The sequence below is a fragment of the Centroberyx affinis genome, unplaced genomic scaffold, assembly GCF_046629955.1.
Source record: "Centroberyx affinis isolate AG114_WGS23_722 - 3 ecotype Tasmania unplaced genomic scaffold, CSIRO-AGI_Caff_v1 ptg000195l_1, whole genome shotgun sequence".
NCBI lineage: Eukaryota > Metazoa > Chordata > Actinopteri > Beryciformes > Berycidae > Centroberyx > Centroberyx affinis.
In genome coordinates this window covers 94383-165697 of record NW_027278888.1, presented here as the reverse complement: position 1 = coordinate 165697, position 71315 = coordinate 94383, and the positions used below count along the sequence as shown (strand labels likewise).

At 40.4% G+C, this 71315-nt stretch overlaps 5 protein-coding genes across 5 annotated transcripts; 4 read left to right on the top strand and 1 right to left on the bottom strand.

Annotated features, from left to right (window-relative positions):
• Window positions 1-7526: 7526 nt before the first annotated feature.
• On the top strand, window positions 7527-13574 carry ptger2b (prostaglandin E receptor 2b (subtype EP2)). The gene is made up of 2 exons (XM_071538330.1): window positions 7527-8425; window positions 11125-13574. The coding sequence occupies exons 1-2, from the start codon at window positions 7625-7627 to the stop codon at window positions 11350-11352; spliced, it is 1029 nt and encodes a 342-aa protein (XP_071394431.1). The 5' UTR covers window positions 7527-7624; the 3' UTR covers window positions 11353-13574.
• Window positions 13575-21530: 7956 nt separating this feature from the next.
• psmc6 (proteasome 26S subunit, ATPase 6) lies at window positions 21531-29654 on the top strand. The gene is made up of 14 exons (XM_071538294.1): window positions 21531-21628; window positions 22118-22197; window positions 22715-22754; window positions 22841-22893; window positions 23642-23709; window positions 24228-24342; window positions 24795-24882; window positions 25205-25266; window positions 25349-25472; window positions 26288-26349; window positions 27055-27175; window positions 28113-28193; window positions 28987-29058; window positions 29203-29654. Exons 1-14 carry the CDS (start codon window positions 21544-21546, stop codon window positions 29319-29321), a joined length of 1170 nt encoding a protein of 389 aa, XP_071394395.1. The 5' UTR covers window positions 21531-21543; the 3' UTR covers window positions 29322-29654.
• Window positions 29389-37483, bottom strand: cgrrf1 (cell growth regulator with ring finger domain 1). Its single transcript, XM_071538304.1, has 6 exons — window positions 37299-37483; window positions 35909-36045; window positions 34819-34996; window positions 33918-34065; window positions 33329-33436; window positions 29389-32276 (listed from the first exon to the last, which is right to left on the bottom strand). Exons 1-6 carry the CDS (start codon window positions 37400-37402, stop codon window positions 31920-31922), a joined length of 1032 nt encoding a protein of 343 aa, XP_071394405.1. The 5' UTR covers window positions 37403-37483; the 3' UTR covers window positions 29389-31919.
• Window positions 37484-38173: 690 nt separating this feature from the next.
• On the top strand, window positions 38174-52489 carry ddhd1b (DDHD domain containing 1b). Its single transcript, XM_071538359.1, has 13 exons — window positions 38174-38927; window positions 40219-40395; window positions 41111-41239; window positions 42866-43013; window positions 43501-43610; window positions 43974-44080; window positions 44795-45051; window positions 46151-46226; window positions 46490-46639; window positions 47658-47722; window positions 48177-48355; window positions 51076-51333; window positions 52305-52489. Exons 1-13 carry the CDS (start codon window positions 38174-38176, stop codon window positions 52487-52489), a joined length of 2595 nt encoding a protein of 864 aa, XP_071394460.1.
• Window positions 52490-59377: 6888 nt separating this feature from the next.
• Window positions 59378-68510, top strand: stxbp6l (syntaxin binding protein 6 (amisyn), like). The gene is made up of 6 exons (XM_071538318.1): window positions 59378-59528; window positions 61652-61782; window positions 62672-62993; window positions 63097-63201; window positions 66299-66456; window positions 68487-68510. Exons 1-6 carry the CDS (start codon window positions 59378-59380, stop codon window positions 68508-68510), a joined length of 891 nt encoding a protein of 296 aa, XP_071394419.1.
• Window positions 68511-71315: the final 2805 nt, after the last annotated feature.

Below are 71315 nucleotides of genomic sequence, written 5' to 3'. Positions count from 1 at the left end.
ACTGTCCTGATGCAGTAAACTCCTCCCCTCTGGTGCTCAAAGCAAGATAAAACAAATGCTAACAATTACTTGCAATCCAGTTGGACCCAGGTCTAGACTGTAATTCAAGTTTTTTGATGTAGTCTCCATCTTTGTCGCTCAGCCTCATTGCTGTGGTGTTTCTGCTCTGCACTTCCCACAGATCACCTGTCAATCAAACAGTGTGGGGGCGGAGCTTGGATTTTCTGTTGATGCTTGTTTGAGTTTCTCTTTTCTCTCTCTGTTCAGCCATGGTGGCTATCGCTGCTCATGCTAACTACCCAGTTCTTCTTCTTCTGTTTATTCCAAACAAACCGGAAACATAAAACACATCATAACACATTTTTCCCCAGTGAAGAGCTACTAGACTGCAGGTGTTTAGAACAAGGAGCAAATGGAAAAGCTTTCATGGACTGGATATAGGTTGAATCAATATTGTGTTATATAGTCATTATTATTATGTAGCGCTATAACACAGAAAACAAAGGAGACAAATACAGGTAAAGATAAAAGATAATAAAACACGGGATGATAAGGACAAGAGATAGAACAACATACTTCTCACATTAAATGGGGACAGAGCTTGTGTGTGTGTGCATGCGTGTGTGTGTGTGTGTGTGTGTGTGTGTGTGTATAGGAGATGTAATGTAAGTGGCTAACAGACTGCAGTTGTCTCACCACACACATTCTCCATCCACATCTAACCAGGAAACAAACACCGCAGAATTCAATTCAATGTGTTCGGTAAATGCATTTTTATTTTTTGTTTTCACTGAGTCACCGGGAAACTGGTTTGTTTTAATGGTTCTAATTTGTGCCCCTTCGTCTTGGGAATTTTTTTTTTTACCATGTGTTTCTTTTTTATTACTTTCCCAAGAACTGAGAACGGAATACAGTCCCACCACACTGTCTACACTTCATAAAACTTTACTGGGACTAACACTTTATCGTGAGACCTTCATCTAGCAAACATAATTGTATTATTTATTTATTTACTACTTTCCCAAGAAAAATGAAATGATATTAAATACATTTAAAACAAACCAGAGATAGCAGAGCGTTGAAGTCACCTGCTGCTGGACTCATCTACTTTCTTACAAAAAAAAAAGTCACTTTATTAAAGGAGTATGAAACCTTAAACTCACTTTTTTTCAGCTGTTAATCAATGTTCATGGCAATTTTTATGATGAATCACATCCAACCTGGTCATAATCTGGACACTACATAATGCTTTTTGCCTGGATTTTCTGTGCAAAACCCGTTCATTTGTTGTACACATCGTCACACTTGCTACAATCTTTCCTAATTGCCCAATTCTGTTTTTTCTCAATGACACAGTATAGGTGGAGAAAGGCTCAAACTGACTGGATATCATAACCCTTTAAAACTTGCTCACTCACTTTTCAAATGGATCAAGTTTGTAATTCATCATGAAGTGAAACAGAACTCAGTATAACCGAGGCATTCAAATTTTATTAAATTAAAAACACCTGCCGTTTGGTGCTTGGCAGGTGTTCATTTAAAATTCTAATGTCATTTTGATGGTCTAGGAATTTATTGCAATGGTAAATTGCGACAGCAGATGTGCCCAACCCAGTCTGAGTCACTCTGGGTAAGAACGTCAGCTAAATGCCTGGAGGGTAAAAAGTAATGAATAACAGCCACTTCTGGATTATTATATCATGTGCGCACGACTTCCCAATCTCCAGGATGTGACTGTACCTTGTGCTATTTTAGGTCGAGCTACTGTAGATTCAATGTTAGAGGAAAAAGGGGTGGGGTGAGAGCCAAGTGGGCACCTGCCATCACAGTTATAATAATAATAATAATCTTTTTTTTTTTTTTTTTTTTCTTTTAAACAAGTGCTTCCCAACAGGGATAATAAATATACTGAACAAAAATATAAACGCAACACTTTTGTTTTTGCTCCCATTTTTCATGAGTTGAAATAAAAGATCTAAGATTTTTTCTATGCACAGAAAAGGCTTATTTCTCTCAAATTTTGTTCACAAATTTGTTTAAATCCGTGTTAGTGAGCACTTCTCCATTGCCAAGATAATCCATCCACCTGACAGGTGTGGCATATCAAGATACTGATTAAACAGCATGGTTATTGCACAGGTGTGCCTTGGGCTGGTCACAATAAAAGGCCACTCTAAAATGTGCAATTTTATCTTGAAAAAAGACATTTATTAGGCACTGAACTATGGATCTCACATGACTAGGGCTACAGATATGCATTTTTTGAAAACCAGTCAGTATCTGGTATCTTTACTTTATAATAGGGTAATCACCTGTCTTCATATGGAAATTAGACAGTTAGGTTTTTGGAAGGGAGGGGAAAAGAAAGAAGAGTCAACTATTGGGAGTATTACATGGCAGACAAAAAAACCAAAACGTTTCATGCCACCAAGTGCTGGGTCCATGCAAATAGGTACCGGAATGCAGGTAGTCCAAAACCGCGAGGTGCCGGATCCTGTTCCAGCAGGATCTGGCACAAATTAAGCACTGAGTCCGGGTCTGGGAGCCCCACTGGCAACAAGAGAGAGAAACCGATGTTAATCTGAATTCATCAGAAAGAGAGAGAGAGTTCCCACATTGTACTCGCAGAAGGTTTGTTGGATTTACCTCCTACAGGTCCCACTGTGTTGGGGAGTATTTCAGGACGTCTCCCTCCTTGGTGTACATGACCAGGACCCGCTGTGCGTTCAGCTGTAGGTTCTCTGGACCGGCCTATCAGCAACAGCCACAAATTAAGCTTGTGGTATATGCAAAGAAACAAACGCCTGATCACACTGAATATGGTGAATGAGGTCTCTAAATTCCTGTGAAAAATTCCAGTACAGTGAAATATAATATTTCTATGCTTCTCTATAAACCAGTATTCCTAAATATGGCTGAAAAACTGGGGATGATTTCAGGCTCTCTTGAGCACTGGAGCGGTTGAAGTACAAAGTTTGCGTGTACGGTTCCAGCTGAACCTTGGCACCAGCAGGCAGGAAGTGCAGCTCTCCACGGATAAAGACCTCGACCCACAGAGAGCGGAGGGAGTCCAGGCCCTGGGCCAGTCCCTCAGCTCAGAGCCCCTGGGTAATCACTGCCTGTATTCCCAGCACAAACCCAAGAAATATCCATGAATCAACCACAAAGACACAGATAAAAAGACAGTGCAAGAAGATTGGAGAAGTGAAAAGTGCATTAAAATCACATTTAAAAGAAAATATAAAAGATATAAATAAATAAATATTACAGTCCAGAAGAGTGTTGCCTTAGATTTCTTAAAAAGTGTAAATGTTTTAAGCCCTGATTTAAAAGATTGTAAAGTGGAGGCAGACCTCAGATCAGTTCTGGAAGTTTGTTCCAGGCATGAGGAGCATAAAAACTAAAAGCTGCTTCTCCATGCTTTGTTCTGATCCTGGGAACAGTAAGCAGACCAGCACCTGAAGACCTGAGGGGTCTGGCGGGTTCATAACATTGAAGGAGATCAGAAATGTATTTTGGTCCTAAACCATTAAGTGCTTTATAAACATTTAAACTCAATTCTTTGGCACACAGGAAGCCAATGCAGTGATCTCAGCACTGGAGTGATGTGGTCCATGTTCTTAGTCCTGGTCTGAACCCTGGCAGCAGCATTCTAGATGAGCTGCAGTTGTCTAATAGCTTTTTTAGAGAGACCTGTAAAGACACTGTTACAGTAGTCGATCCTACTAAAAATAAATGCATGAACAAGTAGAAAGGCTTCTTGGGATCTGCGAAATCAGGTGTCACCTCGAGAGTGTGACCAAGTGAACGGAGCTGTTCGGCGTAGCAGGTACGATGTTCTGGGAAGAGGAGTCACTGCCACAGTCCTCTCACACCTATTCCTCACGTTTGTATCAAAGTATGAGTAGACATACGTATGTTGTCAGGGCAGGAAACTGACCTGTTTGTCCACCGGCCAGATGGTTTGTTACACAGAACCATCTGGGAAGCCGTCCTTGGAAACTGGGCAGGCTCTTTCAAAAAATACTTGGCAGGTGATTGGATGAACCATCTGTCTATCACCGTCTATCACTTGCTAACTTCAACCAATCAGATCAACGAACCATATAAACAAACTCTTGCCGAAGCCGGTCGGGAGAAGAGCGAAAACATCTTTTCCATCCAGAAAAGCCTTCAGTGCTGTTCTTTGCTCTTCTTTCAAGAAGAAGAAATACTCTCCAGTTCAGAAATAACTGATGTTATAGCAGCATCTACGCTAGCCTCTTTAGGAGCCGCCATTGTTGTGAACGAACAGTCGCTTCTCGCTGTCGTCACACCTAAGCCCCGCCCCCAGCTGCCCTCATAGGACGCTGATTGGTCCGACCCACTGTGGTTTGGCCAAAAACGCATAACTTGAAGCCTGGCAAGATGAATTCTCGCGTGATCGTGATCTCGCGAATCCAGCTGCCTCGCAAGGTAAACAGTTGCTGATGGGTTCCAAAATTCAGATACCTGACGAAGGTCACTTGACCGAAACGTTGTGTCATTTAATAAAACTCTTGTAAGTGAAGACAGTGTGCGGGAATCTAGATTTGGGTTCCAAAATTCACCAGCCACTTTCACTGTTTACAAGAAGTAATCTATGTATTTAACTTCCTTGGCAACCAAGGAATTGCAACAGCATCCACAGGTCTCTGGCAGGGTTACTGTGGCCTGTAACTGACACAAACAGTGAGGCCACATTTTCACAATAGACACAGTTAAGCTAGCTAATTAGAGCAGAGATCCAACAGAAAGGTCTAGTGAAGAGGTAATATATCACCATGCCAAAAAAATGGAATAATAACGCTGCTTCCTCATTTACTTTCTTGGCTTGAAATCAAAGTGCCATGCTCTCTGCTCTAGAACCAAGTGCAGGCTGGGAAGTGAGTTCTGAAGTTTCATTATTGGTATTGATCAACAAACCTATCAACCCCTCACAGGTATATCAAAGTCATTTTGTGCTATGGGGCACTAAAAATCTTATTTGTTGCACATTTAACCAGAAAATGTGATTTTTAGAATGGTAAAGAACTTCCAAACAATTGTTATCTGCCTGCCAAAATGACTTGTAGAGCCAGACACAGCCCAGATTTACCTGCAATTGGGTGGTGGCTGGTGTTAGGGACAGTCAAGACTTGAGACTGACTTGGGACAAAGTTGACTTGGTCACAGCTCTGGTACTACCGGATGGAAGAGTCCCGGGACATCCTGGCCTCGTCCCGAAGAACTGCAGTCCGTCCTCAGGGTAAAGGACCAGGGAAAAGGAGTCTGTGTCAGTGGAGACCAACACAACCTGGAAGGTGTTTACCTGGGGAACATGGAGACAATATCAGGGCAAAAAACATAGTGCTCCAGCCAGGTGACCCAGGATGTCCCGGGACTCTTCCATCAGGTAGTACCAGAGCTGTGACCAAGTCAACTTTGTCCCAAGTCAGTCTCAAGTCTTGAGGCACAAATCTCAAGTCAAGCCTCAAGACTAAATGTAGATTACCAAGTCAAGTCCAAGTCAAGTCCATGTCATTAATGTCAAATCTCAAGTCTAAATGTAGAACAGCAAGTCAAGTCAGAACAAATCAAGAGTCCAGAATCAATTTAATATCTTAAAGAAAACTAAATATCTAGGACTTTTCAATGCAATATGGTTTTAATAGAATAAAAACATGGTAAGAGCATGATGAGTTTGATTTCTATAATCAGTTTCAACTTCAATAAATTCAATCATTCCATACAAATTCAGAAAACAGAATTTAAATTCAGTCGTCTGCTGGAACAAATCTCATCACTTTCAATCTGAGTCATTTACACAAACACAAGATCTCAAGTCAAGACTTTACAAGACTTTAGAAACCTTTTCAAGTCATCAAAATCGAGTCCCAAGTCAGCAGAACCCAAGTCAAGTCAAGTCTCAAGTCCAAGTCATGTGACTGGAGTCCCCACCTCTGGGTAGTACACCTCTCCTTTTCCCCTGCTGGTGTTTGGATCCGTCAGGAAGGGAGCAACAGCCGGATACTATACACATGCACATCACACAAGTTCCTAGAGATATGAAGGTAATAATATGGTAATATTATAGTTACTAATAGTATCTCCTATGACACAATAAGAGATTAAAAAAAAACAAAAAAAACAACAACCTTAAGTAACTATAACTCACTATTAAGTACCACAGACACTCTATAAGTCCCTGTAGAATTATTATATTATTATATAGAATATTATAGTTAGGGTACCCATATCCCTATATTTCCTATAAGGTATAGGAGATACTATAAGCTAGGTTACTGAGTACCACAAACACACTTTAAGACCCTATAAGGTTATTCTAGGGATGTCAGATGATGTCACATAGGAGCTAAAAGTAATCATAAACTCATTTACCACAGACACACATCAAGTCTCACTTTAAGTCTTTAAGTCAAAACACTTAAAGTCTATAGGATTGTTACAGGGATGTTAGAATGATTTATTTCCTATTGGAAAGGTCATAATCGTGTTACATTAAAACAGTTTGGCAACTGGCGATAAGCTGTCCTATACTTAGACTACATAAAGGTCGTAGTACTGCGTGTCATATAAAGAATAAACGTTTTCAGCACCTCAGACAGCTCATCCTCTCCGCTGCTCAGTGTATGGAGTCATCAACCTCCACTCCATGGGGAAAAACAAGAGACTCACACTTACTGACAAAAACAGCTTAATTCAGAAATAATACGAGAAATGTGTTTTCCATATTCCCGTGCGTTGAGAATGGGGGCGATCAGAGAGAGTTCGAGTCGGACAGACGCGCAAAGATAAAGTGGCAATTTAAAATCTATAAAAAAACATTCAAAACCGCCTCGGATATCACAGACTCAGCGAGACAATAGTTGAGGACAGTTGTTTTTTCTTCGCCTTGTGCAGCTGGAAATAGGACCTGGTGTTGTAGGATGCACCTTGCCTTCTATGTTCATGTAGGCTACTTTTATTTTCCCAATGCATATTTAATTTATTTAACAATTTCCTCCACTTGGAGTCGCTCTCAGCTCACTGCAAAAAACATCCATCTTAATTCCAGGATTGAGACTGAAAATCGTTTTTTCCCTATGTTCTCTCCTCTCATGAGCTATTTTCTTCTATTTCCTGTCTGATTTCATGATATTGATAGCCTCCTTGGAAAATTCCTGTATTGGAAAAAAAGTGAAATGTAATTATTTTAACACTGAATATGACATTAAATGTCCGTACCATGTTCCATTTTTTGTGAGATAATTATTACATGTATTTCGGTGTTTCTTTTCATGTCTTCTTACGTCGCAGAGGACATCATATATGGATTTTTTTTTTGTTTGCCCGGCTCTCTGGGAACTCGAGAGCGTCTGGATTTTGCGCAGTAACGCACATTGTCCTTCCCACTAATTTGTTGACTCAACTTCTACAAATCGTGTGAACTCATTTAATGTTGTGTGCGCTTCCTCAGAATCCGACTTGTTTGGATTGGTGGGTGGAGCACAAACAGTACGCGACTCTGTGGTTTTCAACATGTGGGGTTTTACGCGAACACTATTTAATGTGACCTACCGGCGAAGTTCCCAGTCCGAATACTTTTGATCGAGTCAAAGTTCTTATGGCACAAAATAGTTCAGATCACGTAAACTGCCATGGAAGAGTCACCGTTCAGTTCGGGCAGCCCGTCATGTCTGCAGTCATGTTCGCGACCGGTGCCGCGGGCAACATCATCGCGCTGGTCCTGCTGGAGATGCGGCGCAGGAGGAGAAGTCCGTGCCTGTTCCAGGTGCTGGTGACGGCGCTGCTCATGACGGACTTACTGGGCACCGTCGCTGTCACCCCAGTCGTGCTGTCTTCTTACGCCAGCAACAAGACTCTGGTGGGTATGAGCAGCCGCGGGGAGATATGCGACTACTTTGCGTCCTGTATGACCTTCCTCAGCCTCTCCACGCTGGCCATCCTGTGCGCAATGGCGCTGGAGCGGTACCTCTCCATAGGTCACCCGTACTTTTACGAGAAACACTTGAGCAAACGCTGCGGATACATCGCTATTGCGCTCATCTACCTGTCCAGCGTCCTGTTCTGCGTCGCTCCTTTCATGGGTTTTGGCCACTATGTGCAGTATTGCCCGGGGACCTGGTGCTTCCTGCACATGAACCCAAATGAAGAAAGGCATAAAGTTTACACTGGACTTTACGCATCTTTCATGCTCATTATGATATTGGGCACCGTGTTGTGCAACGTGTCTGTTATTTACTGCTTGGTCAGGATGCACAGGAGGCGCAAAATGCGCCGGACCGGAGTATCGGGTCACTCGGGGATTCACCGCGGGTCCCTCTCCATGACGCAGGAAGTGGAGCATCTTCTGCTGCTGACTTTCATCACGGTGGCTTTCATGTGTTGCTCCTTGCCCTTAGTGGTAAGAGCATAGTTTTTAATCTGTTGAAATATTTGACCTAGGCTACACACTAAAAAAAAAACGAAGAAAAGATTTGTTGTGCCACAGTCAAACCCTTCAGCTGTCTTTATTGGAACCTTTTTGGTTCACTTCAGGATCCCTAATTTAGTCCACATTAGGGCCACGGACCCCCATTTGATGAGATTTTGTCCCTCAGACCCAAATCTGAGAATATTTTTATTGTCAGATATGATTTTGTCCAGAATTCCTTGACTGTCTGTACTGTAGGTAGAGAGATAACAGTGAAACTATGATCAAAACAGTCATTCTTCTACATTCTCTAATTGTATTAACTTCTTGTAAATGAAATAATGGTGAAATTTAACAATTCATCAATTGGCTGGGGACCCCCTGGAACCTCCTCATGGACCCCTGGTGGTCCCTGGACCCCATGTTGTGAACCGCTGGGCTGGGCTACTCCTTATGTTTCGGTCGAGGGCTTTCAGGTGACTTAACGTGTCCTCTGGCAGCCATGTTTGCGGTCCACAGCTCTTGGTAACAGTGGCTGTGAACCTCAGATTGTATTTGTGAACGTGCGACTTGGCTGTCTCAACAGCTGTTTTTGCCTGGGAACTGATCATTTCACCACTGCTAAAACATCTATCAAAGTATAACATACAGTACAGTGTAAAGTAGAGAACAAAAGAGTGAGACGCAGGGACAGAGGAAGGAAGGAATCCCCTCCGTTGCCAGTTTTCACTTCTGTGAATATTCTTCTTCAGGAAGTTTCCCTCTGTCCCACTTCTGCTAAAACTGTTAGCTAGTGAGCAGCTGTGTACTGGAAGCGCTGTGATCATCACGACCTCTTTGAGTAAACTTTGGATTATGACGAAAGAACACAAATGTACCTTCATCAGCATCAGCCATACCAATGTGTCAGCAAATGTTTGGAAACCAGTCATTTATGAGAAATAGTCTAGTCTAGTCTAGTCTAGTCTAGTCTTGTCTATTTATGTAGCACTTTATCACAAGCAAGTCTCAACGGACTTTACATATCATATATAGTACATGTCATACACATACCACATCATATATACATATTACATATCCTATACTATGTCATATACATACTTCATATACATCATTATCTACATCATATACATACTATACATCAGCGGTTCTCAACGTGGGGTCCGGGGACCGCCAGGGGTCCTTGAGGGGGTTCCAGGGGGTCCCCAGCAAGTTGATGAATTGTTAAACTTCAGCATTATTTCATTTATAAGACGTTAACACAATTAGTAGTACTACAATAGTAGTTCACTGTTATCTCTCTGCCTACTGTACAGATAGTCATGGAATTCTGGACAAAATCATATCCAACATTAAAAATATAGATTTGGGTCAGAGAGACAAAATCTCATCAAATGTGGGTCCGTGGCTCTAATGTGGACTAAATTAGGGGTCCTTGATATGAAAAAGGTCACCGCTATACATCATATACTACATCATATACATCAGATACCATACTACACACAAACAAAATAAAGTTGCCATATCGGTCTGAAAAGTTGCTAAATCTAAAGTTGGCAAGTTTCTGTGTCACAGTAACCTTTGGAAACAAATCTGCCTTATCAGACTATCAGACTTTGACTGATAACGTTATTGAACCGACCTCCAGCCACATCACAACAAGCTTTTTCAGGTATCTCTTCTTTCCTAGCTCGGTTGTTATATATTCAGACATTATTTGCATACAGCCAATTCTGCAAAGCCTCTATTATTGTCAGAGCTCAGCTAACCAGACATGACTTGGACTTGAGTCAGACTCGAGTCACAATTTGAGTTAGGTTCTGGTGACTTGGGACTGGACTTTGACTTGTACTTTGATGACTTGAAAAGGTTTCTAAAGTCTTGACTTGAGATCTTGTGTTTGTGTAAATGACTTAGATTGAAAGTGATGAGATTTGTTCCAGCAGACGACTGAATTTAAATTCTGTTTTCTGAATTTGTATGGAATGATTGAATTTATTGAAGTTGAAACTGATTATAGAAATCAAACTCATGATGCTCTTACCACTTTTTTATCCTTTAAAACCATATTGCATTGAAAAGTCCTAGATATTTAGTTTTCTTTAAGATATTAAATTGATACTGGACTCTTGATTTGTTCTGATTTGACTCGGTAATTTACATTTAGACTTGAGACTTGACATGAATGACATGGACTTGAATTGGGAATCTACATTTAGACTTGAGACTTGTGCCTGAAGACGTGAGACTGACTTGGGACTCGAGCAAAGGAGACTTGGTCACACCTCTGCAGCTAACATATTCAGTTATCATGATAGTGTCCACAGTTTGTCACGGGAAGGTGTGGTGAAGACCCAAACGCAGTGAGGCAGGTTGTGATCAAAACCCCAAGACTGGGTGTTTAATTGAACAGATAGCAGGTGACACAGGAAACCAAAAAAGGAGAACATAACACAATGATCCAACAAAGACTGACTGGGGAACAAGACTAATATACACATGGGGGTGATTACAAATTAGACACCGCTGGGGCAGAAAGGAAACATGGTACACGAAGAACTAAAAGAGCTAGACAGGGAAACACACAAAGAAATACAAAACCTAGACAGGGCAAAAGTCACAACCATGACACAGTTTTGTTGATATTCTTTTTGTCTGTCTTCTCCCTCTGTGGATATCTGCCCCTCCAGATGCGGGTGTACGTCAACTTCATCTTCCACAAGGAGCGGCACATTGCTGACCTCAACGCTCTCCGCATGCTGTCATTCAACTCCATCATCGACCCCTGGGTCTTCATCATCCTCAGCCCGTCTGTTCTGAGGATCATCTGGAGGAAGCTGTGCAGAACACAAAGGAGGAAGACTCTCGCTGCTCGGTCGAAACCGATCGCAGGCGGGCCTTCAGAACCGGGGAAATGACCGGGGACGACAGTGGAAAGGGATGAGTGGATGATGTGATATCAGTCCTGTCCGTTATCAGAGCTGTTTCTAAGGGATGAGTGGATGATGTGATATCAGTCCTGTCCGTTATCAGAGCTGTTTCTAAGGGATGAGTGGATGATGTGATATCAGTCCTGTCTGTTATCAGAGCTGTTTCTAAGGGATGAGTGGATGATGTGATATCAGTCCTGTCTGTTATCAGAGCTGTTTCTAAGGGATGAGTGGATGATGTGATATCAGTCCTGTCTGTTATCAGAGCTGTTTCTAAGGGATGAGTGGATGATGTGATATCAGTCCTGTCCGTTATCAGAGCTGTTTCTAAGGGATGAGTGGATGATGTGATATCAGTCCTGTCCGTTATCAGAGCTGTTTCTAAGGGATGAGTGGATGATGTGATATCAGTCCTGTCCGTTATCAGAGCTGTTTCTAAGGGATGAGTGGATGATGTGATATCAACCCTGTCTGTTATCAGAGCTGTTTCTAAGGGATGAGTGGATGATGTAATATCAACCCTGTCTGTTATCAGAGCTGTTTCCATCTGATATCGAGGGTTAAGTGAGGACCGCAGTGGCTACAGCTCATCTTGTCACGTCTGAGACGACGCACAGATCCACCTATCTTCATGACAGGATGTGGTGGAGGTGAGAGAGGTGGGCGAACTTGATGCTGACAGCCTCTTTGCGGAAAATAGATTTCAGCACAACGTGTTCAGTTTAATCATCAGGGTGGGCCTATCTTGCTCTGTCAGTCTGTCATTCTCAGTCTTTGTCAATCTGTTGAGGATGTACGCATGCACTAACCTGTAGGACAGAGTCAGCAAGAAGTAAATAATTCATAGAGCTCCCATGATGTCATATCGTTTGATTATCTGTGAATTGCCCTCATTAAGATCAGTTTATTCCACCACTGTACTGCTGGAAATGAAATTAGCTGATGTCAAAAGGGTGAAGAGCATGAACATACAGCAGACTTTTTTTTATTTTAACACAGAGCAAGGACAGTTTTAGTCAAGTGACACTGAATGATGTGTGTAAATGGCATGGCATGCGTTTGACAACACCTGGGTTACATGATGTACCTATAAGAATACAGGATTTTAGCAGAATTTTGAATCTTTTTCAGAGGTTCTTGAAAGAGCTGCATGCATCTGTATGGATAACTTCCCACTGAGCCACTAGGTGTCATTTCATTACTCTCATTAGCTCTCGAAAAGACAGGCTCCTTGTATTGTATTGTGTATTCTCGCCTTATGCTTCTCAGGAACCAGGGCGCTGCTAGGCTGCTGGTCATTTTGTAATTTCACTACCGTTTTAGAGCAGAAGTGAGATTACATCTGTTTTGTTCATGGTGTTTGCCTGTAGCTCGTTAGAATAGAAAAAAAAACACACTACTCGTTCGCTTGCTAGAATTGAACACTTTAATCAAACAATTCACTTTTGTAGTTCCTCATAGCGGCACCGTCCACTCCAAGGGACAAAGTAACTGAAAATGTCCCTGTAGGCGATTTCGGGCTACTTTCACATGTCATCCACCCAGTCAGTAATAGATGGATGCAGTCTGATCACTGCAGTTTAGATGATGCATGTTCCCATGTTTCATTCATTGTTTCCATATTGACAAGCAAGCAGACAAGCTAGCCGGCGTTTAACCAGAAGGACGATTACAATTATGTTCGAACTGGAAGATAGCAAAGTGGGCGGGGCAACATAAGGTGAACAGCCCAGTTTTAGACCAAGCAGTAAATACATTATTACATATTTAAACATATTTAATACATACAGTACATATTTAAATATAAAAAATATGGACCAGAGAAGTCCATATGTGCAAGATAAAGTTTTATTTTTGTCATGTACCCTAGAAGACAAAGTCGAAGATGTAGACGTTAAAGAACGTTAGTTATCTATAACCATTTAGACGGTAAATATACAATTGCTCAATGGGTTTATGCAAAAGAAAAGAAGTATTAAACCTTAATGTGTCTGTATTTGTGTGATTTGCACACTTCTTCACCTTGCAGTGTTTATGTTTTGCAGGGTTTAACTGTAACTAACGGCATGTCTGAATGAATCTTTAAAACTGTTATGATCTGTATTTAATTCTTGGACCTTGCTATCATCAAGAAAATGCATTTGGATGATAGACATTGACAATGTATATACATGGACATATGATTTATATTTATTTATGCAATTTATATGTATGCATACTGTGGAGTAATAATGTTGGTGGACCCAGTATTAAATCTGACAAACAAACTCTTTGTTTGCAAACACATTTTTTGCTAATCTCTTCTAATCTCTGAAAACTATACTATCTATCTGTACTACTGTATTTTCAACTGTCCCAAATTTAGAATACTTTGTCAGACAAGAAGTGCTAAGTGACAAGAAGTGCAAAGTCACTTGGACAGATTCCACAGAAAAAGACACTGTTCAACAGAAACTGAAAAAAGGAATAAGGTCATAAGCAGAACTTTGGCACACCATAACCTCTTACAGACTGTTTGTGCTGGATAAATACTGACTCGTCCATTTAAACGTCCTAGAAAAAATATGTTAAAAAGATACTTTATGAGGATATGACCTTTTGCCATAATCTTTGGGTTTCTTTATCTCAAACTAGTTCACCCTTGCTCTTACAGTGAAAGTAATAACAGGATGTGACAATTTACTGGCAACGCAGTGAGAATATACTGTAGGCCCTCTGACACTTCCTCTGCCCTTGGACACACATTGTAATTAACCACTGGCATCAAGGCATCCACTGCCACTCAAATGGCAAAGTTTACCCATCATGCTCTGTGTTTTGGGACCTGATTCATGCTAACTTCTGGGAAAGAGAGATGTGATCCTCAGAGCTCCTTAATATTTCTGATGCAACTTTTCTTATTAATGTGAAAGAATGAACAATGTGTTACTGTGTATAAACACATGTAAGCAAATGCTTGCCAATTGTTCACAAGCTTTGGCTACTCTGTCTACTTCTGTCTCTATTCTAAAACATATATTGTCTGATAATGACATGTTTTAAAAAAATGGATAAATACTCTTTTATACGGAGGAGGATTAGGGGACACGTGAAAAATGTATTTGAGTTCTGAGATTCTGACTTTATTCTTACAATTCTGACTTTATTCTCAGAAGTCTGACTTTTCTCAGAATTCTGACTTTAATCTCAGAACTCAAATAAATGTTTCCGTAGTTTTGGAAAGAAACCCTTCAAAGATATGTTTGCTCTTCATTATATGTTTATGAAGACAAATTTTGATTTATATTCTTGAAGAAAAATGTTGTAAATCCATTTTGGAAAAGAAATTGCTTCCTGAATTTCATGAGTTGATAAATTACAAGTTGACAAGTTGACAATTACAATTACAATTACAATTTCCCATTTGGCAGACACATTTATCCAAAGCGACATAGCCTACATATGAGATTTTAATAGGCTACAACACAAGCAAGGATCTAGTCAGGAGAGAACAACATTAAGTGCCGTAAAGCTAGCGTTAAAACTAGCTTAGCACTAGCTACATACTCAAATTTGTTAGCATCTTAGCATCTTGGCTAAAAAGCTGTCTAGATTACAACAAAGCTGAAACAGCCAACGATGCCATCTGGCTACAGCAGGTTTGGTAAGTTTAGTAAAGCAACCTGAAAAAATAACAATGAATTATCAAATTGCCAATAATAGCTCACTAATGCAACAACGTACCAACTAACGTTACTGCTAACATAGTTGCTACGCTAATATTACATCTTCAACCAAGCATTAAGCTCATTTACAATGAACAAGTCCAGCAAACAAAATGCAAAACCTGAATCAAACAATGTATAATGTTGTAAAATGACGCAACTTATCTTAATAGGAAACCACAGCAATGAATCATGTATAGCAACTAGCTAGCAAAACGCTGATCCACAGCAATTTGAACTGCAGAGAAATGTGAAATGGAAAAAAGCAATCTTAGAGTGTAGTGGAAAATATATGCAGGTTACTACCAAACAGGTTACTACCAAATCCTACAGTCTCTTAGCCACATCAGCACATATAAAAAACCTTGCTATTTTCTATGCAAAGATCTTAAGTTGTAACTAAGAGTAAATCTTAACATGCTTTACTTTCATCACAGGTTTTGTAAGTAGATTTTGGAGTAGATGTGTGTTGTTTTTTTTTGTTTGTTAATGATCATGAATGATTTTCTGCCATAAACTCTTTTGACCTCCACTGCACTGATATTTTAGTTTGAATTCTTCAAGACGCTCTTCTAATGGCGGCCATTCCTTCCGACAAAGATTCAAAACTGAGCTTCAAACAATCAAAACGAAATTTTTCAAAACTTAGCTTTAAGCTGTCGGGTTGTGACATGTTTACTGCTGCCTTGTTTTAACTGTTAAATCCACTGTACCAGCCGTCCTGGAAGGCAACCAGCCATTATTTGGAAGTCCTTTATCTGAATTGTGGCATTTACCGGCAACATCAGGCATATCAGGCAATAAAAAGAAATTTGCTGATGAGTTAGCAGGAATTTCAGTGCAAGCGAGTATTTGTACACACACATTCAGCTCCAGCATGACAACAGCTGTCTATGCTCTCTTTTTTTTTATCTCAAGTAAAAACTCAGCTTATGGGACCTTCCCATGCTTGTTAGCAATCCCCCTTGCCCCAGTGATGTCAACAACGCTGCGATTATAGAGTCTGGTAAATGATAGAAGTGGGACAGAGGGAAACTTCCAGGCATGACTTAAGCAGAAGAAGATAAGAAGAATATGTTTGTGAAAACAGGCAATGGGGAGGATCCCTTCCTGCCTCTGTCCCTTCTTCTCACTCTTCTCTACTTTATACTGTATTGTATTTTATACTTTTTTATATTTGCTATATAGTGTCTTTATTTCTGTTGTGTGCTGTCCCGTCTGTAAGTTCCTGAGCTGCTGCCGTCTTGGCCAGGCCTCCTTTGAAAAAGAGATGTTTAACCTCAGTAGGAGATGCCTGGATAAATACAAAAATTTCACAAGACATATAGAATATAGATGATGTTTCAGTATTTTGAGCGCTGCTTGACGTGCTGCTCATACTGCAAGACCCCCTGTCTTCTTTAAAGTCTTTATAGTGGGAGGAAAAGGTACAGAAGTAGAGTAACAAAACACTTTTTTAAAGGTCCCATATCGTGTAAAACAGGATTCCCCTTGCCTCTTTGATTATAAAGGAGTTGGATGGTCTATCTAAACATGGTGAAAGTATCAAAACACACGGTCGCCAACTAAATCCACACAATCCATATTAGAAAAACGAGCCTCTAAACGAGCCGTTTGGACTTCCGTAACTTTGTGGCGTCACAAAGGTTCGCTCATTATCATTTTTGTAAGAAATAATAGACTAACAAAGTGTTTTTTTCAAAGCGGTTGAGCGGTTGTCATTGTTTATTTACCGGAGAGTTTTCCCTACCTGTAGCTGCCGGGCCGCGGCGTCTCACGTTTCACTCTTGAAACGGTTAGCCAATCAGAACAGAGGGGTCGTTAATATTAATGAGCCTTAAAGACAGAGCGACAGAAACAGCCTGTTCTTGGTAAGGCTCAGAGAGATGCTGGAAAATGAACGTGTCAAAATGGATTGAGAGTGTTTTTGGTTCATGACACCACACACACAGCTTTGAATGGACCTCAAGACACAAAATGAAATAGTGGTGAGTGTAGAATATGGGACCTTTAAATGTTCTTTAACAAGACACTTGTAGTACAGAATGACTGCATCAAGAAGACATTATAAAATAACTTAAAAGGGGGAGGTCCATAATTGCAATAGAAGGTACTTTATTCATACAGAGTAGTTGTTCGTATTTGTTCATACAAAGTCTGGTCGTAAAGGTGTAACATAAGTTGCCAAATTAAAGGTTATCCTCTCCATTATCAGTCAAGAAAATGGTTCACACTCAAAAAATCACCTGCGCACTAAAGAAGGTACTAGCCGAAACGTCTGTGCAGGATTTCCCATCTGTATTTATAAAAATTAAAAAATAATAATAGAATGAACATAAAAGGTCTTGGAAAACTTTTTTGAGTGCGAACCATTTTCTCGACTGAAGACATTTGATTGGTTGTTACGCACCAAACAAAGCAAAGGTGAGCGCGGCGATTTCTCCTATAGACTTTATCCTCTCCATTAGAAATATACTATACACTAAATTGATCCAGTCATTTTTACTGGGTATTTCTGCCTTCAGCCAACTCCTAATGTCTTTTTTGCATGCCACCAGCAGTACTCTTAACAGATATTTATCCCCCTGTCTCCATTCAAGCCCCTCCAACCCCTCTAAATACAGTGTTTTGAAGTTAAAAGGTATTTTTGTACACAGTTTCCAGAATGTCACGAATCGTTATCCGAAAATACTCTATGATCTCCAACAATCAGACTGATTTGTATACTTTTCCTTCTGTGCAGAAGTACGGAAAAAGTGAATAGTGTTCTTCCAGCTAAACTCTCCCCAAGTAGGAGAGCTTATTGTCTGCCACTGTTGTTTGCACAATCCCTCTCATTCCTCTGGTGTCAGAGTTATATTGCCCTATAAACAAAACACTCTTAACCTTTATTTTATCCAGGAAAAGTTTGCTGAGCATGCTTACTCTTTTTTCAGCAACAGATTCATATAAATCCACACATTCACACTGGGAGCCTCGCTGTGAAACCGCTGCTGGCCGAGTGATGCGGTCAAAGTCGGGAGCATGCCCCGATAATAATGATATTTACATTTCTGGCATTCATTCTCCTTTAATACATGCTTTTAGCAATCCCTAATGATTGACTGATATCAGAAATGTTATGACAATGAGGAGTGAAATGAGGGAACGGTCAAGAGAGACACATGCGGTCATTACTGAAGCAAAACAAGAAGATTAACATCCAGTCTTGCCTCTGTCCGATCAGGTTTGTTCCCAGGCTCAGTGACTGAGATGAGAGCAAGGCCTGATTCGCCCCGATCTAACCCCAGATACACACTACAGCATCTGCTCAGACAAGCGTTTACATGACGCAGTGATTCAGAGTGGCTGGCCTGGCCTCAGTTTACTCATCACTTTCCACCAGAAGAGCAGTGGCAGTCATCCAAAGTGTATTTGGAAATGAGCCGTTCATTTTCCTTGGACTGAATGGTGATGTGTGGGTGGTAAAAAACCAAACCAAGTCCATTATCTTCCTTTTACCAATTTGTTTAATCGATGACTTAGTGAGAAAGATGGCTCTTCTTGAAACCTTGAAACCTACTTTCCAGACTCACTGGCGTTCCTTCTGCACTTCCAGACTGAAATAGCTCATTCCTTTTCTCATCCTCATCACTGCAAACACTCCTCATACCGGCTGAATGCAGCTGCCCGGCAATAGAAACAGGGAAGATAGTCCAGTTTCAAAACAATAGATAGTTTTTTTTTTTTAAAAAGAATAAGAAAGGAGGAGTGCTTCTTGGTCTGAGGTATAGCAGAAGACAGCGAAAAAAGAAAAAAAAAACACAAAAAAAACAGCAGCTCTTTGGTTGGCGGGTACAACACCTAAAAGATTATACTGGGAATATTCCTTGGCATGAATTCTCCAAAGAAAAACCACAGCACTCCCTCTGCAGGTACAAACATGTAGAAAAGTCTTTATTATAGCAGCTACATATTAAATACAGCAACTAACGCCTATCAACCAATAACTGGTCTTCTTTTTACATGATTTAAAAAAATTTGTACCGGCAGACGGAGTGCCGTGGGTTTTCTTTGGGTTCTTTCTTTGTCCCAAGTATATTTTTTAAGTATGTTATTTTTGCTTCATATTTCATGTAAATTTTACTAATCTCCTACACAAAACTGACAGATTTAGCCTCATTTAATTTGTTTACCTCATATAATTACTTACCATTTAGCCGTAGATCATTCATTTTCTCATGCTATAGTGTTAGCATCTACCGGGGAAACATGGAACAAGATTTTGGTTGGTTTATGTTCTCAACAGGCAAAACATGTGTGTATTCTTTTAAGAAACTTGGAAAAACTGTGGAAAAACCAGTTCCATGGGGACCAATAAAAAACTATCAATCTTAAACTCCTATCATTATTTTCTGTTTACCCTACAGTGGCTGCAATCTAACTCAAAGAAAAACAATGATAGTGAAGCATGTGCTACTGTCTTTGTAAATATGTCACTGTCTCTCTCTAACCTCAAACCACAAGGTCAGTGAAATAGGTCACATTTGCTGAATCAAAACAGATAACCTCCTCACCGCGTTTCTCCTTTACCCGCTCATTCATTTCCTGCCCTTCTCATTGTTCATTTTAATGTGTCTTGTAGCTGTGTTTCCGCATGCTTTGTTAGTTTTGAGCATGTATTGTGTTTTCTGCCTTGCTGCAAACCAAATTTCCCAGTGATCTGTGTGCTATTTTCCTGAGTTAGATGCAGTAATCTGAAAGTGTTGGATAACTATGAGCTGTTGAGAGAAAACTGAGCCTCTGTCTGGTTGTGAGGAGATTTACATTTACACACAGAATACCAAAGGTTGAAGTAACTAATTACATTTACTGTAACTGAGTAGCTTTTTCTGTACCTGTACTTTTTTTGGGGAAGTTATTTTTTTTAAATGTTGCTATTAAGTGTTGTACTTCACTACATTTTAAATCACATCCATTACAGAGGACAGATGTTGTGGGATCTTCATAAGTATCAGAAACTGAACAATCGTAAAATTGGCCAGTTATGGAGCAATTCACAATGAACGGTCAGTCAGCAAAGAAGAGAGAGTAATCTGACTTTACTTTGTTTGTACACTTTATTTTGCAATTTCTAATTTTTCAAATTAAAGGAATCCTGTTTGAACTATGTCCTCTCGTCCTTTAGAATCACATGGGAAAGATCATCTAACAATGTTCACTTTTGTAACTCAGTAACTTTTACTCTGAGTACATTTGAAATTAGCTACTTTTTACTTTTACTTGAGTAGATTTCTACACCGGTACTTTTACTTCTACTTATGTAAAATATCAGCAAAGTAACAGTACTTCTATACTTGAGTAGGACATTCTAGTACTCTTTCCACCACTGCAGAATATAACTCATATTTCACAGTTTTGAGGTGCAGCTCTTCTTGAAAGTCTTCTTGAAAGAGTTTTTTTTCTCCATTTGAAATGGTTTCCAGAGAAACGCCTTGTTGGTGATTCATACAACTCTCCACACTTTTCACACCTGATTGATATCTGGCACGACTTGAGTCTTCTGCTCTACAGGCCAACGCACAGCTAATGATGATTCACATCCTTAATTAGTTTGAAAGTGTGTGTCAGCCAGAGATGACGAATATCTGACATTGTCTAACTGTATAAAATCCCCCTGTAACCAAGCAGAAAATGCTCTGATTTTCAAAGTAAAAAAAAATAAATAAATAAAAAATAAATAAATCTCTGATATTATAATGTAGCTTTATACAGCAGCGCGTTGCTGCCACAGTGCTCAGTATCTTGTTATAATGACTTTTTTGTTGTTCTAACAAGTTATTTTCATGTTATAATGACATATTTTCTTGTTATTACCACATACCAACTTATTGTTTTTCATTATAATGAGATGCTGATACTTTTATTTTTTCTCTGTAACACCCCCACATGGCAGAGGGCAGTTACAAAGCTGCAGAACAGAGTTTACTGAACCTTTTAGACTGATGCAAATCTTAATGATGCAAGTTCATGTTCACAGTATACATTACAGTAAGTTGTATCAAATAAACATAGCATTTAAAAAAAAACACATAAAGAAATGCTTGTCTGAAAACGCAATTGTTTTTGTTTACGTTGGTGTGGTGGTTTGCCTTATGATGATCATCACTAGAAGTCACCTTTGGTTTATCACTGCTGCTAATGCGGTCAGTGGAGCTTCAGCGCCCCCTACTGGCAGAGGACGGTACCAAACTCCCTGTATGCAATATGTCAAACGGGAGATACCAACACACAAGTGACAGAAAGGGCATGGGGGAGTGTGAAATATGCTGTTACAAAACTATTAATTTCACAATATGAATATAATATTTCCTTAGTTTGGCTTGTTCTCGTTGGACCTGCAGTTGTCTAAACTAAAGATAACAGACTGTCGGGGCGGGCGCTTCGAGCAAAAACACCTGTGACGCCGCTGCTTCCCATCATTCAGTGCGGCATCATGGCGGACACCAGGGAGAAGGGACTCCAGGATTATAGGAAAAAATTGCTCGAACATAAAGAAATTGACGGGCGGTTAAAAGAGCGTAAGAGACGATTAATTTCGACGCTTGTCTTATGACAGAAAAATATCTTAAACGGGTTATTTTCCCAACACAAACAATTGGATAGCTAACGTGAGCTAGCTGCCCGGCTAGCTAGTGCTTTGTCATGCAGTGAGCATCACCGTAGAAATGAATGGATTTGAACCGGTCAGCGGTGCTAGCTACCTTAGCTAACGAGAAGCTACCGTGCTAAGCTTGATAGATAGTTTCTTTGGGAGTTAGTTAAGTCAACAAAGTCAAATGTAATCTTCCTCACAGTCTTCTTTACAGGTCTTTACAGTGTCTATTCGTTTTGTTGTAGCGTTGGTTAACACCTTAACGCTAACGTTAGCTAACTAAACTGGCGTGCTGCTTTGACAGTGTGAACTGCTAACGTTAAGCTAGCGACAATACTAGCTTACTTGTAGTGTGTTTTGTGTGATCGGCGTCTAAAACTCGTAATTTTGAGCTTCCTTTCCGTTTCTTTTCCAGTGAGAGAGCAGCTGCGAGAACAGACCAAGCAGTACGAGAAATCAGAAAATGACCTCAAGGCTCTGCAAAGTGTTGGTCAGGTAAGAATGTTGTTTGTAATGTCAAAATATGTTCAGAATAACCTACATGGCCAGTTGAAATGAGAGAAATATCACTCACTCATAGCCGTTTTAGATTGTGCTCTTCATCAGAGCGACTGAAAGTAGTGCAACAGTAGAATTAAGCTTAATTTTATAGATCGTAAACATTTCAAGCAGCTATGAGTAAGAGGTCGAAGAGTGGCTCTGGAGTGATCATGTAACAGAAAAGTACTGGGAAAACAAGTTAAATAAGCTCTAACGAGAGAGATGATTTGAGAGCAATTCCAGTGAAAACAGGAGAGGAGTTGAGAGATTCTGTGGGAAGAGGGCAACATGCAATACTTCATGGAGAGATCAGTTTTCAGCCTGTGATGTGAAGATGGAGAGTGACTCTGCTGTTCTGACTGGAAATGTCATCCCACCACTGGGGAACCAGGAGGGAGAGGAGTCCAGGCCGGGTGGGTTATTATTACTTTACTTATCATTATTCACTTTTTCTGTGGCTTGTCCGTTGCAGATTGTTGGTGAGGTGCTCAAACAGCTGACTGAGGAGAAATGTAAGTTATTTGGGAGAAATTTACATTTAAATTTTAAATATATTTAGCTGTCATGCGATGCTTATTTTATGTTTCTTCTTCTTCAGTCATTGTCAAGGCCACCAACGGCCCTCGCTATGTGGTTGGATGCCGCAGACAGGTAGGTGACAAATATATACATTGAAAACAACATTTACTGTATTATCTACAGGCCAAGATTCATTAAGGGTGTGTGCGCAGTGAAGAGTGCATGTTAAATCACTAAAATGACCAAATTATGCTATTCAGTAACCATGTGCAATGAGTGGAAAGCTGCCTAACAGCGCTACTCAAAATATAAAGCCTCATTGCACCTGTCAACCATATGCAATCATATGTTTATCTCATTATTTTGTCCACATAATATTTATTATAGACAAGGTCACTTCACAACACCAGCTCTCCCAAATTATTGTACTAATAAGATCCTTTGAAAGGCAGTGTAAAGACTTTGCATAGAGATCGGTTTGGCTACTCTGCTGTCATTGATGCAAGACATGGGCAGAGTCAGGCAAACGAGGCAGAGGGTTTTCCATCCCTCAGATCAGAGAACGCTCCAATTATGAAGAGACTTTAGGGCACAAGGGTGCCAGCCTTGGTTGAGTAGTCTTACAGATGAAGCACGCAATATGTGCTTGCATTTCGTGATGACGGGGCTATTTGCTTGCACAGTGCTCTTTTTGAGGGATTGTTTGCAGCACAACTCGATTTGCATACATTTCTTAGCAAATAAGATGAAAATTCTGCGCTCTTAGCTCAAGCAACTGAGGTGCAAAAAATGCTTGAATTGCCTCCGCAGCACAACCATAGTGAATCTTGACCTCTGTGTTTAGAATATTGTACCTAATCTGTCTCATGTTTCCCCACAGCTGGACAAGTCACAACTCAAGCCAGGCACCAGAGTGGCTTTGGACATGACTACCCTCACTATAATGAGGTAGGCTGGAGGCAATCGTCACATAGAATTGATTATACAGTATTACAGGCTACTAATGCTAATAGAGCTGCAACGATTAATCGATTAGTTGTCAACTATTAAATTAATCGCCAACTATTTTGATAATCGGTTTGAGTAATTTTTTAAGAAAAATAAGTCAAAATTCTCTGATTCCAGCTTCTGACAGTAAACTAAATATCTTTGGGTTGTGGACAAAACAAGACATTTGAGGACGTCATCTTGGGCTTTGGGAAACACTGATTGTCATTTTTCACCATTTTCTGACATTTTATAGACCAAACAACTAATCGATTAATCGAGAAAATAATCGACAGATTAATCGACAATGAAAATTATCGGTAGCTGCAGCCCTAATCGTCACATAGAATTGCTTATACAATATTACAGGCTACTAATGCTAACTAAGTGTTACTGCAAAAAGCCCCTACTGTTCTGTTCTTCTGTTCTGTGCTGTGATTGCCGTGCGCTCAGCATGTGTGTTCCCTCTCCTTCCCCAGGTACCTGCCCAGAGAGGTCGACCCGCTGGTGTACAACATGTCCCATGAGGATCCTGGCAGCGTCTCGTACTCCGAGATCGGGGGCTTGTCTGAGCAGATTCGCGAGCTGAGAGAGGTGCAGTTAAACAGCCTTCACAGTGGGGGATTTTAAAGCTGTTCATTTTGTGCCGTTTGTTTGGATTATGCATCTGTTAAATGTGTCAGGCCGTTACACAGTGCATGACACACCGGACAGCCCTTTGTTCTGCTTTGCAAGGGCGTGATGGGAAAAGAAATGCGACTGTAGTACTTGCACTTCTGTCCATATTGGATGTCACCCAGATTTAGATGAATATTAAGATTACTGGGATCATTTCCAGTAGTTGTTGCAGTTTAACAATGGCTCTGAGTTGGATATTTATAGCATTATATATTGTGTTAATTTTGCTGTAATTTTAAGTGTTGTTTTGAATGTTTTTGAAATTTTTAATTGTGTTTGCATTTTTTTAGTCATGGGGGCAGTTTTCCAGCTGTGAGGGACCACCAGAATGAAATGAATGTAAACACTGACTCTTTGTTTTCTGGTAGGTGATTGAGCTTCCTCTCACCAACCCTGAGCTGTTCCAGAGAGTGGGGATCATCCCTCCGAAAGGCTGCCTGCTCTACGGGCCTCCAGGTCAGTCGGTCCACACAAACACTAGCTATTGTGGTTCTATGTATCATAAAGAAGAGAAGAAGAAGAAGAGAAAGATTATGTCTGAGCAAAATGCAGTTTACTGATATGACATTACATGATTTCTGGGTATTGAATTCCTCAAAATTCAGTTAGCTCTGCCATTTGGGGCCACTAGTACACAAAGTTGCCTATTGCAGCTTTAATGGGTGGAGTGTGACACCAACACTGCCAGCGTTAGGGGTGTGTTTCCCACCCTCTCTGAGCCTCTTTGTCTATATATAGCTTGTATCTGTTATTAATGATCAATTACTTCTTCTAATAGGCACTGGAAAGACTCTTCTTGCCAGAGCCGTGGCCAGCCAGCTGGATTGCAACTTCCTCAAGGTGAGTGGCAGCGCCTCCGTCTGGGTTTATGGACACACAGCAGCCCAGGCAGAAGCTCATGTGTTGTCCCTGTCTGCTGCAGGTTGTGTCCAGCTCCATTGTGGACAAGTACATCGGTGAGAGCGCCAGGTTGATCCGAGAGATGTTCAACTACGCCAGGGACCATCAGCCGTGCATCATCTTCATGGACGAGATCGATGCCATCGGTGAGTGACACCAGGGATGGGATTTTCTTTTCCTCCCCCCACGCTCTAGGATTTTGTTTTTCATTTTTTTAAAGTATACTTCTGAAAGATGTGGAGAAGGAAAAAGGTTTGAGAGAAAGCAAAATATTAGAAAAATTAGGGGAGAGGAACATTGTCTGAATCAAACTTTCTAAATTTTACAGTTAAATAGATAAGTCAACAGTAAACATGTCGTCCCCCATGACTGATGCAGAGCCCATCTGGGCCAATCAGTAACAACTAGTTAGTGGAATTTTCAAATTCCTGACACATAGTCAAGCGAAAACCATGTAACTCCAATTTTGGTGATTTTTCAAGTTAAATGAAAGATTGCATGCTCTTCTATGGGTTGAGACAATTCTACAATGCTTGGATTTGTGAAATCTTTTCAAAACAAATAGGATATAATAAACTCGCATACTCATCAAGCTAAAAACAAGGCTGCTTTTCTTAGTTACTGAAAAGTTGACAATTTCAACAACAGCGATATGCAGAAACATGCAAGAGGCATTAACATGAATAATGGAAAGAGCAGAAAATCGAATCATCAGGGAAGTGGGAGCCATGTAGCAGAGAGTTTATCTGTTACAGTTATAAATATGATGAATGAGAACTTCAGTCTGTTGACTGCCTGAACCTGTGGCCTAAAGCTCAGTTCATGATAGTTTATCAGTTCAGTCCATGATGGTCTGGGCTTCAGTTGGGACCTGCCTCATCCCTGTGCATTGACTCCTGATGCTGTGGCGTCTCTCTGTCAGTCTGAATGCATCATATTTGTGTCTCTTCTTCCCTGTTAGGTGGCCGTCGTTTCTCTGAGGGAACCTCCGCCGACCGAGAGATTCAGAGGACTTTAATGGAGGTAATTTCAGTCGTCGCGTCTCAAGCTTTTAGAGTTGCAAAAAAGTTTGCCGCACGCTTGATCACTCATAGATCAACTTGCTTTTTGCATAACAAAAAAAAAACAAAAAAACTTGCTTTTTGCATTATGCAAAATGTGTATGGCGATGTGTATGGTTTCTGATAGCGGTACTGATTTTAAATTAGACCTTATAATCAGAATTGAAATGCAAAAGTCAGATTGAGGGAGAATTATTTTGGCAAGAGCGGGTGAGATTAATATTCATTTTTGGACAGAGCAACATTTTCCGAAATAATACTGTAAGGTGTTTAGTCTTAAACTTGAATTTCTTATTTTGTATTGTGTTTATGTTTAGTTTATTTGCACATATCATTTTATATCAAATTATTGAAAGTTCATTTTAAGTAGATACAATAATGAAAATACAATTACTGAAATGTAGTTGCAAAATACTGATTAGTAAACTGGTACAACATATTAATAAATCATAAATCTCCAGGATATTAGGTAAGCAATCAAATCTATAACAGAGCATTAGCAGCTGTTTCTTATTATGCTAAATAAGAAAATGTATTTCAAACTGTGACCCTGTATATCAAATTGAAAACTGACTTCTTGAGCTATGGCACAGTTGAATTCTTGATGTGTGGTATGTTGCTGCAACCCTGAGTTTTATGGCTAATCTCCCTCTCTCTCTCCTCTCAGCTGCTGAACCAGATGGACGGCTTCGACACCCTGCACAGAGTAAAGATGATCATGGCCACCAACAGGCCCGACACTCTGGACCCGGCCCTGCTGCGTCCCGGCAGGCTGGACCGCAAAATCCGTAAGCTCCTCCTTCCTCTTTTCTCATCTCCTCGTTCTCAGCAATAAACTTCCAGGCGAGTGGGGAAAAAGCCACGTGAAAAAATGTATTTGAATTAATGTGAGATTAATTCTGAGATTAAAGTCAGAATTCTGAGTTCTGACTTTAATCTTAGAATTCTGACCAGGGTTCCTATACAGGTTTGGAAAGTCTGGAAAAGTATTAAAAATGAATTTGATCATTTCCAAGTCTTGAATCGTTTGGGAATTTGAAAAAAAATGTCTGGAAAAGTATGGAAAGTGTTGCGGTTCAGGTCCGATACACACATAATTCTAGCTTTTATGTTGTTGTAGAGCCACTTTGAGTCCACAGTTTTTGTTGATGTGAAGAATAATGTTCAGATAGAGGGACGCTCTTATTACCCAGCCGCTGTCAGCATGCATTATATCAAATATCAACTAAAATCAAATCCAGTCAAGAACATAGGGTCTGGGAAAAATAGGGAATTTTAAAATGGAAACCGTGTAGGAACCCTGCCAATCATCTCACATATTCTGATATTTGTCGCTGTGAAGAACAATCTTCATCTATACAGTGATGTGACCTAGTTAGCAGGGGCAAGATGTCTATCTGTAAATCATATTGAACACCAGACAAAACCTTCAAAACAAATCAAGGTCTGGAAAAAGTGTGGAACTTTTTAATTGAAAATGTGTAGGATCCCTGTCTGACTTTAAACTTAGAATTCTGACTTTTTTCTCAGAATTATGACGTTTATCTCAGAGTTTTGACTTTAAACTCTAGAATTTTACTTTAATTTCAGAATTCGGAGAAAAAAGTTTATTGTAGAGTTTAATCGTAGAACTCAAAATTTACACACGTGGCACTTATCCTCTTCCGTACCTCTGCATGACGACATGTGAAGTAAAGCGAGTGTGTTTTCCGCTGTTCCCCGCAGATATTGAGCTGCCCAACGAACAGGCTCGTCTGGACATCCTGAAGATCCACTCCAGTCCCATCACCAAGCACGGAGAAATAGGTTAGCAGAGCCTCTCTCTTAATAAAGAAATAAATCCATGTTCTCTTCCATATCATCTCTTCCCCTGCTTGCTCTGATATGCTCCTGTCTTGAAGTTAAAAAAACAAACAAAATCGTCCTCTCTGCTCTCTTCAGCTCTTGGTTCCTTACCATGCTTTTTTCTCTGTCCTACATGATCATTCTAGGATCACAGGAAATATTTACAACACAGTGAGGAATCATTCAAAAGTGTAGGGAGAGAAAAGTAGTTTTATTTGATGTGAGGGGCAGGATTGTTCAAAACTCTGTGATGGTTTTATTGGCTAGAAATTTATATTTATGCTAGGGCTGAACAAATTTTTTTGACGAAATATCTAATTGCGATTATTTTGACTGATATTGCAGTTGCGATATGATTTGCGATATTAGAGGGAATGGTAATTTTTACATCATTATTCTCATTTTCATTGAAAAACGTATTAAAATGATTATGGTGTGATTTTTTTTTTCGGGGATCTGTACCAAACAAAGATGTTTTCTTAAGTCTGTAGAATATGATGTGTAGGCCAGGACATCTCTGCAGCACCACAATATTTAATTTAAAATGGTATTTTGACACACATTTAGCCTTTAACAAATATTGCAGTAGGCCATATTGCGATTTTGATAAAATTTTGATTAATTGTTCAGCCCTAATTTACGCCTACTGGTACAGCATGAGGTCAGATTCTCTGTTTTCCAGTGCAAGTAATGGGGAGTTCATTTCATGGGGAATTTAAATACTTATTGTAATTTCCTTCGGTTGTGTTTTCAGATTATGAAGCCATCGTGAAGCTGTCGGACGGTTTCAACGGAGCCGATTTAAGAAACGTGTGCACAGAAGCAGGTAACCGACTCGGGACATTTACCAGTCAGTCGTTTGCTCTGATCTGTCTTGTTCCCTCAGCACAAAGCTACACACACACACACACACACACACACACACACACACACGTCTTCACTCATCTCGACTGTGTTTCTTCGTCACCAGGTTTGTTTGCCATCCGTTCGGACCGTGAATACGTGACTCAGGAGGACTTCATGAAAGCTGTGCGCAAGGTGGCCGATTCAAAGAAGCTGGAATCCAAGCTGGACTACAAGCCTGTATAATGCCTTTCTGTGTCAAAAGTCCTTTTCTGTAACTGAACGATTTTCATGCATTTGCCGTGTTGTATCGAAAAAAAAAAAAAAAAGACAGGAAAAGAAGACGATTTGTTACTTTGTTTTTGTATGTTTGTGGAAAGCTACATTTAGAAATAGTACAATTTCTTTACAGTTGCCAACAAAGTGACCTCGAGCAATACATTCAGAATCACAAAAAACCCTGTTCCCACTTCTTAGTCTGAATTGCCTCAACTGTTTAGGATTGAAGACGGAGACCATTTCTTTCCATCAGAACACTTGTATAAAATTATAACTTCATATACTGAAATAAAACCTTATAAATTAAAACTCACTCTTCATCAGTCTGTTTTTTCTAATGCTTGAGAGCTTTGAAGTGTTTGTGAGGGACTGTTTTTTATTTAGCTTTTATCTGTTTTTTTTTTTTATTTCTATGGTCTTTCTATGGAACCATATTCATAGAAAATTGTCAAACCCTTTTATAATCAACAGTGCTACAAAAGCATATGAAAAAAAAAAAAAGGTTGTGAAAATGTTTTCCAGAAGTATTGGCAGCCTTGGTAGAGATGAGGTCAAGGAGTTTTATTCATACCCAAAATGAGAATATTTTTTTCTTATTCAGAGGTAAATAAAAGTTATTTCCAGTAGGGTTTAACAGATAAATTGGGCTGATATTGACCTAAATATCAGATATCGGCCTCTCATGTCTGGTCCACAGCAGTTACATAAAATGACATTTTCTTTGCATTATTTTTTTTAATTTAATTGTTCAATAATATTCTTTGTCAATTAATTCTTCATTTATACGTAAGATACCATTGAATAGGTGCTGGCCCACCTAAAAGAATTTTATTAGTCTGGGCTTTAGTGGAGAGTTTTAGTGTCCCATGATGCTCTAAATACCGTTTCAGAGGCTTTTCCATCCTGAGGAGAATAAAATACTCGGAGACAAACTGAATACTTGAAGTTTTTTGCGCCATAAAAAGGGTTAAATGCAAAGATCTTGAATACTGGTGCAAAATACTGGTGATCTGCAGCTCCAGTACAAAAATAAATACTCCAAAATATCAGTATCAGCCTTCAAAAACCTGTATCGGTCAAACCCAAATTTCCAGTATGCAGTATGACAGTTCAATTACTGGCACTCTTGTCTGGAAGTACGACATTCTCTAGAGATCATGAGTCACTATAATAAATGCACATGAATTTTTTTTTACATTTCATTGTTCCAGGCAGCTCATAGTGAATTGTGACCCTTATTTGGGCAGAATTTGATTAAACAAAGATCTGCTATGCTGAATAAATACTGCGGTCCTGTAGAAGAGGTAAGACACAGTTCAACTTGTGTAAACAGATTCTAAAAACTAAAACATTTCACTCTGTGGAGTGTACATAAATAATCTGTACATGACAATATAAGAAAACTCTCTTATCTACATTCTTTACAAACATGAAAACAACTTCACTTCAATTACTTTCAAATTGACTTTCAAGTGTGTTATGTCACTCACAACTACAAAGTTGTAATTAGTGAATATCATACAGTATTCTGTCCCTAAAGCTAACAATCCTGCGCTTCTGCCCAAAAAAATAGTTCAGCAGAACTGTAACCATGGAAACGTTAACAAATCCATTAAGATCGCCACAGGCATCAAAAGCTTTGTGTTCTCTGATTAAATTAAGAATAAAGTTTGAAAAACCTTCCATGTTTCTAACCCCAGTTAGCTGAGTGTCTGCCTGCACTAACCAATGAGTAATGTCTTTTTGGCACGAGGTGTTACTAGTTAATTTGATTAGAAATTATTAATACTTTTTTTGAATTAACAGCATTCATTAATCATGGGTTGGAACAGTTTGCCTCACGATGGGAAAGCTGGGTTGACTATGTAACGCCCCATAGGCCTGAGTTTATTTTCGCGGATCGATGATTGTGTTGTAAGGAAAAGATCACTCCCTAACTGTACATAGTTTTTTCTTTTTTCTTTTTTTCTTTTCTGTGTGTGTGTTTTTTCTGACAAGTTGGATTTGTGACAAACATGAATATGTGATGTATACATACAATGTCCGAAATATATCTTGTGGAGATGTTTGTTTGATGCCGAATGTCAATAAAAAATAAATTACAAAAAAATAAAAATACTTTTTTTGAATGCTTCTGATTTACATTCTGTTTCACATCTCATTATATCACTTCAAGACGTCCGGTCAATTTTGTTGATTTCTAATGAACCGACGTCTAACTGAGGTTATAAACATGGAAGATTTTTCCAGTGTTACTTTTAATTTATTCTGAGAGCACAAAACTTTTGATTGCTGGTTAGAGGCTGAACAGCATGGATGCTAGCTGCAGACGTTGCCATGGTTACAGTCCTGCAGAACTGTCTTTTCAGTGGAAGCTTTTTAATTACTTTAGCTTGTTATAAAATAATTTCAAAATCAATATGTCACCTCGGGTCTTGAATCACCCTGTCGGGGCTTATTTTACAGTAATGACCGGCTCACTGTACATGATCCCCGCAGCACATGGACTCATTCTTCTTCTGCGGACTCATTCTTCTTCTGCGGGCTCATTCTTCTTCTGCAGACTCATTCTTCTTCTGCGGCCGCTCCCTGCGTCAGGGCGAAGGACTCGAGGACGAAGGCCCTGCAGATGGGACAGTGCTGGAAGTGCGACACACAGCTGTCGCACACACAGGCGTGTCTGCAGGGCAGCAGCACCCGGTTCACCGCTGCGTTCTGACACACCACACAGTCTCTGCCCTTCCCCTCAGACCAGTCCTTCTCCTCTTCCTCCTCCTCCTCCTCCTCCTCCTCCTCCTCCTCTGTCCCTGGACTCTCTTCACCTCCGCTGGGTTCCCCGTCCTGCGGTTCTGGGGATTCGGTGCTCAGGTTTGGGTCAGGAGGCTCAGACGAACCACCGCTTTCCGCTGACATGAAGAGAGGCTGCAGGACAGATGTTTCCCATGTCAGTGTTGTTCCCTTCTGAGAGTAATAGCAATCAGCCAATCTATCAATCTATCAATCTATGTATTAGAGCTGCAACGATTAATCGTTTAGTTGTCAACTATTAAATTAATCGCCAACTATTTTGATAATCGATTGATCGGTTTGAGTAATTTTTTAAGAAAAATAAGTCAAAATTCTCTGAGTCCAGCTTCTTAAATGTGAATATTTTCTGGTTTCTTTACTCCTCTATGACAGTAAACTGAATATCTTTGGGTTGTGGACAAAACAAGACATTTGAGGACGTCATCTTGGGCTTTGTGAAACACTGATCCACATTTTTCACCATTTTGCTGACATTTTATAGACCAAACAACTAATCGAAAATAATCGTTAGTTGCAGCCCTACTATGTATCTGGTTCTTTAGGCTGTCACAGTAGCAGAACCCTATTTGGTTCTGTAAAGCAGTGATTCTCATTCTCTTTTTCAATCAAGGACCCCTAATTTAGCACAAATTACAGCCACGGACCCCCATTTGATGAGATTTTGTCTCTCAGACCCAAATCTGAGAATATTTTTATTGTTAGATATGATTTTGTCCAGAATTCCATGACTATCTGTGTTGTAGGGAGAGAGATAGCAGTGAAACTATGATCAAAACAGTCAATTCTTCTACATTCTCTGATTATGTTAACTTCTTGTAAATTAAATTATGGAGAGGTTTAATAATTCATCAATTTGCTGGGGACCACCTGGAAACCCCTCAAGGACCCCTGGTGGTCCCCGGACCCCACATTGAGAACCACTGCTGTAAAGAACCCTTTAAGAAAGCACGTTCCAAGTCAGCACGATTAAAGGAATCTTTTTAAGAACCACACTGGACTCTATTCTGATTTACCAGTTTTTAACAGATCAGAATGTTCTTTGAATCATTACAGCTCTATATATAGAACCACAACTCTGTCAGCTATAATGCCAGTCAGAGACACTTACATGATGTGTGAATTTACGAGATAAACCGAGCGACTGTGTCAACCGAAGTGTGACGTACCTTTAACTCGAACATGTTCCCTTGTGATGTGAGAAGGTACTGAAACAGGATCCGTGCAGAAAGGCTGTATTTGTCATCGGGAACGTGAACAACTGTGACACTGGCCACCTGAAACAGGGACGACAGAGGGTAATGAGTTTAGGTTTGTTGGTTTAATTAAAAAAAAAACCAACAAGAGATACAAGAGAAGAGATACACACTAGTGACACAAAGAAACCCTCAAGCGCTTATAAAAACATCTCACCCCAGAAGAAAAAAACAATGGATTACAAACTCCGGGACAGGAAGATTGCACTGTAATGTAGTGAGAGGTTGAGGTCAATGTGTGTATTGTGTTATTGAGGGGAAAACTACAAGCAGTTTGAATATATCAGAAAACATTTACACTGCTACGGATGAGAAAATGAAAAAAATGATACATATCCCTATTGTACTGATTTGTGGTATCAGTATCAATTTAACATCATTAAAGGGTTTTCAAAAAGTTTCAAAATATTGTATTCCACGATGGGATCTCAGGTTTTCTACTACTCATGATTTTTATTTACAGCTACATTCCTATCCAGTGAAAGTTGTTACTGGGACCCACGATGTTGTACGTCTCCCTGGCCTCTGGCTCTGCCAGCGTCAGCACGGCCACCAGTGGGTAGCGTTCCCTTGGCAACGGACCAAAATCTGTGATCCCGTGGTCAGCGGGCATCTCCGTGTGACGCTCCTCTCTGTCCTCACTGCCGACACTGAGGGTTTGGTCAAGGGACGGAACATAAGGAGCTGCTTCGGGAACAATGTGTTCCCATAGACCGACAACAAAACCTGGTTCATGAATATGTATTATGCATGCGATGATGAAAATGACACATATTCCATTTGGTCGCTTGGAGACACATATTTGGCAACATTAGTGAGCTAGCAACTGTAAGTGAAACTTTCAAATGTTTAACCGTTTACCACGCAGGTGTTTTGATGGATTTAAGGTCATGCAATGCTGGTAACTGTGCTTAAGTGTAGTTTGAGGGTTATAAATATATTAAAAGTAATGCTGTGTAGCATTTATAGAGTATGCAGCCATGTTGACGGGACATCAGATAACTGCATCTCAGAAAACTTGCCTGAGTTTCCTACTCAGAGTTCTGACTTGAAAGGCCGTTCCATTACAATTTCCGACCTCCAACTTTGAATGAAAGACAGCATTAGATCCAAACTCCCACTGACACTACATTGTAATGAAAAGGAGGCATGCCAAAATTAGCATCCGAGGTATGTAAACTGAATGTGACCTGACCCAGCTGGGCCTTGCAGTTCTGGCTCTACAACCGATTCAAACTTTGATCACACTGATCACAGCACTCCCCAAAGAGTAGAGAAAAACATATTTTACTATTGAAAATGGGTGGCATTCCCCTTTAAGTATCTGTGGTTTCAATCCTTCACATTATAACATACAAATAACCTTGTTTCTTGCACATCTTTGCTCGTATTGAAAAGGATACTGGAAGCTCTGGCAGTGGTGGAAGTGGAAGCGCAGGGCCTCCTGGAAGTGCAGTGGGGTGCTGAGCCTGGGGCCGTGCTGGTGGGCCTGCAGCGCCCCCTGCAGGGCGCCGACCCCACAGCCCCAGAAACAGCTCAGCACACAGGGCTCCAGGCAGCAAGGCGTCAGAGACACACCGTCTGGAGGGGAGGGGTGGTTACTGTTATCATGACCAATACTGCAAAGGACACTTCTGTATATAAATGATAGGTACATACAGGGCGGGACATTTGGGGTCAAATGTCACCATCCTGCTTATTTATGCCTGCAAAAGGAGGCTGCAAGTAGGCGTTAGTCTTTGAGGACTGCAACCACGTTATGGCTCTCGTATGCAAAATCACAAGTTAAATAAACAAATGAGCCTATTCCTTAAACTGTTTCATACCTCATTTTGTCATTTTGTAGTTTTTAAATAAAATTTGCTTGTTATGATCAATTTAGACAGCAGAATTATGTGTCACAAAATCACAATATCTTCATATCATCATGATTCGATTCCACTGAAAGACGCTAAGTTGCAAGTCAAAATGTATTAGAATCAGAAACTGTATTAAAATATGAGGCCAGGAAGCACAGATTCTACTATTGCTATTGTTCATTCAAATGGAACAGCATCCATTTTAAAGCGTGGGTCATAGTCTAGGAAATGAGTACATTTTATAACATCACATGGATGCAGTTTGCTCTATAACAGAAATAATATCAAACATTGGTGTTTTTTTAACCTTTATCTATCCAGGGAAGAGTTACTGACCATGTAAAGTCTTTTTTTTTAACCCTACTCTACACTCATTCAGGTACAGACATCCATATGTATGAGCTACACAGTACAACAACAGTCTTCTACCTGTTGGCCACTAGGACAGGTGGGGGTTAAATGCCTTGCTCAAGGAAACTTCAGTGGTAGTTTCACATTCAGCTCCCCTGCCAGTTTTCACACTGGGCTTTGCACCAGCAACCCTCCGACCTCAGGCTCACTTCTCTAAAGCCACTTGCCTATCACCGTCCCCTCTTCATTACGGTATTTAATTATCGATGGTGTCTGTTCTCACCGGTGACAGACGCCAGCCCAGATCCCATCTCCAGGGCGAATGGATTGGTCACCTGAACCATTCGCTTCTCTGGGGCCGGCAGGACAGACTCGGCCTCATCAGAGCTGCGCAGGATCACTGGCACATCAAACCCAAACCTGCAGGATAGGAGGCAGAGTGAGGCAGAGGTGACAGGGAGCTCAGAAGAAAATACATCCCTCATCGCTCTCTTGTCTCTTGAATTCCTAATAGAGACAAAAGCCACTAAGCCATCCTGCTGTCTTTGAGTTAATAAAGTGTTTCCCTATATTTATGCATAAACACAAACTTATTTCATCTCATACCTGTTTAAAGCATTGGTCTAAGAAATAAGAGTCTTTGTGGGCCTGTGAATTAGAAAATTACATTCTGTGGACTCTGCAGTCTCTGATTAGAGTAAGTCACTATGTTTCATTTGACTGTCATCTTCATTTTGACCATTTTAGCACTTGCATGTTATGAATGGATCATGTCAAGCCAGCAGAATCAGCCATCCCGCTGGCCTACTGTTGTTAAGACCAATGGTGAGGTTAAACATTATTGGCTGTGATGTTGTGAACTATGTGGAAGTGTAGATACATTAGAGCTGCAACGATTAATTGATTAGTTGTCGACTATTAAATTAATCGCCAACTATTTTGATAATCGATTAATTGGTTTGAGTAATTTTTTAAGAAAAAGAAGTCAAAATTATCTGATTCCAGCTTCTTAAATGTAAATATTTTCTGGTTTCTTTACTCCTCTATGACAGTAAACTGAATATCTTTGGGTTGTGGACAAAACAAGACATTTGAGGACGTCATCTTGGGCTTTGGGAAACACTGATCGACATTTTTCACCAATTTCTGACATTTTATAGACCAAACAACTAATCGATTAATCGAGAAAATAATCGTTAGTTGCAGCCCTAAGATACATGGTAGTGTTAATGAGTTTAGTTCTGATCAGTGCTGAGTGCGTGTGTGTGTGTGTGTGTGTGTGTGTGTGTGTGGGGTCTGGGCATCTTCTGGATATATTAAGATATTAGGGATATCTTCATATGCCTGATTCAACCTAGCATCTGTGATGGGAGACGCCCACTTCATAACTCTAATGACATACCCTCTATCAGGGTATTAGCATCAGGGATAGCTGCAGTAGATTCTGTGGATTGGTAACTGTCTGGTTTACTTTCGAGGTGATAATGTAGTCTAACTACCAACGCGTACAAACAAATTGAAAAGTATAGGAAAAACAACGTGGATGTAAGTGGTCTAAGTCTACCAACCTGAGGGACACACGTCTGGAAGATGTTAACTCAATGTATAGTATCAGGAGATGAGCAACTGTTGTTGCTATGACAGTAGCTAAGCTAGTATCTCACATTACTTACCAGCCGAGCACCATGGCGGCGGTAACAACAAAACATAACGACACGACACTGATGTAAAACAGAGGGGAATACTCATATAAAGTCACCAGGAACACAGCTGCCATTTCCTATCGTTTATGTTGAAGAATAAGCCAATTAAAATAAAATTCGCGGATAAACAACATCCATGACTGCCATGACAGGCACTTCCTCAATGGGACTACGGTAGCCTGTGCGCTCTGTCTATTTTAATGCGCATTTTACTCCTCTTGGGAGAAGAACCTAACTGCGTCAAGCTAGCCAGAGAGAGAGCTAAAATACTGCCGGAAATCATTTGATTTTGCCTTCAAAATAAAAGCATACATGTGAGTATAATCTTGATTATGCAGTGAAAAGGACATATTGAAAAAACAGCAACACTTGTGTTTTCATTCACTACATATTCTTATTTAAATATATGATTTATTTTGTCGTTGATACTTCTGAAATCTGTTAAATCTGTTTCAATAATTCGTCAATAAGAGATTTATTGTGAACACTTTTACCGGAAGTCGTATTTTTATTGTGGTTGCGATGACACTGGTGGAGCAACTAAAGCTACCAGCCTACCGTCCATTGATTTCTCCAGCAGTAAATCGCTTAAAATGGGCATGGACCGTGAACAGGTAGAGAAGCAGGGGGAAATGGGTCGTTTAAAATGTGTCGGCTAATGTTTTTAAGCCGTATAATGTTAAGATATTGTGTCGGGGTCAGGGCAGAATCGGCGTACAGATGTTACCAGTTGGGAGAAAGAAACCGTTAATCTGGTATCCATGGTAGCCTGATGGTAGGGACATCATAACTAATGTTTTATTAGATGATTTATTAGATGAGTACATTATTTCGGGGGCGAAGTCATGAGCAATTTAAAGGATAAATCGACTGTCCGCCAACAGAGCTCGGAGAATAACTCTGTCAGCAGTAATGACTGGGATATGGCAAATGATGTGTTTGTGTCCTGCTACGACGAGGACCCGATGGGAGAGACCGTTATTCCCGGGGAGATGGACCCGGTGCAGCCCGGCTTGGACAGACACCTGCCGCTGTTACGAGGGGACCACCACCGGTTATCCCAGGATGGCATGATGCTGGGCCTGGTGGAGGAAGAATATTCGGGAGCAGCGTATCTGGACATCGACCCAAACTACACCGAAAGTGACGGGAATGTCACCACCAAGAAACGGAACCGGTCCAACGGCTCCAGGCACCGGGGTGAAGTCGTCACGGAGCTGGGGCCGGAGGAGGTCCGGTGGTTTTACAAAGAAGACAAGCGGACGTGGAAGCCATTTGTCGGACACGACTCTTTAAAAATCGAGGTCGTCTACCGGAGATTCTGCGAGTTGAACCCTGACAAGGTCAAACGCCCCAGCGGTCCCACCGAGGCCGAGGGGGAGGCCGCCGGGTCCGAGGTCCAGCCGGAGAGCGCGGCAGACGGGGGAAGTGTCCAGGCGGAACCGGCGGTGCAGCGGGGCGGGCGGGAGCGGGGCTCGGTGTCCGAGGACAGGAGGGACCTGGACGGCATCAGCATCAACGTGGAGGCTGTGTGTGTCAGAGGGGGGCTCTATGAAGTGGACGTCAAGGAGAAGGAGTGCTACCCGGTGTACTGGAACCGTGAGCATGAATATTGTTTATGTCATATTGTTTATGATATGATGACTAGACTACTACTAGCGTTATTCTTACTAATGCTACTACTGTAACTACTATCTCCACTACTATCCCCACTATTACTACCACTACTATTACCACTACTACCATTACTCTTACAAGTGTTGTTACTACTACCAGCAGTACTATCACAACTACCACTACCAGTACTAGTACTACTACTACTACTACTATTAATTAAACAGTACTACTGCTACTATTACCACCTCTACTACCACTACTAATACTACCTACACCACTGCTATTACTAGCACTACAACTATTACTACTATTACTACTATTACTACTACTAGCCTACTACTACTGTTGGTGCTACAATTACTACACCTACTATTACTGTGACTGCTACTAATTAAAAAATAGGCTACTACTATTTCCACTATTACTACTATTACTACTACTACTGTTACATCCTCTGCTACTACATCTACTAATAATTAAAAAGCGCTAGTAGTACCACTATTACCACCAGTGCCACTACTACTACAACTACTACAACTATTACTGCTACTTCTCCTCCCACTACTACTAATTATAAAAGTTTATGTGCCCTTGAGCCAGACATTTAATCCCTGAGTGCTTTGCTGGAACTGCTCAGTAAATGCACTGTGGCCAGCAGTAAATGTGCTGGGCAGCTTGCAGGTGTGTGTGTGTGTGTGTGTATGTGTATGTGTGTGTAACTGTCCCTCCCCCTGCAGCTATTTCCTCAGACCATTGCCGTAATGTTGCTATACATACTCAATCTGCCTTGTTAAATAAGTTTTAATTCTACTATTAATACTTCTACTACTACTGCTACCACTACTACTGCTACAACTATTATTAATAATACTACTAATAATAACAGTAGTAGAAGAGTCAGTACTAGTGTTGAAGACCTATCTGTACAAAATCTATCCTTCAGCAGAGCAATGTTACAGTAAACATCCTCCCATTTTTTTGCTGTTTTCATACGATTCTCCTCCTTGTTTTGTTTTTGATAGAACTCAGTTCCTACTAACAAACTCACTTGTTTCATCTTGTTGTTAGTTTCACTTTCTTCTTTCAGGACGAGACATTTTTAGAATGGCCCGTCTGTTTTTTTTTGTCTCACTCGCACAGTTTGCATCTCTTTTTTCCTCTCTCTTTTTTAAAGTGCTTTTTTTAATCTTCTGTATGGGATGTGCCGTTAAACCAAGCCTAAACTTTTAAACCTTTTTAAACGGTGTCATAAACGTCCCGTCGTGTCCCTCAGAACAAGACCGTATTCCTGTGATGCGGGGTCAGTGGTTCATCGACGGCACCTGGCTTCCCCTGGAGGAGGACGAGAGCGACCTCATCGAGCTGGAGCATCTCGCCCGTTTCCGGGGGCAACAGATGAGGGACACCTACGAGATGGAGGCGGTGACCACAACGGTGGACAGCAAGGACGGTAGGGGGGATGGTGTGACTGTGTGTGTGTGTGTGTGCAAGAGAGAGAGAGAGAGAGAGAGAGAGAGAGGGAGAGAGAGGGATGTGAGATGTATGTGAGGGAGAAAATAGACTGTGTTAGAGGTGTGCGTTAATTTGTGCGGGTGTTTGTTATATGTGTGTGAGAAATTAGACTGCGAGAGAGAGGTGTGTGTGTTAGCTGGGAAGACGTGTGTGTGTGACAGCGTTAGAGATGTGTGTGTGTGGAAATTAGTGTGTGTGTGAGAGAGACAGATGGAGAGGTAAGAAGAGAGAGAGGTAAAGAGAGAGGCAGGTAGAGAGAGGTTGGAGGTGGAGGTGAGAGGGTAAATAGGTGAGTGTGTGTGTGTGTGTGTGTGTGTGTGTTGGGGGGGTACCCCTGCCATTCAGAACAGGACCACAAAACAAGTCAGGTGATCCTATTTTAGCTGACTACAGCTGAACCAAAAGGACGTGCAGAAGCTCACCTGAGAGGAGAGGAGGTGGAGGGAAAAATAGACTTCAATGCAATGGAGTTTCATGCACACACACACACACACACAGACACACACACACACATATACACACACCCACCATCAGGGGGAAATGGGAGTTATAAAATCTCCAGAGACGGTGTTTGTTTTAATTAAGTTGGATGAATTATGTCGCTGTGTGTTAATCACCGCCCCTGCGACTCTCTCTCTCTCTCTCTCTCCCAGCGATCCACAGTCTGAAGCTGAGCCGGAGCCATGTGGACTGGCACAGCGTGGACGAGGTGTATCTGTACAGCGACGCCACCACCTCCAAGATCGCACGCACCGTCACGCAGAAACTGGGCTTCTCCAAAGGTACGTGGATCAGATTTGAGAAGATACAGAGCGTGGCACACTGTCCGTGAAAAGTGAAGTTGCTGGAGTCAAAAAAAGGTGCTCTTGGGAACCAGGGAGTTAGATCATGAAGATGTAACTCCCTGTAATGTAATGTATCACTAGTCATCAATGTAAGCCAATATAATAAAGGCTTTTGAATATTTTTCACTGCAAAAAGTGTGCCTTGGTATTATTTTTGAGATTGGCCCTTTTTTTTTTACATTTTTATACAGTATTTTGCATTTTCCAGTACTAGAGGCCATGAGCTATCTCTCTACACGACACACAATCGATTTGTTCTCAGATCTTTGTGTTATTTGTTATCTGGTGTTATTTGTTTGCTTTTAATCAGTTAATCAGTGCTGACACGTCACAAGACAGTCAGTCAATGCATCAATGCAGGATTGACACACAAGGTGAAGGTCCAATACAGGGCCAAACCTATAGTGCAGACCAAGAAGTAGAATGTGACAGTAGACTAAACAGGGATCCCTACTGATCAAGGACAGGGAATTTGATCAATTCTCTGGGCAAGTCATGGAATATCAGAGAATTTTACAAATAAGGGAATTCACAGGAATATACCAGACTGTATTTTACAACTTGTGTCACACATCCATTGCATTAGATGGTGGTTTTCAGCTTGTGTGGCCACTTCACCACAGCCAAAGCCAAACTGCAGTGGAAACAAGACTGGTTACTGATTTACAGCTTTTCTGAGCTGAAAAACAGCATTAACAAACCATGAAGGATTAGTGGGTCATAGAAGCAGGCTGACTTTTATGCTGCGTTCCATTCAAAGTCTGACGTCAGAAGTTCTCAGTTGAAATTTCCGACCTCTGACCTCGAGATTTAAGTTTGCTTAGTGTAAAATACTGTTACCCATGCAACCGCTAATGCAGTGTCAATTAGGGCTGCAACTAACGATTATTTTCATTGTCGATTAATCTGTCAATTATTTTCTCGATTAATTGATTAGTTGTTTGGTCTATAAAATGTCAGAAAATGGTGGAAAATGTGGATCAGTGTTTCCCAAAGCCCAAGATGACGTCCTCAAATGTCTTGTGTTGTCCACAACCCAAAGATATTCAGTTTACTGTTATAGAGGAGTAAAGAAACCAGAAAATATTCACATTTAAGAAGCTGGAATCTGAGAATTTTGACTTATTTTTCTTAAAAAATTACTCAAACCGATTAATCGATTATCAAAATAGTTGGCAGTTAATTTAATAGTTGACAACTAATCGATTAATCGTTGCAGCTCTAGTGTCAATTATATTTGGCATTTTAGAGTTTCTGGAATTCTGACTTAAAGGGCCATTCCACTGCATTTTTCCTAGTAGGAACGCAAAATTTCTGACCTCCAACTTTGAATGGAACGCAGCATCTGTTGTGGAAAGTTATTTAAAAAGTCTGGGAATTTTACATCAAGGCCATAGCCATGAAAAAAAAGCTCCAGAGTTGTACTTTTTGTCTCTGGGGCTATACAAGTCTGCACCTTTATTTCTGACAGTGTGAGAACCCTGACTAAACAAACATAGACACATTACTAGTATATACATGCAGTATCAGCTCAGACAGTGATGCTCCCTCCTGCGTCCCCAGCCTCCAGCAGCGGGACCCGTCTCCACCGGGGGTACGTGGAGGAGGCGGCGCCCGAGGACACGCCGCCCGAAACCACGCACATCGTCTTCGTGGTCCACGGCATCGGCCAGAAGATGGACCAGGGCCGCATCATCAGGAACACCAGCATGTGAGTGAACGGGAGTTTTAGATTAGATTTTTATTTTTATATAGTTTTCAGTTTTTATTTGAGTTTCAGTTAAGTTTTGGTTAGTTGTCAGTGTGGTTTTGGCTGTTTTTGTTAAGTTGTTTTTTTTGTTTCATTTCTAGTTGTAGTATTTTTGGTAGGGGCGGTATTTTTTGAAGGTATTATAATAGAAGAGCAAAATCTTTTTCTTTTTTATTTATTTACATTAATTTTTCAATTAGCATTCAGTAAAAATGGATGAAAATTCTCTACCCAAAATTCATTCTCTTTTTTTTCTACCCTGCACATAAAAAGACAAGAAAAGACTTGTTTTTATTTATATTTCAGTTTACAACAAGGTTTTTGAACACCTAGTTTATGTCTTAGTTTATGTCTTAGTTTTAGTTTACGATAACTCTTCTGGAGGTTGGAGACGGGGAAGAAGAATAACGCTAAGTGTTACTGAGTTGTTGTCTTGGCTGGTGTGCAGGATGAGAGACGCTGCCAGGAAGATGGAGGAGAAGCATTTCTCCGATCGCACCACGGAGCATGTGGAGTTCCTTCCTGTGGAGTGGAGGTCCAAACTGGCTCTGGACGGAGGTACCAGGCTTCCCCAAACTTTCTGGCTCTCGACCAGAGCAGACCGAAACAAAGCGATGCCCTCGCTGCACGCTTTAACATGCTGAGTGATGATTTTCAATTTTCCTTTATCAGGCTATTTTATTTGATTGATTATTAGAAGAAGCCTAGAGGGAGGGAATATTCAATATTTCACAAGAAAATGGCATCTATCATCAAGATTGAAAACATGATAATAAATGTGTATACTAGAGATATATTTTTTCCCATTCCATAAATCATGGGGGGATTATATTTGTGATATATTAAGTTTTTGGAGTATCTGCTGACTGTGTTTGATGCTGTGTGTGTGTGTGTGTGTGTGTGTGTGTGTTGTTCCTGCAGACACAGTGGACTCCATCACCCCAGACAAAGTGCGAGGTCTCAGAGACATGCTGAACAGCAGCGCCATGGACATCATGTACTACACCAGCCCTCTGTACAGAGACGAGGTGAGACTCCTTCCCGTCTTTCTCTCTCTCTCTCTCTTTCTCTCTCTCTCTCCCTATTCTCTGCTCTGGTACAGCAGATAAAGAAATAGATGCAACCTACTTCTGTGTTCTCGCAGCCGTTCTGCCGTAGTTTGTTCCCGTCACATCGGTGGCATTTTGGGGATGCGAGTCTCATGAGCCTGTAGTCAGCTCCTCCAGTCAGAAGTAATGTATTGAAACCAGACTCAGTCCTGGCTCAGCTGGTTTGCATAACACTGAATAATGGTACTGCCTGATTTGGAAACATTAGATTATTTAATTGAGACAATGAAACAAATCTATTTAAATAAGTTAAACTCGATTAAAAAAAAGTTACAACTGAAGTAAATAATTCACTTATTTGCATTAGTGTGTGTTGGATCTGGCCGCTTCTGCAACACTGCACTGCCTCATAGAAACTTGGCTTCAAGGACTGAAATTTTCATGCAAAGTATGAGGCAGTCAAACAAGTTTAGCATGTGTTTGGAGGCTGTGAAAGAAATGTGAACTTTTGTAGTTTTTGTATACACTTTAAAAAGTAAAATAAAGGCTTATTTTTACATCTACAAGTCATTTTCTGCATGAAACGTACCCAAAAGTAAGATGGTCAGATGGTTAGGCTTCAATAAGCTGATTTGAGGAGTGTGTGTGTGTGTGTGTGTGTGTGTGTGTGTGTGTGTGTGTGTGTGTGTGCAGATCACCAGGGGTCTGACCCTGGAGCTGAATCGCCTCTACACGCTCTTCTGCTCGCGGAACCCCGAGTTCGAGGAGAACGGGAAGGTTTCCATCGTGTCGCACTCGCTGGGCTGCGTCATCACCTTCGACATCATGACGGGCTGGGACCCGGTGCGCTTTCATCATCAAGAGGCGCCGGACCCGGAGGAGACGGAAGCCCGCTGGCCGAGCCACGAGGAGCGCCACCTGCAGGAGCAACTGAGACTGACGCGACTCAGGTACTGCAGCGCTCTTTATTCTGCTGATGGGAGTTTCATTCAAGAAAGTCCAAATCTATTTTATTGAAGATTTCAAAGATACTTGTAATTAGGGCTGAACGATTTTGAAAAAATATCTAATTTTGACTGATATTGCAATTGTGATATTAGAGGGAATGATAATTTTTACATCATTATTCTCATTCTCATTGAAAAACGTATTAAAATGATTATGGTGTGATTTTTGCGAGGATCTGTACCAAACAAAGATGTTTTCTTAAGTCTGTAGAATATGATGTGTAGGCCAGGACATCTCTGCAGCACCACAATATTTCAATTATTATGGTATTTTGACACACATTTTGCCTTTAACAAAAATTGCGCCTCCTGCGATTTGAAAATTGCAGTAGGCCATATTGCGATTTCGATTAATTGTTCAGCCCTACTTGTAATCCTTTTAAATGTTGCTATTTTGTAAGCAGAGGTCTTAACTTTGGTAGTAAGTTTTATTTACATGATGAGAATCATTTTGTCAGACTAAAAGCCCTATTCACATGGGACTAATATTCCATCGGGACATCCAGTGATCTGCAATCATTGTGGAGATCGTTGGGGATTTTAATCCCATGCGAATCTGCTATGTCTGTATTTTAGAAAGTCAAAATTCCAGCACAAATTAGCTCCTGTATTTTGGTGAAGGCAAGGCTCCCCTGATAATACTGACAGCGTCTGAATCGAACTGTAATTTCAGCTGTAATTTGTCTTTGGCGTGCGATTGCTGTCTTCCTCCTGTAATGAAAAATGGAGGCAGTAGTGGAATCGATAGAGGAAGGTTCAGAATGCATTTTCAGCACAAACGTCAAGTTTTACTTTGTAAATCAGAAGGGGACAAATTGTAAAATCTTGACCTTATACAACTGTATCCAATGCATTTCATGACACACATAAAGACCCATATAATACTAGTCCCATGTGAATAGGGCTTAAGTGCTTTTCAAATGGCGGATGTCTCATTTTGGCAGTCTTTAAGTTTAAAACAGCCTGGTAGGCACATAGCTGTCTAGAATTTAAGTAATATTTATTGTGTATAATCTGAGTATAATATCCATGTCTCTTACAGGTTGAGGGACTTGGAGGATCAGTTCCAGCGTTTGCAGACCTCCTCGTCTGTAGCAGTGCCCCCCTTGAAATTCAAGGTAATGTTGACGTGTTTTACTGTATATGTGTAACCAATGGTTACAGGCCACTGGCAAGCATTTGCCCATGGCGTGTCTCAAACCAGCAACCCCTCCGCTCATCAGCATCACATGACAACATAGGTTTAACGACTGTCGTTTCTGATCTGCATCTTGAAAAAGATCCAATTCAAATGATTAAGGAGGGCTGTGGGATTCAACCAGCGACCTTCCAGTCATAATCCTGCCTCTCTAACCTGGAGGCTGCTGTGTGTGTGTTGCAGGTGGAGAACTTCTTCTGCATGGGCTCTCCTCTGGCTGTTTTCTTGGCGTTACGAGGGATCCGTCCAGGAAACAACGGTGTGCAGGACCACATCCTGCCCACGTCTATCTGCCAGCGTCTCTTCAACATATTCCATCCCACCGACCCTGTGGTGAGCCGCCTTTCACCACAACACCCACTGTGTGTTATAGGTGCTTAGGCTTTGGAGTAGATTTATAACTGGTAGTTATAGTTTATACGTACGTTTTATATTCATTTTTGCCATTTAGCTGATGCTCTTATCCAGATCAACTAATGCAGTCACAGCTTCCACCTTTGCAGATCTGTCACCTGTAGCTTGTGAAATGCAACACCCTCTTTGATGACTCTTTTGTGATGTGAAAAAAAACACCATCGCATCGTTGTCTCTCCACTCTCACTTTTTCTCAACTGAAAAAACTCTCTCCACCTACATATATATATGTTGAAGGGCATTCTGGGAAATGTAGGAAATTACTAACTGAAGTAGAAGTAGATGAGGCAGGTTGAGGGAAAGTGGGTTCACCAAAAAAGTAAATCACAACACTTCATCACAAAATATATCTATATTTTATATTCATTTTTGCCATTTAGCTGATACTCTTATCCAGATCAATTTACATTAGAATAACCTTAAATTCCTTGATCATCAAAAACTAGAAAATAGAGCAAAAGTCTGCAAGAGAAGTGCTTGGAAAGGAAATAACAGCAGAGGTAAAAAAGATAGAAAGGATTATTTTTACTTCAAGACAAGAGCAAGTAGAGACAGATGTTATGGGAGAGAGAAAAAATCAAGATGACAAACAATGACACAAATTACATCAAAACAAATGGTACAAAAAGATCAAAATGCATAAATAACAAGTATGGGAAATAAATTGAGAGTATGGTAGTGAATGAGAGAAAGTGTGTGTCTTATTGCTGTTGTTGAGTGAAAATCTCATACCAAACAATCACCTTAAGGATTAAGACAAACTTTGATTGGCAGAAAAGATTGGCAGCCATAGAGGACTGTATAATTCTTTAGTTCAAGTAAAAACATTAATAAATAAATTGACACAATTTTGAGATTTTTACCCGACTGCAGCGTTTTTATTCATATTAAAAGTATGTATTTTATGTAAGCATGTATTGTTTTTTTTCATTTCCAGGCATACAGATTGGAGCCCCTCGTCTTAAAGCACTACAGCAACATTTCACCTGTTCAAATACACTGGTAAGACCAGTCATGTCATTTTATTAGTATAAGAGCCTAACAGACAAAATACTGTTTCTGTATCTGTCTCTCTCTCCTCTCATTTGTCTGTGTTTTTCTATTACTTTTGACATGTTTTCTTGGGAAGTGCAATGCAAAAAAAACACCACAGCAGTGACTTGAACTTAAATCTCCACCTTACCAACATTATAACCAACCAATAGTAAAGAGTTCAAGGGTCAGAAACACAATAGATGACAATATATCTGACAAAATGCTCCTGTGTCCATAGTCTGATCATGTACGATAGGAAAGTGTGAGGCAAGTAATATAAGCCGGGAAGAAAAGCTGTAAATATTTATTTGAAGAAGAAGACAGGTGCATGATTATAGAGCGTGATGATGAAGTGCCAGAAAATGAAATAAGAGCTGAGGAGAGAGACGGGTAGAAATGATTTTTTCCGTCGCCCTGGCAGGTATAACACCACCAGCCCGACGCCGTACGACCAGATCCGGCCCACGCTGCTGAACCCGCTGAAGGAGAGCGCGTCGGTGTCGGACACGGAGAGCATCCCCAGCCCCTGCACCTCGCCCCCCCAGGCCCGACGGCACTACGGAGAGTCCATCACCAACCTGGGCAAGGCCAGCATCATGGGTGAGGAGACGGGGAGGGGTTATGGGCCTATGGATGACAGACAGACCGATAGATAGATAGCGAGGGCTTGTTTCTAGAGCTGCCATTTTGCAATCAAGAGACGTTCAACAATCATACAGGGAGAAATCCATCGTAGAGGAGGCAGAGAGACCAAAATCAGCCTTTTATTTTAGTGCTCCAAATTCTCCAAGAATTTGGAGCACTAAAATAAAAGGCTGAGTTCTATAACTTCAACACACACTAAAAATCAATACTCTACTAACCCATGGAGAATTTAAAACCATGATCACAAACCTCCCTGCCTCAATGTGTAACTGTTTTAAATGATTTTCTTTATTCTCATCTATGTCTTGTCCTATTTATTTAAAAACTTTGAACTTGTTTGTAACTCGACATCATTGTAAATGAGGGCAACCTCAATGGTTTTTCGAGTTTTAATAAAGGTTTGAAATGAAATGAAATGAAATGAAATTCTCCACCCACAGTTAGCACGAAATAGACCAGAATGCAATGCAGTCACAGCTTCCACCTTTGCAGATCTGTCGCCTGTAGCCTGTGAAATGCAACACCCTCTTTGACGACTTTTTTTGTAATGTGAAAAAAAAACCCACCACTGCGTCGTTGTCTCTCCACTCTCACTTTTTCTCAACTGAAAAAACTCTCTCCGACTACAGCAGAGAGAGAGCCCTCTTTCTCTGGGGTTGTTGAAGGGCATGCTGGGAAATGTAGGAAATCACTAACTGAAGTAGAAGTAGATGAGGCAGGTTGAGGGAAAGTGAGTAAACCAAAAAAATACACTTCATCACAAAATAACTCCTGGAATGTATTGAACACAAATTAATGATATCTAACAGTGTAAAAATGTGAGAGGATGGGTTTTTTCCTCCAAGTATCCAGATTCTGTAAGCCAAACTCGAGGACTTAAACTGTGACGGACTGTGATATTGAAACCCAAACTAAAATCCCCCCTCGGCCACAAACAGCCACAAAGATATTGCGAGGAACGACTTGATCTGAGCCGAGGGAGACAGGAGTTGCTTGCATAGCCGATATTGTAGCAGGACAAGCAGTGGACAGCAAAGCGCAGCCTAAACAGATCAATAGAGTGCAATTACCTCTTGTCTCCCGGACTGACAGTGTGGGGCCGTGATGCTACTTTTCCTTTATGCATCAGATGTGGAGTGGAGAGTGAACAGCACTCTAAAGGGCACTTTAAACTGACGACAGGCTGCAGGGGGATGGTTACTGTGCAGTAAACTGTGGACTTGCTCCCTACTGAATGTTTCCTATGCGTTCATTCAGCTGTTACTGTTCCAGAGAATGAGAAATTAAAGTAACAGTATGACTTAAACTAGGCCTAATTTACATCTAAAAAACAAAAAAAAAAACAGGTGTATTCTTGATTAATGATATTAGTTGTGATAAGAATTGTATCCAGTATCCAGACAAAAAAGGATTTCAGCCTGTACTAGGAAGGTTCAGTCTTATACAGCAGCGGTTCTCAACATGGGGTCCGGGGACCACCAGCGGTCCTTGAGGGAGTTCCAGGGGGTCCCCAGCAAGTTGATGAATTGTTAAACTTCAGCATTATTTCATTTATAAGAAGTTAACACAATTAGTAGTACTACAATAGTAGTTCACTGTTATCTCTCTGCCTACAGTACAGATAGTCATGGAATTCTGGACAAAATCATATCCACCAATAAAAAAAAAGATTTGAGTCAGACAAAATCTCATCAAATGGGGGTCCGTGGCTCTAATGTGGACTAAATTAGGGGTCCTTGATATGAAAAAGGTTGAGAATCACCGTTATACAGAATAGAATCTGTTATGTAATTTGGAAGAAATTGAAAATTAAATTCATTTTATTTTCTGTTCTTTTCTTTTATATGATGAGGTGGGAAGTTTGCTTTACAACAGAATTACTTCAATTTCTGCTTTTATTTTTATTTGGTTAGATGATTATGACAGAGGTGAGATCTACTTAAGAAAAGGTGGATTCTACGTGGAAACTTTACTATCTGTAAAGCCTGGGAAAAACAGCAACATACTTTTCCTGATGCCTGAGTTTGTTATACTCACACAGACTGCATGGCACCTGAATCGAATCAAATCAAATCAAAACCATAAATAGGACCAAAACAGGGACAGAAGTGGAACCTAAACTAAAAAATACCCCCAATCACAGAGGAAACACTGTGTAGTTGGCTTATGTCTCTTCCCTGTGGTTTCTAGTGGTGACAAGAACAGTTGTTTTAACTTGGTTCTTTCAGGCTGTTGGACAGTAGTGAACTGATTCAGGAACGGTTCGTTTGATTCACCTTCGTACCTTTGAAGTAAACTACGTCTACTGGCATGAATTTGGACTCACTTAAATCTGTAAAGACTGAACTTTTTGGCAGAATAGGGCCTACCCAACATGCAGCGTCTGGGCATTAGTTTGATTCAGCAGCTTTTGCGTTCCTGGTTCTGGTTTTTACATGTAAAAACCAGAACCTGATTAAATGCTCACTGACCAAGAGTAAACTCCTAAACTGAATAGTTTTTTCAGTGTGAAACCACGTCCAATACAGCAACTGAGCTACTAACCCAAATACTAGTAACTGAATTGCTGCGAACGAATCATATAGTATCATCAACCAATTCAATTTGTTCACTTTAAAGTATTGTTCAAGTGAATGAATGATCGATACTTGAACTAGCAGTCTCTCCTCCCTCAGGTGCTGCGAGTATCGGGAAAGGAATCGGAGGAATCCTGTTTTCCCGCTTTTCCCGCTCCAGCGGCCAGGTGGGCGGAGTGGAGGAGGAGCCGTCCGACTCGGAGGGCGGAGCCTCCGAGGTGGAGAACGCGGGATCGGGAGAAGAGGGAGCGACGGCGACGGACGGCGAGGAGAAGGAGAAACAGAAGGAGGAGGAGAGGAGGGAGGTGGAGCCCGCCATGTCCCAGTCCACCTCAGCTATCATGGACAGCACCTCGCGTAAGTAGAGTTAATCATAATTACATTTACTCCTGTGGTAGAAGTACTATCCTTCACACAACAGATCTGATTCCAGTCCTTGTAACTTTAGCTAAGCATGATGGACTTGTCTGCCTCTTCTTCTCTGGTGTTCATATCAGTTAATAACACATGAAGAAACAGCTGAATATGAGGTACTGCTGGCTATCAGATGTCAACATCCATCTCCTTATACCCATAAAACCTTGTATTTTGGGGTTGTTTCCTGTAGTTTGTTTGGATTATGTTCTCACTCCTAACAAACCGCACTGCAGTTCACTGGTTAAGAGGACAGAGACTCGCATTTTCAGGCGTCTTGGTACCGTTATTTGGTGCCACCATAGTTCGAATGGCATTGTTCTCTCCTGGCCAAACACACCAAACTAAAGGAGTAAATGCTCCAGAAATTGAATAAACCGATTGGTGTGAACTTGCCTTGAGACATCATCATGCACTTATAACCTTTTTCTAAAATGGAATGTTAATTTTTCTTTTACTTTTGAGTAGGGCTGAACAATTAATCAAAATTTTATCAAAATCGCAATATGGCCTGCTGCAATTTTCAAATCGCAGGAGGCTGAATATTTGTTAAAGGTGAAATGTGTGTCAAAATACCATTTTAAATTAAATATTGTGGTGCTGCAGAGATGTCCTGGCCTACACATCATATTCTACAGACTTAAGAAAACATCTTTGTTTGGTACAGATCCCCGCAAAAATCACACCATAATAATTGTAATACGTTTTTCAATGAAAATTAGAATAATGATGTAAAAATGATCATTCCCTCTAATATCGCAAATCATATCGCAATTGCAATATCAGTCAAAATAATCGCAATTAGATATTTTTTCAAAATCGTTCAGCCCTACTTTTGAGTGCAGTTTCCTCTCTTCTCTACAAATGGGACAAGGGTTCATGGTCTGTAACTTCTCTTCTCTTCTGTGTTCCAGTGGAGTTGGAGCGACGCATCGACTTCGAGCTGCGGGAGGGCCTGGTGGAGAGCCGCTATTGGTCGGCGGTGACCTCGCACACGGCCTACTGGTGCTCCCACGACGTGGCTCTGTTCCTCCTCACCTTCATGTACAGACAGCAAGACCCGCCCGAGCCTGCAGAAGACAACCCAGACACGTCATAACCAAGCGCACACCAACACACACCAGGGTTGGGCTCAATTCACTTTCTATTCCTTTTCAAATGTAAACTTGAAGCCTAATTCACATAATAATGATAGAGCCTTCATTCTCAATCATTTTATTTATTAGTTTGATAGGGACAATGCAAATGAACATAGTGCCACTTCAACTGGTTACAAACAAGTTGATGCAACTGACTTTTCTTAAAATGAGAAAAAAGGAAGAAAATATCAAGGTTACATACAATTATGAAGCATAATTTAAAGAAGGAGAAATGGAAAGACCAACAAATAACAATAAAATAAGCGAGTGATTTACATTAGATGATTAAAAATTCATACAGCTCTGATTTTTAATTTAATTTCTTTATAGATTGGAGATAAGAGCTTTTCTGTTGCTCGAGATTTCCAGTTTTTGAATTCTGAACTCATTATGGAACAACAATCCACAAAAGTGATTAATCATTATTTATTAGACTGGAAGAACATTTTGATTGCCAAATATTACAATAATAAAAGACTGCTAGAATTGACTGAATTGAAAATGAATTGACCCAACACAGACGCATGCACTCATGACCCGCCATGACTCACACACACACACACACACACACACACACAAAACAGTTGCTATCACCGACCTATTTTACACACAAAACATCTCATTGCCTCCCAGTTTACACACTCTCACCTTGATGACCTTTGAACCAGACTGAGCGGACATATACTGTGCATTCGGGACCCCCCCCCCACGCCCCTCCCTGCCCCCCCCCCTCCCCCCCAGTGAAGTATCTGCGCTCATTTTACCAAAGCCTGTCCTGTTCCCTGCTCCTTTCTCCCGATAATGAGGACTGTTCGCTTTCCTGTCCGAAATCCCATCCTGCTGTCGTTGGCTGTATCGGTGACTGTCTCTCTTCTTGCCAATTACAATGACTGCCCCCCCCCCCCCTCCCTCTTCCCCCCTACCCTCCTTTCCTCCTGCTGATGGCTGTGCTTGGTCGGCCGTACAGTGCTCTTTTCCGTCGACTCGCTCCTGAAACTGTAGCCATAGCGAAAGCCTCGACGCTCGTTCCGGGTCTTGCCTCTTGAGAAACAGGTCGATCCTTTAATTTCTCACTAATCCGACGCCTCAGACGACGAGAGCGTAGGAGCCCCGTGTGGTCATGTGACCCTGTCCTGAGACGGGCCGGGCTGTTTGTGATAGGGGGGTACTGCTTTTTTTTTTTTTCTCCCCAAGGTAAGGCACTGCACAGAAACTGAATCCTCAAACTGGAATACAGATAATCAGAAGCAGCCCGACGAAATGTTTGAGTTAACTCTACGTTTACCTTGTGTAGAGTCGTCCCATGTGTCATGTTGTCATGTTTACATTCACGGAACTGCTATTTTTGTTAGGAATTAAGGAAATAACACTATGACTACTTACTCTTTTAGGTGTCTGAAACTTGGTGGCCAAATATTTGCCTGTTGCCAAGAGACGGGGTCGCTCTCGCACATGTTCATTGCGAGACACCCGCAGAAAGCCTGAGTTCAGCTGTGATTAATCCCGGTCCAAGTGAAGGCACAGATATTTGTACGAACACTGACATGTCGCACATCATTTGATATTTTCCTGCACTTTGTATTGAGGCAGCTCGCCAAATTACCACATATCTATCCGACCAGGGTCAAAAAGTCTAAATAAAACACTTAAATCATCAAATAGTTTGTAAGTAATTTTCAGTGTTTGTTTTTTATTTACTTTGAGTGCCAGATGGGTGGGGTTTGCCACATGGGACGAAACAATGAGTGCGAGAAAGTTTAAACAATCGCAAGTATTCAGAAGTGAAATTAATTACTTACCTGATACTGTCTGAATTGTGCTAATGCAGCTAACCCCACCCGTCTGGTCCTTCCTGTGGTATAAAGCAAACGCTGAGAAGTATTTGCTAATACTGTTTGACCCAGGTTTGAGATCCATGAAGCATGAAGGACCCATGCTTTATTTCTGACAACTCAAGAGTTACATCTGAGAATATTTTATATACTTTGTCAAATTTATTTATCTATCTTTAAGCATTTGAAAATGATCATTTTCTTTGAGAAATGAAAGTCAAACCACTTATGATTTTGGTTCAAATTAAGCATGATATGGATATGCGCCATGTACATAGATTTGAGCTTTGCTATGATTTAACTGAGATGAGGAGATAGCAGCATGCAGACTGACATTTTAAGCCCACTACAGGATATAAGTTTTAATTAAATGACAGACTGAACCTTTACATCAAGTTACACCTAAGGCCAAGAAACATTCAAAATTGCCATGAATTATGTTTGCAATTTTTATTTTTACATCATTTTGTTGTGATATATTTTACTGTACTGCTTTGCTGTTAGATTTTCTCATGTTCTGTGTTTGTGTATCTCCCTAAGTCTGACCGTCATTATATTTAGGAGACTAACATGCAGGGCAGGAAACTCACTTTTCTGTAGACTTCAGTTTTAGCTCTACAGACATTTCTCAGAGGCAGAGCTGCTCTGGAGGCAGAAGAAATCTCATTGGTTGGAGTTTAACCTCAGTGGGCGGAGCCAAGGAACAACAGTTTTTCAGTGCTAGTTAGCAAGTTAGCTTACTGGCAAACTTCAATTGCAAAGTAATAAATTTGGTCAAAAAAATAATATGAATAAATAAATAATAATAAAACAAATAATAATAATAAATAAAAAATATGAATGGCAATAACTTTTTTCATTCATTCATGATCTTGGATGTTCAGCAGGCTAACTAGCTAGCTTACCTAGATAGCTATAGGCTAGTATGGCTGGTTTGAACCTAGATAACAGTAGGGCTAGACTGCATTTTTTATTTAGCATTTTTCAGATTCAGTTATTTTGTGAGAATTGTGGTTCTTTGGCTTCATTGAGAATTAACTCAACCTTTGAGATTATTTCTGCCTCCAGAGAAATGTTTGTATCCTAACTAAAACTCCAATCTGTAATCTATGTTTTTGTCCAGTGGCCACAGTGGTTGGTTCATCCCAGAATTCACCAGCTGCTTTCACTATTTATCCAACTAGATGATAAGAATAGAAGCGGACCTCGAGACGATGGTTGGTTACCTGACAAACTGACTGTTACAGCAGACTGCTGGTACCTGGTTGGTGGCTGGTGATAATTCCCATCCTGCTCGTGTGTCATCCTAATGCCTTTAGGCCTCCTGGGGCCAGACAACTTACCACTGCTTATGTTCTTAGTTGCGCCCGTCCCTGTTTACATGTCTTACTGTTACACAACATAGAAATAAAGTGATACCTCCTTCCTGTGGAACAGCTTAGGACTTTCATGTGCCATATCTAAGCAACATAGATGTGTGCTCTTAATAATTTTCCATAGAGATCCTCTGGAAGGGGAAGTAAGAGTACCGTGCCCCGAGGAAAACAAAGTGGTGTTGTGATGTGTGGGTGCTCCACCCTGCTATATCCCCCTGGTTGCCTTGGACCCTGGCTGGGGTCAATTCCCTTTCACTTCACTCAGCTCTAAATGAAGAGGTCTATTGCAAATTGATATCCATTTCGGAAAAAAATCAAGGTTGTTGTCATTACCTGAAGTCTATCGTCCAGCGTCTTTAAAATGTAGTGGATCCAGACTGTAAAAGTGTTAGCTTTTTGTCAACCAAGTTAATTCAATCAATTAATTTACCTACTGTGATTGGAGATTATACTATGCTTTCATTTTGTGTTATCAATGATTTTGTAAAAGTAAGTGCCAGTTTTTTTCAAACGATGGATATCCTAACACATTTTGCAAAGAAACTAATTACATAATTATGATCAAGCCTTTATTCTCAAAAAGTTCTTCTGAGGAAAATTGATTTCCTTAATTGACTGAAATGAAAGTGAATTCATCCTGCCTTGCACAAGAGGACACTTTTTTTGCTGTCATGCTCACCCTTTCTACCCTTGGTGTACTGTTCCCTCTTGGATGATGTGGTGCTTTACCTTGGTAAATCTTTGGTTTTTCATTAAAATATATCTCTGCACCTCCCTTCTCATGGTCTCCATTGATTAATTCAAAGATACCTAAGTCTGTGTGTCCACTAGGAATCTCTCCTTACAGTGGTGGCTTCGTTTTTTTTTTCTTTATTTTCACAGAAGTTTGCACTGCTGCTGTTGCATGTCCTGTACATTGCAGAGATGTTGCATGTTAGCTCTCAGAAAAGTGGTAATCCATGCTATTCTCTTTTTTTGTTTTTAATTTTGTCTCCATCTTTGTTGCTCAGCGCTCATTGCTGTGGTGTTTCTGCACTGCACTTCCCAGAGATCACCTGTCAATCAAACAGTGTGGGCGGAGCGTTTTCTGTTGATGCAGTTTGAGTTTCTCTTTTCTTCGTCTGTTCAGCCATGGTGGCTATCACTGCTCATGCTAACTACCTAGTTCTTCTATTTATTAAAAAAAAAAAAAAACAGGAAATGTACAACGCATCACTTCCTGTGTGACAGAGGATTTTTTCCTAGGAAAGAGCTAAGAACAGTAAATGTAAAAGCTTTCATGAACTGGATATAGATTGAATCACGACTCATATAATTACCGTAAACAAACGAGACTATCACAGACAAGACTGTCAGCCTCCAGCGGCCTCTGAATTTTCCGGGTCGGATTTGGAGGGAAATCTGCTGGATCGCTTTACGGCACAAAACAGGAAGAGGTTCTGACTGTTCTTCCAGAGCAAACGGAGCTAAAGCTTTCAGAGTTTCTGGCAGCAGATGGTGGAAGATGTGAAAAACCAATGGAAAAAGCACTTCCAACATGTTTTATCCTCAAGTAGAAACATCCTCTTTAAGACAGGAAGTAACAGGGTTTATGGGAAATGTGGTCTTAATTTTGAGAAATACTAGCTAATTCCATTGGTGTGAGATAGAACAGTGATTCTCAACCTTTTTCATATCAAGGACCCTAATTTAGTCAACATTAGGGCCACGGACCCCCATTTGATGAGATTTTGTCTCTCAGACCCAAATCTGAGAATTTTTTTATTGTTAGGTAGAGAGATAACAGTGAAACTATGATCAAAACAGTCATTCTTCTACATTCTCTAAGTGTGTTACCTTCTTGTAAATGAAATAATGCTTAAGTTTAACAATTCATCAGTTTGCTGGGGACCCCCTGGAACCCCCTCAAGGAACACTGGTGGTCCCCGGACCCCACGTTGAGAACCACTGAGATAGAAGATACCAACCATCTGAACCAGGGTCTCATTTGTTTATAAAAATGCTGCAAATTGACCCTTTAATTACCTACAATGTAATATAGGCTAACCATTTTTAAAACGCACTTACTGTTCCAGGTGAACTTCCAATCCAGACTTATCTTTTCAAAATACATACAAGAAGGCTTACATACATACAAACATTTAAGACACACATGCAAACATAAAATACAGGCATACATTTCATTATCAGACTAATTTATTTGCATGATAGCCTACTTTATTCTTTTTAATTTAATTAGCAGCCCTTGTCAATGAGACTGACGTCATGATGCTTATTTGCATGATAGCCTACTTTATTCTTTTTAATTAATTAGCAGCCCTTGTCAATGAGACTGACGTCATGATGCTTATTTGCCTGCCATCTGAGTGAGCTCCTGTCCAGCACCAGCAGAGTCTCCACCCACGTGGTTTTCAACTTGTTGAAATAGGATGGACTGTGGTTTGTCTGCGCCTTCACAGCAAGGCACGCCTTTTGGTGTGCTGGGATATAAATTCATGACGGAACTCGTGGATTTTTTTATTTGCTTTTAAGTTAATTTAACGCTTTAACTAACAAGACTACTGTCGCGCCTGCTGTACTAGAGCTAAGAAACCCCGGCGTCTGTTTCCTTTTTCTGGCGGAGCAGAGAAGCAGAACAGGTGAGGTCAAATCATTACGGAGCTGTTACTCAATTAGCGAGAATTACAGTATGATAAGACGATGGACTTCAAGTATGAATATAGGATATGGAAGGATTAAAACTATTCATCATTAGATCTTGTTTATTACTGTAGTTTGCCTTTACCTGCAGGTATCTCACCTGGTTATGTTTACATTAGAACAATAAACCTAATCCTAATCCTGTAATAATTTTAGAAAGATACTATAGGCCTATAAATGGCAGCAACAGTTTTTAAATAGATTATGCAGATACTACAGGTCAAAAAATGACACAAAATCCTATAAGGACACTATAAACTCACTATTTAGTACGACAGATAGAGTATAAGAGCCTATAGGAATATTATAGTGATATCTTAGGAGATAAAAAGTAGGATAAAGTCACTCTAAATTCACTTTTCAGCCTACCATAGGCATGCTATCCCTAATAGTACAGTGATTCAATAGCTATATTTATAATCTTTATTTCATTTTTATGGTGATACCATAGGAGATAAAAAAAAACAAAAACAAACATAAACTATGATAAAGTCACTTTAAAGTCACTATTTAGCTCCACAGACACAGTATTATTCCCCATATGAATATTATAGTGATACCATAGGAGATAAAACTACCATAAAGTTTGATAAAGTCAAAATAAACTCACTATTGAGCACTACAGGCATACTGTAAGGCTCTATAGGAATATTTAAATTACTGTTCTTTAGGGTTTACTAGCCATAAGGTTGTAAAGGCAGTGACACACAGGGCAACTTTCTGGGCAGCTCTGTTTGTTCCTCTGTGATCAATTGTTTTAATCACAAAAGTTTTTGTTGGCAGAAAACAATTGAATTGATTATTTTACCCTGTGCCTGACTTTGTCTTTTGCTGGGAGCGCTGCCCATCTCCGCTGCCTAAACATTTGTCCAGTGAATCACCGGTGAATAACGGGCACAAATCCTCCTCATCCATCACCTGTCTAGGTCTCAGGACTACAATGAACATTCAGTCTGCCATCAACAAAGAGGTCTTCATCCCTCGTGACGAGCGGATGCTGGTGGCAGTGGAGGTGCGGAGGAGGAAGAGGAAGAGGCTGTCCTTCCTGCAAGGAGGCAAAGGGGACTACGCAACTTTCATATGTATTTCAGGTAAAATAGACTTTCCAACCTTTTGTTTATGTGCAGACGACTTGATGACCATGCATGCTGTTTATACATGCTACTACACTCACATACAGATACAAATATACAGTAGGAGCTGCCCAGTTCAACCACAGTCTTCTGCTCTCTGCTACTGAGCATCTTCACTGGAGCCATTTGGGTTTTTTTACTGCCCTATAGCACAAAATTACCATAACATATATGGGGGGTTGATAGGGCTGTTGATTAATACCAGTGACTGAAGGATTACTTGGCAAGGTGCTGAGATTTGTGGCTTTTGAAACTCATTTTCCAGCTCATGTTCTGTTTTGGAGCAAAAACTCAGTTTCAAGAGTTTCAAGACACTTCCAATCTCCACCTACTCACATATTCAACTGTTCAATATTGGATGAAAACATCTCAGCCACAAAGGCTAAAAAAGCCTCGCTCTTAAGCAAAAAAAAAAAAAAAGCTATTGACAAAGCTGTATTATTTTCAGTGTGGTAATACTTTACCTCTTCAGATGTTTGCGTTGGATCGTTGCTCTAATTAGCTAGCTAACTTTTTAAAAATGAGATTTGAAAATGTGACTTTGATGTTGCAGTTCCTTGGTCAATAGAGGCAGAAGTCATAAATAACTAAATGGCCCTTTTTAAAGAGTAAATCAAATCAGAATCAAATCAAAGCAGAAAGTGTTGTTGCACTGCTCTCTGTGGGTTGAAACTTTCAGGCATGTTGCACCTCAATCAGTGATGTCAAAGCAGGTATTTTTGCCTTTTGACAGTTGATGCCAAACAGCTGCTGTGACATCACTGATGGGGCGTGGCCAGAAGTGCAACATGATTAAAAGTTTCAACCCATAGAGAGCGGTGCAACAACATGTTTCTGCCTCATGTGATTTAGAGTTGATTTGCCCTTTTAAATGCTTTGCTCACAGATTTGATGGCGGTAGTTGAAGGGAAGGATGATGATGATGCTCCAGTCTGGGGATTCAAACTCACAACCTCTCAGTCACAAACCCATTCTCTAACCTTTTTTAGCCTTTTTCCACCATTCATCAATTTTAGGAATTCAGCCTGGTTTCTTTCTGGAGGCTTAACCCAGTTACTGTCCTGAACAGAAGCATTGTTGAGTGTTTCATCACAGGAGCCGTTTGTTTGGGAGAATACAGGGCTGTAAATCTGAGGAGGGAGCTGGACCCAACACGGTCAGAGGATATAGAAACTGAACAACTGGGCAACTGGACATGGATCCTATAAGCTGTGTAGTGTCAGCCACATGCTTTGGTTAGGGTGGCTGGGTAGAGAGGAAGTCTCTTAACAGAAAGGTGACAGGTTTGATCCCAGCAGCAGCCCTGTGTCCTGTTGAAGTGTCTTTTCAATTCAAAACTGTCCTGTAAGGGGAATTCAGATTGCTGACAGGTTTAATAAAAACACATAATAAACAACACAACCACAGTAAAAACAACAAGGCAGCAGTAAACATGTCGTCCCCCACAAATGATGAAGTCCCTGTTTGGGCCAATCAGTAACAAATATGTCACCTTGTTTTGAGCTGTAATTGTGGTTTCCTTTTGGGACAGTCGATGTAATGTTGAATGCTGGAGTGCAGCAGTGAGATGCATCACTTCCCCAAGTTTTGTCAAAATCAGATCAATGGTGTCTGAGATTTTTGAATGTGACACATGAATGATAGAGAGTAGCAAAAAAACAGATCAAAGTTGCAGATTATTAAGAAACCCAGAGACAGCAAAACATTCATTATTTTACAAGAAAAAGCATTTATCACAAAGACTACAACAAGATGATTTGGATAGTAGAATAAATCTTTTCAGATATAAATCATTTTGCCTTCATCATAAATGATCTTCCCTGGATAATCAAAATCAATAAGATGCATGAAAATTGTATTTTTAAATGATACATGTTTCATTAATCAAGGTAACAGAAATCCAGCTACACTATTTATTTATTTATTTTTAAATAAGATATTGAAGGCTTTTGATAGAGTTTTTTGTTTTGTTTTTTTAAGCAACCCCATGGTAATATCAAGACACCTACCAGAGGTCCCAAACCCAAGGTTGGGGAAGCCTGATCTTGTGCATCTTATCTTGTGTCTCTTCCTTTCCCCAGTGACCAATAAGAGGCCTCATCAGCTCCTCATTACGAAGGTGAAGCAGTTTGGCGGCTCCACCTCCTTCACCCGGCGGTCCCAGTGGACGGTGGAGCAGCTTCGACAGGTCAACGGCATCAACCCCAACAAGGTCAGCAGCACTCCAGAGGAAAAAAATTATATCACTTTATTTTGACACTCAGCAAAGTATCAGTCAGCTGATACACTGTTGAATATCTACTGTCTACAAGAATTGTTTCAACAGGCTATCAGCCAGGTATTTTCAGTCACAATTTGAATTGCTTGAGACTGGACTTGACTTGGGTTCTGGTGACTTGGGACTTGACTCTGACTTGTACTTTGATGACTTGAAAAGGTTTCTAAAGTCTTGACTTGAGATCTTGTGTTTGTGTAAATGACTTGGATTGAAAGTGATGAGATTTGTTCCAGCAGACGACTGAATTTAAATTCTGTTTTCTGAATTTGTATGGAATGATTGAATTTATTGAAGTTGAAACTGATTATAGAAATCAAACTCATGATGCTCTTACCATGTTTTTTTATCCTATTAAAACCATATTGCATTGAAAAGTCCTAGATATTTAGTTTTCTTTAAGATATTAAATTGATACTGGACTCTTGATTTGTTCTGACTTGACTTACTGTTCTACATTTAGACTTGAGACTGACTTGGGACTCGAGCAAAGTTGACTTGGTCACAGCTCTGTCAACTAACTATAAGTTGATTTTTAAGTACGCCTGCTCAAATTACTATCAATCGACTGTTGGTAGACTGACAACAACTTCGGTTAAGGTTAAGTTTAGACACAAAATAAATGTGTTAGGATTAGTGTTAAGGTTAGGTTTAAGTTTAGCCACATTGATTAGCACTTTATAGTCTGCTAGTAGTTGGCTGAAATTGTCTGTTTTTTTAATTATTCTATATCATCCTACAGTATATCCTATTTGCTACTGCCCTACTATCAGCTCCTCCACCATGTTGTTGAACCTCCTCTGTCTCCTCTGTGCTCTTCTTCCAGGATTCCCCAGAGTTCGACCTGGTCTTTGACAATGCGTTGGACCAGTGGGTGGCCAGCTCCTCAGCAGAGAAGTGCATCTTTGTCCAGATCCTGTACCACGCCTGCCAGACCTACTGGGAGGGGAAGGCCGGCAGCCTGGGCAAGGCCGGGAAGCTGGGCAAGGCGGGCAGGCAGAGGAGACTGAGCCTGGACGCCCGCGAGGGGCAGGCCGGCCCCAGCGACGCACAGGCTCCCCGGTCCAGAAGCCTGCAGGCCAGAAGGAAGAGCTACGCCCCGCCCAGACAGACCGAGTTCATCAACTGTCAGTCCAAACTCACAGGAGGTACTGCAGCACGATGTTTGGGGTTTCTGATACTCTGTAATTCATGTAGTTCATACCTGATAAGCCTTGTTATTACTTTGTCTCCCTCTTCTCCTGCTACCAGAGGCCTGCACCATGAATCTGGTCATCTACCGCTGCAAAGCCTTCTTCAACCGTATGAAGAACATGATGGTTGCAAACCAAGGGCGTTCACAGGCTAGGGGTAAAGGTAAAGGTAAACGATAAGCTTTAGGTCAGGAATCTCTTCCAAAATTGATATATAGCAGGAGGCTTTATGCTTCTCCAAACAGTTTGTTTGCAAGAAACGATGCATTGCCCATTGGAGTCAATGGTAAAAGAATACTTAACAAAAGGAAGCCAAGGCACTCTTCCTTTGTTAGCAAAAGTAAAAAAAAAAAAAGCCTTAAAAGCCTTTATGTTTCTGTAGCAACCCTACATGTTCCCCCTGATGAAGGCAGCTACACTAAAACATAAGATAACATAAGGTAAATGTAAGGTAACCAATGAAAAATAAAGCCTTTTTTAACGATTTTAAAAGAGAACTCATTCACTTTCCCTGCCCAGATTTTCTCTGTGACTTAATGGATTCGAAACAACGACTTTCCGGTCACGAGTCCCCCCCCCTCCTCCCTCCCTCCCTCTACTGCTGTTGTAATGGCATGACTCCTCAAGTCATATTATCCTGGGCTTCTCTCTCTCTCTCTCTCTCTCTCGCTCATTTTCACTTCCCCAGCTCTCGGCCGCTGTGTGTTTTTGTCTATTGTCCTCCGCCGCGCTTCACCTCTTCTGCTGCGGCGGAGAATGGCTCCTCTATGATGCCGGCCGCCAGATGAGAGGAGACTTTGTGTTTTATCGATACAATAGCCGGCCTTTAGGAGGCCCGGGGCACGGGGGCTGAGGAGGAGCGCGGCGCACCATTGAACCCGCTGACAGGGGGGAGTGTAATGGGTGGGAGAGGTGCCAGGCTGCAGCCGGACACCGAGCCACAAATCAACAGCGGCTCTCTGCCTCAGGCGACCTGAGGGACTTGCTGTTAATAATAATAATAACAGTGTGAGACTTTATTGATCCAAGTAGGGAAATTCGCTTTTCTCTTGCCCCGCCCTCCACAGGGAGGTCAGAGGTCAGTTACCTGGAGCTGGTAGGGATTCAGCGGCCTAATCCCAATGTCCGCACTCACAGACTCACGGACTTTGACGCGCGTTCCCGGCACTTTGAGCCCTTTATGCAGACTTTCAGCAAGTCCGCATTTCTGTAGACTTCGCTTGAGGGAATTACCCACAGTTCATAGCGTCTGTGACGTTAATATTCATGTATGTGGAAAATATCAGCCAAATACACCCGATACAAAAAAAAAAAAAAAAACATAATTAAGGAAAAATAACCACAAAAAAACAAGCACTTAGAGAGAAACGGGAATGAAAGGGTGAAACTACATGCAAGATACAGTTAAAAGAGAAAACATTGCAACATTAAAACAGAACAAACATTTAATTTCAGAAAAAAAAAAAAAAGTTTTCCTAAACGTTTAAGAAGGATGTTAGATGCTGCTAATGTAGCCTTTTGCCTTGTGTATTTTCTATATCCATTAGCACAGTATAAACTGTGCAATGTTGCAAAACATACGTAGGCCTATTTAACATTATTCATTAATATTTTTTTCATTTTAGCTTAATAATGCTGTTTAGACAAAAGCGCAAACAAAGAGTAAATTACAAATTGATTAATTGATGGGAGATGAATCGTCGTCAAGGCAACACGTGATGCCACAAAGTGCTGCCCCATTCCTCCTGTACCATTTCGAGCCTCATGACTTCTTGCACTCAGGCACTACAGCTGCGCACACAGGTGTTGTCAATTAAGTCTGTGAGGGCTCAGGGCCCAGTCTGTAGGGGGGACACTGGGATTGGGTCAGCGTCTTGCTCAAAGACACTTCAGCAGGTCGGATGCTTGCTGACAACGGGGGCTTGAATGGGCGGTTTTCCAGTTGGAAGGATGGTTTCCCTTCTCACCGTGTCTCTGTTCACACAGAAAAAACGCCAGGCACACAGAAGACACCTAACTGCGTGACTGAGAGGGGGAGAGATGAGTCGTGACAAAAATATTGGAAGGTGCACGGGCGGCTTTGGGCTCCTGGGCGACCAAAATAAACAACTGCTCCCCCTTCAGTCATTCATTGGTCACCCGTTGCAGTTTTACAGGTGATCTGTGCTGCGGTGCCTCAAAAGCTATTTTCAAATTTTTCCACCCTGCACTCTGACTAAATAAAAAAATAAAAAAAGCCAACCATATCGCAGCACTCTGCCATGCCGCCAAGCGTGAGCAGGTGTGTCCTTCCATTGAAATGCATGGAGTTTAAAGTGTTTCTCCTTAGTGAGCCTTCTCTGTGTGAACGGCCCCCTATGCCCAAGGCTGGAAGTAACTAATTACATTTGCTCACGTTACTGTCATTTTTTTTTTTGCAACCAAATGTTTATTGGAATGAAAACACAGAATTTACAACCAAAAGCATGACTTGTTTGAGTTTTAACAACAACAACAGAGGCACATACTTGAAAAATAATAAATAATTAGAATAAAATAAATCAATTTATAACAAATGTAATGATATTATAATTTACATACATAAAATCCACAAGGAACCAAATGCAAAAGGTAAACAATAAGTACGTTACTGTCATTGAGTAACTTTTTTGTGTACTTGTACTTTTGAGTATTTTATATAGTCAATTTACTTTTACTTAAGTATGTTTTTGCAGAAGTATTTATATATTTTAAACCACATCCATTACAGAGGACAGATTTTGTGGCTCTCCATAAGTAACGTCAAGAAACTGGACAGATGTAAATTTACAAATTGTGGAGCCATTCACAGTAGTAATAGTAGTAAAAGTAGCACAATTTTTTTTAAATTAAAATAATCAGGTTTGAACTCGATTGTACTCGTCCATTTAGAATCGCACGGGAAAGATCACAGCTAACAACGTTCTCTTTTCTAACTCAGTAACTTTTACTGTGAGTTCATTTTAAGCTACTTTTTACTTTTACTTGAGTTTTTACACCAGTACTGTTACTTCTACTTAAGTAAAATAGCAAAGCAACAGTACTTCTACTTGAGTAGGACATTCTAGTTCTCTTTCCACCACCTATTCCTCCCTGCTGGTGGGAGTATGATTGCTTATGGCTCTGCCTGTAGAAAACCTCAGATACTTAGGAAATACATTAGAGGCGCCTTTGCAGGATCGACTGCTCGGCCTAATGAACTACTTTTTACATCGTCTCTCCCTCTCTGTGTCTGTGGACAGGTCAGCCTGGGCAGCGCCCCCCAGGGAGCGCTATGGGTAATGTAGTCCACAGGGTCAACGTGGCTCTGGGGGAGCGTGGGGACAGACTGACCCGCGCCGAGGACAAGACTGTGGAGCTGATGCACAAAGCCCAGCAGTTTGCAGACACCGCTCACAAGGTGACCTGGCTCCCTGTAATACAGCAGTTTGTTTTATTTTGATCCACATGCCTTCTGCATTGTTAGGCTGTTACTGTGAATTAGAGTTTCTTCTTAACTGACTTGCCTGGTTAAAAAAAGAAAAGCTTTCTTGAAAGTTGTAGAGCAGAACAAATTAGTATTTTCTAACACACAACTCTCACAACCGACTAGTTACCAGCTGAAAAAAAAGCCAAACCTTTACTCCCCCAAGTATTTTTTTTCTGTAGCATTCAATTTTCACACCTGGTTGCAGTTCCAAATATCTGTTATTTTATTGCTTATATTATAAGGCCGATACATTTTTAGTAGTGTCCTATAACTGTTTGAATCATTCTACAATCACAGGTACATTTCACATCAACCAATAAGTCTGTCTCATGATATCAAATAGTTGTCCCTGTAATTTACCCCTTTAATGAGTAGAATTCACTAATTGCCAAGCTTAAGCTCTAAAGCATTCAATTGATCAATTTGTCAACTGTGTTGTGGACAAATTGAACAGCACAGAAAGAGCAAATTCTGAGATTCCAGATACATTTCTAAAAGATAAATGGTGGTGCTGGTTGACTTTTTATGTTAAAAGAAATCAAGACAGTATACACCAATAAATCTTGGTGATTGTTTCAAGTGTTGATTGTATGAAATTGTTTTTACAACCCATGGACATGAAATGCAACCGTAATTATAGAATCGCCCATTTGTCTTTATAATATATTTAATGTAAATATAAGGGAGATGTTGAATAAGTGTTTTACAGAAGACATTGGTCGGGTTTGCACTGTGCGCCCCTGTCTGTCACCTTGAAAAGCACAAATAGAGAATGAGCTCATTCTTATTATGAGCTTGTTTTTTATTAATGTCAGTCCTCAAGAAAAAACAATTAGTCAGTCCTTATATTTCCATTTTAATGGGGGCACAACCCCATGCCATAAAACTGCCATCTATGGTGATAAAATGAGAGTAATTTGATTGTGAGGATTAACCTGATTGGATTACATGGAGACTCTTTGAATATCAAACCCTTAAACACTTTTAAAACCAGTCAAACCAGTGATGATAAACCTCCTGTCTATAAGTAAATAGACAGGAGGTTTATCATCGCTGTCGAGTAAAAACCTTGTATCTCCAAAATGTCAATTTTTCAGGAACTATAAGAAAAACAGCCTTGTTTTTAGCTTGATGATGCATTTTTTGACATTATCTAATGCGTTTTGAGCGGCTTTCATAAGACCAACAGGTTGGAGAATTAGAGGAACATGTAAACCTTCAATTAAAGTGACTCACTAAAATTGAAATTATGAAGTTTTTACATGACAACAGCATTATATGAATTGCTAATTAGCTTGCTGCTCCTTTTCTCCTATTTGCTTTGCATTTTATTCTTATTTATTATTTATTTATGATATTTTTCCTGTTATGTTTTACTTACTTTTGTCATTTTGTAGCTGTTCATGAGAAGTGTTATTGATGAAGCTACTGTAATAGTAGGACTCAGATTTAGTTTTGAATCTGTCTGGGTTTGTATTGTGATGAGGATGTAGATGCACTGGACGCAAAATTTAAGCACATTTTCCTACATATTGAGAAAAAAATTCTTAAATCTTTTCTTTGTATCTAGATGAATGTACTTGTTTTTAGTGTAGCTGTACTGGCTTTAAGATATATTTCCGAAACATATAGCTTTATTTCAAGACAATAGCACTAGCATTTGCTAAATTTAAGCACATGTTCCTACATATTGAAAAAAAAAATCTTAAATCCTTTCTTTGTATCTAGACAAATGTACTTGTTTTTAGTCTGGCCGCACTAGTTTTAAGATATCTGTGGGTTCTTTGAGACTAGATATTTTTACTTGTTTTAAAAAATCTTGGCAAGGGAAATTTTCCTGTTTTGTTGGCAGATAATTTAGCTTATTTTAAGTAATATTTCCCCCATTTTATTGCTTTTTTTTTTCTTGTTTTTGAGAGCTGAGTTTTTCCAGTGTGATCTTGTCCCTGTTTCCCATGCAGCTGGCCCTGAAACATTCAAAGTAGAGTCCTCTGGGTGATGAGTGGAGTCCTCAGCTAAACCTTTAACAGCCTCACTAACGCTGACTGAGGCGATCCGATCTGATCTGAGCCCGGCGGACCCAGCTAACTCTTCCATGACGACCTGCTCTCTGAGAAGACGACCAGAGGCTTTGGACTGTAAAAAAAAAACGACTTCATTCATAACTGACACGAAGTGGAGAGGATTACTGCCATGAAATCCAGGTTGAACCCGGGCCGTGACCTTTCACCTCTGGCCTACAACCTGAGGAACAAATAAGTCCGAGCCACAATGAGGGTTTCCCATTCACTGATCCACTGGTCGGTGAGGCTCCCACTGCGTCTCTGCTGGTTTTAGCTTGTACAAAAACATATTTATTTGCAGTGATTCACATTATGATTAAAGTCACAATGAAATGAAATATAACCTTTTCACCTCGTTAGCTAGTTTTCCATATTATATCGTCTATCTACTTAATAACTGCCAACAAAATGTTTACTTTTTTTTTTTTTTTTTCGAAATGCTGTTTCTTTGTGACTTCAAGCCTTTCTTTTCCTGCCTCTAGTCACCTTAGCTCCCTTGGTTGGAGAATCTTTTGCACTTTGTTAATTTCCTGACTTCTTGCCTGGCTTCACATGTGTTTTCTGTGCTTTGGATGAAAACATTTCTTTATTTTTCATTGTCCTTTGCATATTATTTTTTTTTAAAGAAGCCTTTACACTGTTGGAAATTCTTTAGAAGCAGCTGCAGGCATTCCTCTCTCCTGCGTGTGGATGATAGTCGTTTTAATTGTTTTTACTAAGCTCTTATGTTGTATGTATTTCATTTGAAATGAAATGACATCTGTCTTTTCCATGTTTTAATCTAAGAACTGTGCAGCAGGCGGTGCTGGTCAGGATGAGTGGTGAATATTATGTACACACTGTTTGGTTTGAATTGGATTTAATTGCACTAAATGCTTGGGTTGAAGGACTTAAACGTCACTTTTGCACTTTTTTCATCACTCATTACCTTCAAAATCTCATTCCCTATATATGTGTGTGTGTGTGTGTCTATGTGTAGTGTACGCTTTGTCTGGACAGTCTGAACTCAATATTGTAGTTCTATTTGTCTATTAATCTCTATTTGTCTGTTAAAGTCTGGCATCCTGTTGATGCGTCCTGTACGCTCATCACACTGTCAGTTTGTCTTCTGTCTGTTATACTGAGTCTCCTAGTCTGTATGTGGTTGTTTTTAGAGATTTCATTTTTTTTTTGACTTCTTCCAGAAGTTGGGTCCATGTCTTAGAGAGTTGAGTGAAGGTGTGTTTGGTTCAGTTATGTTTTTAATCTGTTTATTCATTCAGAGAAGCTCCATTGTGAGCAGAGGGAAGTGAAGGTGGAAATGTAGACCTTGGCACAGTTTAATCTGTTTGTTTGCATCATGTCTTTCGATAATTTTGCGTGGGATTGATTGGAACAGATCCAGTAGTTTGTTCCCTTAATGCTTAATCCAACTGGCCTTAGATTCATATGACAGGAGGAGGTTAACTGAAATGATTTAAGAAAAAAACAGTCTCATGAGTCTCATAATCCCCACCATCCCTCTCTCACCTTTGTATTCTGTTCTTTTGCTTTATACAATAATGTAAATGTAAAAGTCATGCAAGTGTCTCTGATGTATTTACACTATTTGTTAAGAAGCATTAACAGTGCTAACACTCCTCTCTTTGACCCAAATAAATAAGAACGGACCTGTAAGGTGATCTGTGTGGTTTTTCTTGTGCTTTTCCTGGATGTATCTGTACAGTTTCTCACCAGCAGATGGCGCTCAAACAGCAAATAAGATGCACTGTTCACCACCATGTCAGTTTGTGGAAGGTGTAACTCCCCACAGCATGAAGTTATATCTACTTAGATTTCAAGCAGAATTACTAATATGAAACTTTAATTATTGTATTTATATTAATGGAACACCAGTGGATATTTGAAAAGTAATTTGGTGTTAAATTTAGTGATGGCTGTAAACTACAGTAAAGATTAGAGAAGGTTCACCAGTTCAAATGCCTGTTGATGATGGGAAAAATAATTTTGAAAAGTAAAAAATCTTCCACAATGGGTCTATTTTTCCATCCTGAGTCAGAAATAAAGATAAAAATCGAACTTGTTTGAAGTTGAAGCTCTTACCGCTGCAAACTCCATCATACTTTTGCATTCTGTCAATACATTGATCTTATTGAACTCACTGTGATAGTTTGAGTATATGCACATGTGCCCAAATGCCAAAATAAATGATGATGTGACTGTATTATGCATGAGGTTCAGCTGCTTCTTACCTAAGTGCACATAACCGAGAAAATGCTCAGGCAGCGTTTTGTCTCCTGCCAAATTTTCCTTACCTGGAGAGGCGAACAGTCGCTTTCTGGCAGAAGAGGTGGAGACAGAGGCTGCGTCTGCTGGACCATGAGGAGGAGTGAGTTCAGTCTGTCAGCATAGGGCTAAAACATAGAAGCAAGGTGATTAAAAAAACGATAAAATACAATGAAAAAAACAGAAGTAGTACAGAAGAAGTAGAAGAAAAAATACATATTTGCACAGGTGAGATATAAAAACCTCAAGGGACACTGCATCTTAAAATAGACAAAAGAAAGAAAGGAACAAACAATCAGGATGGCAAACAAAACTGTGACTGAAATGGAGAATCTAAATGACAAGAGAACACTACAAAATGCATTAAATGACAAATAAGAGTCCATCCACAGCCCTTAAAGTAATAATCCATCACATTTTCATATGAATAAATATCATTTTGCTACTCTATCGCCAATTGCT

Coding starts and splice junctions, on each gene's coding strand:
- ptger2b (XM_071538330.1), top strand. CDS start 7,625: ATGGCACAAAATAGTTCAGATCACGTAAACTGCCATGGAAGAGTCACC. Junction 8,426..11,124: donor GTTGCTCCTTGCCCTTAGTG/GTAAGAGCATAG, acceptor CTGCCCCTCCAG/ATGCGGGTGTACGTCAACTT.
- cgrrf1 (XM_071538304.1), bottom strand. CDS start 37,402: ATGGCAGCTGTGTTCCTGGTGACTTTATATGAGTATTCCCCTCTGTTT. Junction 34,997..35,908: donor TGGGCTGGCGTCTGTCACCG/GTGAGAACAGAC, acceptor CCTCCCCTCCAG/ACGGTGTGTCTCTGACGCCT. Junction 32,277..33,328: donor GGAACATGTTCGAGTTAAAG/GTACGTCACACT, acceptor TCTGTCCTGCAG/CCTCTCTTCATGTCAGCGGA.
- stxbp6l (XM_071538318.1), top strand. CDS start 59,378: ATGAACATTCAGTCTGCCATCAACAAAGAGGTCTTCATCCCTCGTGAC. Junction 62,994..63,096: donor TCAGTCCAAACTCACAGGAG/GTACTGCAGCAC, acceptor TCCTGCTACCAG/AGGCCTGCACCATGAATCTG. Junction 66,457..68,486: donor TTGCAGACACCGCTCACAAG/GTGACCTGGCTC, acceptor TTTCCCATGCAG/CTGGCCCTGAAACATTCAAA.
- ddhd1b (XM_071538359.1), top strand. CDS start 38,174: ATGAGCAATTTAAAGGATAAATCGACTGTCCGCCAACAGAGCTCGGAG. Junction 40,396..41,110: donor AACGGTGGACAGCAAGGACG/GTAGGGGGGATG, acceptor TCTCTCTCCCAG/CGATCCACAGTCTGAAGCTG. Junction 47,723..48,176: donor TCACCTGTTCAAATACACTG/GTAAGACCAGTC, acceptor TCGCCCTGGCAG/GTATAACACCACCAGCCCGA.
- psmc6 (XM_071538294.1), top strand. CDS start 21,544: ATGGCGGACACCAGGGAGAAGGGACTCCAGGATTATAGGAAAAAATTG. Junction 22,894..23,641: donor TGGTTGGATGCCGCAGACAG/GTAGGTGACAAA, acceptor GTTTCCCCACAG/CTGGACAAGTCACAACTCAA. Junction 26,350..27,054: donor TTCAGAGGACTTTAATGGAG/GTAATTTCAGTC, acceptor CTCTCCTCTCAG/CTGCTGAACCAGATGGACGG.